General features: G+C 28.0%; 3 protein-coding genes across 3 annotated transcripts; all 3 read right to left on the bottom strand.

The window, feature by feature from the left end:
- Nucleotides 1–13207: 13207 nt before the first annotated feature.
- LOC135932017 (transcription factor Adf-1-like) lies at nt 13208–14779 on the bottom strand. The gene is made up of 3 exons (XM_065469355.1): nt 14659–14779; nt 14497–14619; nt 13208–14449 (listed from the first exon to the last, which is right to left on the bottom strand). Exons 1-3 carry the CDS (start codon nt 14739–14741, stop codon nt 13930–13932), a joined length of 726 nt encoding a protein of 241 aa, XP_065325427.1. The 5' UTR covers nt 14742–14779; the 3' UTR covers nt 13208–13929.
- An 18073-nt stretch (nt 14780–32852) lies between these two features.
- On the bottom strand, nt 32853–34358 carry LOC135928605 (uncharacterized). The gene is given in 5 exon segments (XM_065465064.1): nt 32853–32970; nt 33074–33167; nt 33326–33451; nt 33644–33828; nt 34336–34358. Coding segments are annotated over 5 exon segments (546 nt in total).
- A 4162-nt stretch (nt 34359–38520) lies between these two features.
- On the bottom strand, nt 38521–70480 carry LOC135931886 (glypican-6-like). Its single transcript, XM_065469192.1, has 10 exons — nt 70323–70480; nt 55208–55363; nt 48745–48905; nt 46501–46672; nt 46144–46295; nt 45647–45827; nt 40412–40542; nt 40025–40365; nt 39404–39555; nt 38521–39145 (listed from the first exon to the last, which is right to left on the bottom strand). The coding sequence occupies exons 1-10, from the start codon at nt 70459–70461 to the stop codon at nt 38598–38600; spliced, it is 2133 nt and encodes a 710-aa protein (XP_065325264.1). The 5' UTR covers nt 70462–70480; the 3' UTR covers nt 38521–38597.
- Between the last annotated feature and the right edge of the window lie 1609 nt (nt 70481–72089).

Here is a 72089-nt window from a genome sequence, read left to right as displayed (position 1 = left end):
TAACAAAAATAAATTTTTTTAAAAAAAATATTTAAGGGGATTCGGAATCTTTTTTTAAAAAAAAAACAATTAAATTATATTTTCACCAGAAAATTTTATTTTTTAGAGATAATTAATATTGTATTACTTTTATGCTTTAAATCATTAAATACTCGAAGGCAATATTTTGTTTCACGCCCGAAAATTCACGGTGTTTTTAAATTTTTCAAAACTTTAATGCTATAATTTTTTACACTTTATTGAATTTATTCTATTTATTTCTTTAATTCCATAATCCATAATAACAAAAAATAAATACATATTATAAATCCAAATTTTTACTTAGAAAAAGAAGAATGTCTATTTTTTTTATTTCAATTGTGTACGCCTTTCCTCTAATAGGCGATTGGCTACAGAAAAATAACCTTTCACTAGAAGCCGAATTTGCCAGGGCTGACAAAATTTTACTCTCTAATTTTCTCAAAAAAGGAAATAAATTTTCCTGCTTCCAAAACTTCAAAATATTGCCATTGTTATTTGTTTTATTTTTTAAAATTTTATTTTGATAATATTGATATTGTTATAATTTAAAAAAATATGATAAAACACTAAAATATTAAAACTATATAAAAATATGTAAAAAAAAAATATAAAAACTAAATAAAAATATATATTGGTCCTTAGCTTTTTTTTAAAAAAAAACATTTTGATAATCTCAACTTAAAATTTGTTCGTTGTTATAAATAATTAAGTTTTAACAATCTCTAAATGAGTCTGACCTTATTTGTCTCAACCTAAAGATACATAGTATTTTTCCTTATTCATATTTGATTTTTTAGAACGGCTAACTCAATATTACATCCAGAAAAATAAACCATTATAATTTTTTATATACTGAACCGTTATAAATATTTGGATCCCTGCTTAAATGTTCAATGAAATGCCATATTGCATTGAATAATTGTTGCAATAATTCGGATTTTTTATAAATATATTTTTTAATATTTTCTAAAACAAAAATGTCTTAACCTCATCCCTTTTCATTCATTATATGCCTTAATTTTATTTACTTTTTTTTAAATTCCCTTTTTAAATCCCTTATTTTGGCCTTTTAATTATGTGGTGCCAGCCGTAAAAAAGAGAAGAAAAAGTAATTATATTATTTTATTTTTTATTCATGGGGATTCGGAATATTTTTTAAATATTTTTATAAAAATATTTAAACAAAAAGATCCCGAATACATATCCCAATACGACATATATAATATATATAATTTATTTAATAATATATATAATTTATTTTAGCCAATTTGCGCAAACATCTTCTAACCAAACATCCTGAAGTAATCAATGATTCGCCACCTTTGCCTGATTCTATTATAGGGGCAAGAAAACTTATAACAGACGATAATTTTCATTTAAATAAATTAATACTCAAATATATCATCAATGAAAATATTTCATTTAGAACGTATGATAGTAAAAATTTTAAAGACATCTTTACATATTTAAACAAAACCTCCAAAGTTTGGTGCAGGCAAACTGCTATGAAATATTTAAACAATATATATAACGAGGCTAAAACAAATATTATGAATTCCTTCCATAATTATAAAAATAAGATGGCAATAACAACAGACATATGGACCAGCAATAATTTAATAAGTTATTGCGCCATAACGGTCCATTATATAAATAATAAATGGAATATAACTAATGCCTTATTATCAATTACGGAATTTGCCCACCCTCACACGGGTGAAGATATTAAAGAATTATTATTATCAATAATGACAGAGTACAAAATAATAGATAAAATATCATCCATTACCCATGATAATGGATCGAACATGCTTTCGGCGGGAAAGCTCATAATTCCTTTAATTCGTGAGACATATAACCAAAATTTTAACACAATTAGATGTCTTGCCCACATTATTAATTTGATTGTACAAGAAGGACTGCCAACAATCTCAACAGATTTAGAAAAAGTTGAGATGTTGGTGAAAAAAATTCATAAAAGTCCTTCCTTGATGCAGGATTTTGTTGATATTTGTAATTGCAAAATTCCATTAGATGTGTCAACTAGGTGGAATTCAAAGTATCTCATGCTTAGTAAAATTAATAAGGTATTATATTAATATTTAATTTTTTTACTGTTTGATTTATAGAATTTAGAAACTATTGTTAAAATGGGGAAAAGATGTATCAATGAAAATTTTTACATTAATACAGATGAGAGTAGAATGTTAAAAGATATAGAGGATTTTTTTATATCCTTTTTATAAAATAACGTGCGAGATAAGCACGAATACATCTATAATAGGGATGTATGCACTATATTTAGATACGATTCAAATATTACTGGTAACAAGTATTGAAACCAGTAATAATAATGTTATAGTAGAATCGTCTAGATCTATGTTGGCTAAATGCCAAAAATATATCAATATTATGGGCAATTTCGAAATATATGTGTGTAGTTTTCTTGATCCACGTATCAAGAAAACATTCATACCTTTATGGATGAACAAAGAATGTTATTATGAAAAATTGATTGCTTTATATGGTAAATACCGGTGTAATATATCGCCAGAAATATCAGAAAAAGACGATAATTGTGAAATGGTGTCAACAACTATCTTAAATAGTCTGAGAAGGTATATATTTATTATTCTATAACTATTTTAAATTTTCTCAAAGTTGATATATTTAATTTTAATAATTTATTTTATATTTTTAGGAAGCCTCGTTAGTTCCAATGGTGAACGAGATCGCCGAATACCTAGCTGATCCAGTAGTCTCAGCAACGACTACAGTGTTGGATTGGTGGAGCTGTAATTCTGAGCGTTTTCCGTACCTTTGCATGATGGCTAAAGATTTTTTGTCGCAGCAAAGTACATCCGTTGAGAGCGAGCGTGTCTTCAAGAGGGATGGACACCGTAACAAAGAAAACCAATCGCATGGCCTCCGAAACACTTAAACAGTGTTTATGTTTAAATTCATGGGATATCAATATCATAAATAATAAATTTTATACATAATTTTTATATCTATATATATTGTTAAATTAGATTTTTTGTACATTAATAAATATATATAATTTAAATAAAAATATTTAAACTATTAAGATGTTTTGAGCTTAGTATTCTTGTTTCAGGCTGTTGTTTTTTATGAATATTGGAGAATATTAGTGTTTTAATATTATTTGACTTTAAATTGATAACTAAAATAGTTTTTGATATTAGGATTTAGAATTTTGAACACTTGAGAAAAATTACACATTAAAATTGATACTGGGATTAACTTTGAACCATGTTATAAAGCGCTATACTTTTTTTCAGGCGTTAATTATTCACTATTTTATTAAGAAGAATATTATGAGAGCAATTTTTCTCATAGATTATATAAAGGTATAGATATCTATTATTGTAATTTCAGGATTAGTCAATATTTTTCTTGCTAAATAGGCTTAAAACGAGAGATTTTAAATATTAAATGCATATAAAAATTATTAAGATATATTTATAATTAATTCTAAAATCTTAATCCTTTAAATTAATATTTAGAAATCTACACAATCAAGTTTCCAATATAATTTAAAATGTCATCGATAGAGATTGATATAAAAGATATTGGTGCAGATAATATATACAAAGTTTCTCTGTACAATGATATGTAATTTCCTTCATGAGATATCGCGTAAAATTTATTCTCGAAAAAAAAACAAGGTATAAATATCATTGTAAGATGATTGTAAGATGTGCCAAGTAAATTTTATCCTAACTAGAAACTTCGAAGAGGAAATATTTTAATATCCTTAAACTTAAAAATATAATATGAATAAAACATAGATGAGTTTATGTGATAGTTGATTTTCTGACCCAGTCTATGACAATAACATATTTAAGAATTTTTTTATAAATTAAAATTACAAGAAATATATTAGCATCTCATTTTATCACTTAAAAATTATTAGGTACCTTACTACTCGTATATATAATAACATTTTTTGTCCCTTATCTATGATACATCCTCACTGATGTTTTAATTTAACATGTTTAGGATATATATTTTTAGCTATTTCCTTTAAAATAATTGAAAAAAGTTCAAAAATAACGATTATGACAATTGTCACCTATCTATGATACATCCTCACTGAATTTTTAATTTAACATGTTTAGAATATATATTTTTAGCTATTTTCTTTAAAAAATGTTAAAAATAGCGATTATGAAAATTGTCACCTATCTATGATACATCCTCTTAAATTTTTAATTTAACATGTTTAGAATATATATTTTTAACTATTTCCTTTAAAAAAATTTGAAAAAGTTCAAAAATAGCGATTATGACAATTGTCACCTATATATGATACACCCTCACTGAATTTTTAATTTAACATGTTTAGAATATATATTTTTAGCTATTTCCTTTAAAAAAATTTGAAAAAATTCAAAAATAGTGATTATGACAATTGTCACCTATCTATGATACATCATCACTGAATTTTTAATTTAACATGTTTAGAATATATATTTTTAGCTATTTCCTTTAAAAAAATTGAAAAAAGTTCAAAAATAACGATTATGACAATTGTCACCTATCTATGATACATCCTCACTGAATTTTTAATTTAACATGTTTAGAATATATAATTTTAGCTATTTCCTTTAAAAAAATTTGAAAAAGTTCAAAAATAGCGATTATGACAATTGTCATATATATGATACATCCTCACTGAATTTTTAATTTAACATGTTTAGAATATATATTTTTAGCTATTTCCTTTAAAAAAATTTGAAAAAATTCAAAAATAGTGATTATGACAATTGTCACCATGATACATCATCACTGAATTTTTATTTTAACATATTTAGAATATATATTTTTAGCTATTTCCTTTAAAAAAATTTGAAAAGTTCAAAAATAGCGATTATGACAATTGTCACCTATATATGATACATCCTCACTGAATTTTTAATTTAACATGTTTAGAATATATATTTTTAGCTATTTCCTTTAAAAAAATTTGAAAAAGTTCAAAAATAGCGATTATGACAATTCTCACCTATCTATGATACATCCTCACAAATTTTAAATTTAACATGTTTAGAATATATATTTTTAGCTATTTGCTTTAAAAAAACTCAAAAAAGTTCAAAAATGGCGATTATGACAATTGTCACTTATCTATGGTACATCTTCACTGAAATTTTGATTTAACATGTCTACAATATATATTTTCATCTATTTCATTTAAAAAAGTTCAAAAATAACCATAACAAATGGCTCTTTTCTATGGTGCATCTTCACTCAAAAATTTTAAAAAATAACTATGATGAATAGTTAATCCAGAGCATTATAATTTAAAGAAGCTTTAAGTAACTTTCCCGCCTATAATATTAATATATACTAAATGTTATTTGACTTTTGGTTAAAAAAAATGATCTAGATATTGGGTTAAGGGTGAAAAAAAGCAACCCTAACTTTAAGTCGTCTTTAAAAAAAAAAGATCCATATTTTGGGTCGGATTGAATAAAACGACCCGATGTTTGAGTCTGAGTCAGAAAAACGACCCAAACTTTGAGTTGGAGTCGAAAAATACGATCTAAACTTCAAGTTTGAGTCGAAAAATACGACCCAAATTTCAAGTTTGAGTCGAAAAATACGACCCAAATTTCAAGTTTGAGTCGAAAAATACAACCCAAATTTTGAGTCGGAGTCGTAAAAAACGACCCATATTTTGGGTTGAGGTCGTTTTTTCGGCTTTGGACTTAGGTCGGAGTCAAAAAAACGACCCATATTTTGGGTCGAAGTCGTTTTTTTCGGCTTGAACTCGGGTCGAAGTCGTAAAAAACGACCAAAACTTTGAGTTAGAGTCGAAAAAAACGACCCAAAATTTGGGTGAGCTCTGTTCGAGCCGACTCGGCTAAGCCGATTAACAACACTAGATAAAGTGTCGTCGTGATAAAGTGTCGTCGTGATAAAGTGTCGCATGATAAAGTGTCGCGTGATAAAGTGTCGCGTGATAAAGTGTCGCGTGATAAAGTGACTCCAAATCATATTAGGATAAAATTTAAACCTTCTGGTGTATTTAATTTTAAAATGAGATTAAGTGGTTTGCCAAGCCCCGGGTTTTACCTAACCCCCGTCTCCCCTATTTATGAAATCTAGATATTATTTCAATCATAATTTGTCAATTTAGAGCTAACGGGGTTTGCTAAACCATACACGTCAATTATGGCGTTAATAATGAAAAAAATTTTAAAATCTTGAAAAGGCAATTTCATGGCTGTTTATGATTGGTATGTAGGATTTATGCTAGGAAATCTTAATCTCTCCTTAAAATTCATATTTTTTTATGTCCAAAATGTTTATTAAATTAGCCAAAATTAAGTTTCAATTTTTATATATAATTAGCTTCAATTTATAAGTATTATGATATTTTGAACAATAAAATTATTCTATACATATCATTATTAATATATAAAAATGCATTTCAATTTATTATGGCCTAAAAAAAACCAATGGTTTAGGAAGCCCCTTGAAGTGGTTTGCCTTACCTCGCTATTGGGACTTGTTGAACAAAATTTTTACTTTTACAAGAAATAAAATTTTTAAAAAAATGATTATATTCTTAAGATTTTTCATAAGGCACCTTTATAGAGTATAGTTTTAGGTATCCAATCATATATTATTTTTTATATTTTTTATAAAAAAAACAGAAGCTATAGCCAATTTTGTTAAAATTGGTTCGACTAACCCCAGTCTCCCCTACTGAAATTATCACGAACCCTTTATAGTGAATTTTCTACCGCGAATGTATTTGCGAAGTCATTATCGCGAGTGTATTACCGTGAAAAAATAAACATATTTCGAATGCATTTGTTTATAGGAAAACAACATTTAATATTAATTTACCTACAAAAGTTCATTAAATCATACCCTTCCATGCTATATGTTTTAAAAAAAGATATATCATACCCTTCCATGCTATATGTTTTAAAAAAAAGATATTAAAAATTTGATTTTCCTCATGATTTGTAGTGATGGAGATGATTAACAAAACAATCAAAAGATATTTTTAGAGATTCATGTAGAAATATTATGTAAAAATTTTTATCCCCCCCCCCTCCGCTCATCTTTACCTTAAAAACATAGAGATTAGTAACAATAAACTCATCCTTTTATTAGCCTTCATTTGATACTCATATGGAAAAGTATATATTATAAATATATTACCCTTCCCATCCCCCCAACGCTATGACTTGAAACAAAGTGACTGTAACTATGAATTTAATAAATTTTTTAAATTACCTTAGTAGGTTTTTACACCACCTACCCCATCACCCTCTTCTATCAATGAGCTAGATCAAATAACCTAGAGGGCTAATAGCATTCAAAAAATATTTTTATTCGCTTTATTTGATGTATTGTCGGATATTCCTCCCAAAAGATATTATCTCTCCAAAACTTGACATGAGGGCTTATATAGAGTTATGTGTAATTTTAATAGTACTTAAAATCATTTTATTGGCTTCCATTTGATAACCTTGTCTAGATATTTTTTTGAAAAAATGTTTAACCACACATAAACCAGAAGACATAGAGTATTGATTAATATTAAAACTCAAAAAATCATGTTTATGCCCTTAAAAATAGAAAAAATTTATGAGCAATAAATTACAAAATTCTTAGGAAATATAAATTTTTGCTTAGCACATCTTTTGTTAATTCATTAAAAATTATTTAAATAGTTTTAATTCTGAATAATTAATGGAAAAAAAATATATGTTGAAGTAGAGATCTGCAAAGTTAGGCCCAGCCCGTATCCGGTCCGAACGGAATTAGGGCCGGACTCGGGCCTAATTCTATTTTAAATAATCGGGTTCGAGCCGGGCCTAATATTTTTTAAAAAAATCGGGCCTGGTCGGGTCGGACTTGGAATTTTTTTAAAATATATCTAAATTTATCAATTTTATATTGAATTTTTTATGTAAAATAAAAATATTTGATTTTGTTTATTGAAACTAAACGACATATAACATATGTCTTATTTTGAGTAATTATAAAAATTACTATATTTAAATAAATTCGGGCCGGGCCGGCAAAACATTTATAAAAAAAATTTCGGGCCCTGCTTGAAAAATTAAGCCCGATGCAGATCACTATATTGAAGCACTAACTTACATGTATTAATTAAGCATTACATATTGGCTTAAGCTTCAGAATTAATGCTAGCCAAAGTTTGGCAAACTTCGTGCTCAAGAATTTTATTATTAGATTCAGATTCCTATCAATTTTTTGAAAATTTAACTAATATTTTTACCAAAGTAAAAAGAAAAGATAAAAATATCTACAAGGATCGTTTAATCATAAGATTCAAAAATATTTTGAAATTGGATCCCTTTTCACAATTCTAAATACAATCTAATAAGTTATGTTATAGTTTTTATTTAGCTTATAACTCTATTTTTGGATAGTGACTGCAAAACTGATTGATGAATTTATATATTAAGTCCTCATCAGACAAAAATATTGGTGCAACCCATATATCAATCTTGCCAGTAAGGATTAAGGAACTAATGAGCTCAATTCTTAATATATTAATAAAGCCTGAGTTCCTTGTCGCGATTCTTAATAAGAAAGACTTCAAGGAAAAGCATAGGAGATAGCAAAATATTTTTTCAATAATAAATTTTATAAAACAAATCTAAGTTCATTAATCATTATATAAATTTATTAAGGTTAAAAGAAAATTAAAAACTCCATTGAATCAAACTTGTACCTATTATTTTAATAAATATTATTCAATTAATATGATCAGAAAAATAAATGTTTCAAAATAAAATAGTCACTATTAGTAAATATCGCGATATTGACCTCGCTATAATATCTTCGCGAATTCGTTTTCGCTATAAAACTTTCGCGATAAAAGTTTTACTGTAATGTATTCGCTTCAAAGGTTTCGCGATAAGGGTTTCGCCGATATTATCATGGAATAGTATTTGCGATAAAAGTATCGCGATAAATAGTTCGTTGAATTGATATGGAATCCGGTTATGAGTCGATTATCGGTCAAATCACAATATTTTTAGAATAATGTTTAACAAGTTAATATATGCATAAAAAACAAGAATAAAGATTTTTTAATTGAGACCAGAAATGGAGTATTTAGTCATAGGGTCGGATATATGTCTGTTATTGGTCAAATCACAATAGTTTTAAAATATTTTTTTGGAATTATAGCGCCATAAAACAAAAATAAATATCACAAGCCATGCAGTATATCGGCCAGTTTTAGTCAGCAATCGGTCAAATTTAAATATCTTAAAAATATATTTTGGGATAGAAAACAAAAATGAAGAGTCGATCAATAACGCCAGCAATGTGTGCTTATGAGTTTGCAGTTATTTTTCGATTCCAAACTTTAAATTAAATGTCAAAATTAAAATATTCGCGGCTGAATACGTATGCTACCCAAATGATGGGGTGGGGAGGATTAGATTTAGAGGTCTGCCTCGCCCATCTAAATGAGCGGGCTAGTGGGTTAAAATTTTTAAAAAACTGGCGGGAGGGATGAGTAGGTTAAAAAGTTCAAAATTTTATTTTATATTTAAAATCATTTAAGTGAAAATTTAAAAAAATATGCTCCCTGACATTTAAACAACTTAATAGCAAAGTACCGATAACTGAGAATGTTTTCGTCGGAAGAAATTTATTAGATAAAAATATATCGTAAAGAATATAACATCAAAGTGGATAAAACTCTGATTTACCCGTTTCTTTAAAAGCAAAGAGAATTTAATTAAAAATTATAAATGCAATGTTTGAAATAGATAGCATCCACGTCAAAATTAAGCAAAAACAAATGGGAAGATGTGGCTGTTCAGAGGAAAGCACCTAATGACATAACAAAAAATTTAATTTCAAAGCAACGAATTTTTATATCATTTAGCGGCTATTTAGTTTAGTTTAAAATTTATAAACAATTAATTTAAATTACTCTTTTTATTTATTAATGATTTCACTTTTTATTTAAATATCTCACTTTAATAGAGGATATACTTCAAACGGATATACTACTTTGATGGAAACGACAAGAAAAATATTTACCAAAGCTATCAAAATTAGCTAGAAAAATATTGGCAATTCCAGCAACCAGTGGTTCTTCTGAACGAGGGCTGGAAGATTTTTAGTATCAATAAATATTGATTTTATATTATTACATAAATATTTTATTAAATCAAATAAATTCCTTATCCGTAAAATTGAATATTTTTAATGCGATATATAACAATTTTCCAAATTATAAAACTTTTTGTAGGGATGTAGCGCTGAAACTAAATCATTTCTTTATTAGATGTTTAAACAAGTTGAAAGAATGAGATCATTTAAATTTTATATGGGCGGCGTAGGTTAAAAATTTTTTATAAATAATAGGCGGGCGGGTATATTTTTTAAAAACTATGGGCGGTTTAAATTTTTCTAAAAATATTAGATGGGCGGGTGACCTCTAGTTCGATCAAGATCTATCCATTTTGATTTTTGAGGCAGGTTGAGTGCTTGAAAACACAGATTTAATGGGGGTGTTTTAACCATCGTCTAGAAGGAAACTACAAATACCAACTAAAAAGGGGGAATACAGGGGATACTCGCGAGGCGCTGCAAGACCACTCCAAAAGCAACCCGTGGCTTTTAAGTAGTGAAGGTCAACGGTCCGGTCCTATTGGTCTTACACCGGACCGATCTTTTTCTTGAGGACCGTAATCCGGACCGGTCTTTTTATTTTTTACGGTCCAGACCGCGGTCCGGAGCGGTCTTTTATTATTGTTTAAGTTTGCTTTACTATACAATTAATATAATTTTTTTGTATATTTTATTTTATGATATTTTTCTAGAGGAGTCATTTTAGATTTTGTTAATTTTTATTTTACAATATGAAAACCATAAGTTTGTCCAAGAAACATTTTACTTATAGTCCCAATAAAAACATAGAGTATGTGTTCACTGCAGTACCAAATTTAATGTATCGTCAGCACCTAGTAACAAAATAATTGTTTATAATTTTTTAAGCAATAAATTAATCAAAATAAGCAATAATATTATTAAAATATTTTAGTTATTATATAGTTCTATTTTTTTTTAAAGAAACTGTCTGTATAATTTATTGTAAAAATTACTTAACCTTATTCTTAATAAAATAATTAGGTACCTTAAGCAGACATCTGATAAAACATAAAATATATACTTCTAATGATGAAAATGAAAATATCTCAAAAAACACAATCTACTCTTAATTTTAATATGCCCTCTACAAGCACAAAATCATTTTTTTCAATACCATTGGATAAATTTTATTGTTTATATAATACTCTTATATTTAATAAAATGAGAAAACAAATCAAATTAGGTTTAAAAAATATGTTTTTTATTTAGGACCACGGTCTGGATCGATCTTTTTCTTAAGGACCGTGGTCCGGTCCGGTCCGAGGGTATCGGTCCAGTCCGGACAGTGACCTTCACTACTTTTAAGATAATCATCATTCACGAAGATAATATAAGGAAAAATCAATATGGATTTGGGTTTTGCAAGATGCATCCAGGCCACATGATAATCAACTAATTTAGTATTTTTTTTAAAAAATTTTGGATTAATTTAACGCCTCGTTTATAGTAGGCGTGATTTGCTCAAGTGATGCGAAATTAATCGCTAGCAAAATCTGATTCGTCATAGATATATTTTTTGAAATATACGTAAACAGGTTAGGCGGTTTAATTATGCTTCGAATTTATAAATTTATACCAATTATTGATTTACTTTTGTAAATTACGCAGCAATTAATTTCACATCGCTTGATCAAATCGCAATAAGGCCTAAGTCTTGTTCTTTAATCATATTAAATATTGTTTAAATTTTGTCAGATTTGGGATCGTCATAAAAGAATCTAGATAAAGATTCTTTATAAAAAATGCATATTATTAAAAATATCAAAATGATGTAAGATACTTGTAACCTTTGCTAAATAAGAGTAATAGTTTGTTAGGTCTGACCTTAATTCCATAGTGGCATCTTGAAGTCACAAAAGACCCCTGATATGCTTCTCCATTTCATTCAACCGATACTTTTTAAAATATTTCTATATTCATTTCTAAAGAAAATTCAATTTTCAGTCTTAGCACTTTTTAAAAAAAACAGAAACTTATCACAATTTTAAACTTATAATTTTTATTTGATTATTCCCGTCATTTGCTAGATTTTTTCAAAAAATTTCTAATTCTTAATAAAAAATAATCATCATACAGTTTTTACATTGTAAGATAATTTTAGCCATAGAAGTAAAATAACAATTCATAATATCGGACAATTTGTCTTAAGGACATTTTATCAGAGGAAAGATTTTATCTGCATACAATTCGTCAGGTAATTGAAGTAATTGCGTCATTAAAATCATAAAAATAAAGGGTGCCCCTCAGCTTCAATATTCATTTTATAATGTAATTATTTAGAGGGAGACTAGCACCATTGGATTAGAAGGGGTCTAATGGAAACTGAGTTTATATCTTAGTTATTAGACATCTTCATCAAGTAAGCTTCTATTCTTAGCCTGTGTCATGCTTTATATTTATCAATATATTTTTCAAAAAACCCAAATTTTTCCTTCCTTTATTTATAATTAATATAATCCTTACTACCATTACTCATTAATACAATCAAAGGCATTCAATAGGCCAATAAAAATAGCAGCCAAAAGAATAATGAAATGAGGTCTGCACATGATTTGTTTTAAAAACAGATTTCTATTTATACAAATATACAATAAAATAAATATAATTCATCAATAGTAACGCAATTACATGATTTTTTGGAAAAAAAGTAATCCTGTAACATAATTACTAAAAAAGAATGACTAATTGTATTTAAAATTTTCTAAATGCCTTTTTCTGCATAAGGGAGAAAAATTTACAGGATTTAAGCAAAGAGATATGCAAAGCCTAGCCCAATTTTTGGTAAAGATTGTCCAGCTTGCCCATTTATGTATAAATTGTGAGGCCCAATCTGGCCTTATGCATTTTTTGTTCAGCATGGCACATTATGATTTTTTTTAAATTTGCCTTTAAAGTTATGCATTAAATTTAAATATTCAACAACAACTTTGGTAATTTAATGTTTATTTATTTATTACAAAATATTATAAAATAATTAGTAAATATTTAACACCTATGATTTTTTTAAAAAACTTCTTATCTTTTAGATATATTTTATAATTGTGATATTTATTCAGGCAAAAAAAGGAAGAATAGGAGAGAAATATAAATAATATTTTTGGGCCATGAGCACACCTATATTTTATTAATGATGTTATTGCAAGTGAAGGACTCTATTGGACATTGCTTTTGGGGAAAATATAAGGATCAAGCTTTTTATATTTATTTTTTAGTATTTTCTAAGGAAGTTGCTATTAATGTTGGAAGGTTGACTCTAAATTTTAATCTTGAATTTATAAAAAAAATTTTAGATCTAGTCTGGATTTTTAAAATTATGATTATTTTCTATATTTAATGAGTCATTTTGTAAATTGTCTCAAAAGAAAAATTTGAGCAATAAATTTCAATATTAAGCATATAAACTAACCCTAAACCATTCTCCCCAACCCAAAGTTTGCCAAGCCTTATCCTGTATTTAGCTTCTATTATATTTATAACTGAATTAAGAACAAAACATTTTAACTATAATCTGTAAAGTAAAAAAAAATTTAAGTTATTTAATTTTAATATTATTGTACTAATTAGGGGTGGCATATAAATTTATAGGTTATGATGCAAGGAATAAATATAAAGTCATATTAATTTAAAAATTAATACATAAATATTTAAAACCTTTTCAAAAAATAAAAGCATAATTTATTTATTATATAAAAATATATTCTTTAAATATTACATTTTTTAATTCATTTTAGGACTAAGATTTTGATAATCTTGATAATCTTTCAGAGTTGTCAACAGAGATATTTTAGCTTGTATTTTCAAACTTTCTGGAAGTTTTTTGATTTCTCCAACAAGAGATAAAACAAATATTCTATCTTCATCATCATCAGTTTCTATTATTTTTTTAAGTATTTTTTCAACATTTAATAGGCTTGATATATTATTTGACAGAGCCTTTTCATTTTTATGATCATTAGTCTCATTCAAAGAATTTGATGTTTCATTCAAAGAATTTGATATTTTTGTAATGATGGGAGTTGTTACGTTGGGTAATATAGAATCATTCGACTTGAATACAGATATTTCTAAAAAATTTAGGGATTTTTTCTTTCTTAAGTCAAGTGATTTTGATAAAAAAGATAAGGAATCAAAAAATTTCCATCTGGAAGTTGGTAATCTATCTTTTTTTGACTCTTTAACAAAATTATCTCTCAAATTTTTCCATTTTGATTTGGCTAATAATATGTCAACATGGCATCTTATAAAATAAATTAGGATATTATAAAGATTATAATTGTATTTTACATGTCACATACGTCAACCCAATCTTGAGATTTTTTTTCATTATTACTGTAGTCTTTATCGGATGGATCCCATATGGCAGGGCGCGATTTTACCATAGATATAAAAGATTTAACAAAAAGATCACTTGAAGATTTTTAAAAATGTAAAAATTGTACTAATTACTTTGAGGCTTTAATTTCATTATTGCTACTATTAATAGGAGTATTTGGTGTTATATTGATAATTATATTATCTTTATTATCCATTAATATCTTTCACAAAAGCGATTAGCGTAGAGTACGCGTGCGAAATTTTGCCCTGACAAAAAGAAAGCATAATTAATAATTATTTATTTAAAATTAAAGTAATTATATAAAATTAATTATTATATCATGCATTTTATAAAATAAATACGTGTAAAAATATCATGATAATGGTTAGTGTTGTTAATTAGTCTAATCGTAGTCGAGAAAATCGACTAAAAACTTTAAATTAGTCGACATTTCGTGTATTTGTTTATAATATTATTTCTACTATATTACTTTTTATTTATTTTAATTTTGAATATGCTTATTTTTAGATTTCTAAAACTTTAATAAAATAAATTTAATAAATAAAAATAATAATTCTTAGTCAAGTAATGGACTAATTTAATGGCTAAAGATTTTAGTCGAATTTTTGACTATAACTATTAGTTAGTCATCTGTTAGTCGACTAAATTGTCGATAACAAAATTAATAATAGTTATCATATATATTGATGACATAGAAATTAATAACATTTTATTTAATATAATAGAACAAGATTTTTAAAGTATCATTATTTATTTGGCTAAAAAGTTAATGAGGAAAACTAATAAATTAGTAATTTATTATATTGTTTATAAAAAAAATGGAACATTCAATTAAAAATATGTGATTAAAAACGATGATTATTTATTTTATGTGACAACTTTAAAATATACAAATAAACTAGTAGATAACCCGTCAAAAATGACGGGGAACAAGGATTTTATTCGTTCTCCTACGATAGATGTTACCTTTTTTTAAAAAACCATATCTAATTTTTATACTTTTTATCCCCCCCCCCTATCCCCTTAAGGCAAACCAAGTTCAACTCATTAATACTAATAGAATACTATTTTTTGATTAAAAATATATTTAAATTAACTTTTACTTGAGACCCATATCAAAATTTTTGCTAAAATATTATTAATTACCTATGGCAAATATTTAATATTAAAAAATCCAGAGCCAGGTCCAAGTCCACAATAATTTGCAAAAATTTCCCCAAACCCGGTTTAAGACCATAATAATTCTGGTAGTTCAAAACTAAAATTAATTTTTTAAAAAAATCATAATGCATTAATCATCTTCTTGGTACTTTTTTGATCAGGCCCTGTCCAGGCCTGCAAAATATTTTTTTAGGCCAATGACTGGCCCATATTATATATTAAAAAATTTCCAAGCTTCCAAGAGCTTAATAATTTTAATTTTTCCCAAGCCCAGCCCAACCTATTATAATTTTAAAATTTTTTCTCAAACCTGGTTCAACCCATAATAATTTTGAAAAAATTTCCCAAGCCTAGAGGAATATTTTCCAAGCCCAGAAACCCATAATAATTTTGGAAAATTTTTCCCAAGCTCGGAGATAGTTAAATTTCTAATTAATTTATCATAGCCCTGCCTTTGGCCTGAGGAAGTGTAGCTGGGAATAACAAATGGCTAGTAATCAGAAATTCCCATAAATAACAAATAGTGAAGGATCACAAAATATAATATGGGTATGGGGTTAAGAACGGATATTAAGAAAATATTATTAATTTATGTATTGGCATAATATAAATGGTATATTTTCAATAGTTAATTTTATTGAGCGGGAACAATGACAAATAAAAATTATACAAATATTTACCATATGCAAAATAATAAGTATATATGCGAATTAAGATGATATTGTTTGGAGAACTATTTTGGCAAACTTTCTATCATGTATGATCCTTGAAATTTGAATTGAAATTCGGACCTTTTTTTGATAGATCCTTTTCCTTTTTTGATCAAACTTTTAATGGGAAATTACCGGTGCTTGAGAGAAAATGGCAATCCAGAATCAGTTTGAATTAAAAAATTTCTAAGAATGATAGGAAGAAAGAGAAAAGAGAGAAATAAGCAGAACTGAAAGGAATTGAGAAAGGGAAAGAAAAAAGAAAGATGAAGGAAATAGGAAAGAAAACGGGGTAATGGAAAGTGAAATAAAAAATAGAGAAAAGGGGAAAGTGAAAGAAAAATAGATTAAAAGAGAAAAGTGGAAGAAAAATGAAAAGAAAAGGGGAAAAGGAAAGAAAAAGGGGAAAGGAAGAAAAAGGATAGGAAAAAGTAAGAGCAAGGAGGAAAAAAAATGTAAAGGGGAAGAAAAAGATAAAGGAAAAAAAGAAAGGGGAAGGAAAAGGAAAATGAGAAGGAAAAGAAAAAGAAAATAGGAAAGGAGAAAGGAAAGAAAATCTGAAAAGGAACAGGGAGAGGATAAGGTAAAGAGAAAGAGAAAGAGAAAGAAAATGGAAAGGTAAGGGAAAGAGAAAGAAAAAAGTAAAGGAAAGGAAAGGGGAGAGAAAAAGATTAAGGAAAAGAGAAAGGGAATAATGAAAAGAAAGGAGGGGGGATGGTAGGATTGTTAAAAACCCTGATTTCGGTCATTTTTAAAAACAACTCAATTATTTTAGCCAAATTAATATGTAAGACTGAAGATTTTGCTCGTAGATGGCAAAAATGTTTGGACCCATATTTAGCCAAATCTTGAAACTTATATAATATTATTTTATCTAAAATAATATTAGTGTTATTTTTGTAAATCGACCCAAATCAGCATTTTAATAAACCTATAAAAATTGAAAGGTAAAGAAAAAAGGTAGAAAAGGAACAGTGAAAGGGAAAAGAAAAAAGGAAAGAATAAATAGAATTTATTATTATAAAACCTGTAGAGGAGTCAGCTAGTATTAATACCCTTTAAAGAGCATATCCAGTGTAGTGGATTAATATCCACTGTTTGGAAATTTAAACCCATTGTCTGGTATCGTTATTATTATAGTATACATATCTAATGAGAGGTGATAAAGCACATCTTTGTTTTATACCACATTTTTGTTTAAAAAGGTGAGGTTAATGTATTGTGTTTGATGTTAATGAAACTATTTTCATAAATATTTATAATAATTTTGATTATATGTGTGTTGATTTTTTATTTAAAAAGATTATTTCAGATGGATTAATGACATATTGAGTCGAAGGCTTTGGAAATGTCAATAGATATATAGGTTAAATTTATGAAATGTTGTTTTTTCTAATTTGATTTTTAAGGCTATTGTTAATTTCAGGGAAGGCAGGTAAAGAAAAACCAAAAAATATTTTTGAAATCTTTTATTTAATTTCTCATTTCTTTTTTTTAACTATTACTACTACTACTGAAGATGTTGAAAATTTTACAACTATATATATATTATTATTTTAATACTATTTACATATATACAATTTAAGGTTAATTTTTAACAAATTCGTCCTTAAATTAAATTAATATTTACGAAAATTCGGAAAATATAAAAGGTCATTTAAAAAATAAAGAAAGAATTTTACAAAAAGGTCATTAATTACAAAGTAAAATATGCAAAATTTATATATTAACAGCTATGATTATTCAATTGTATTTCTTCCTTTACGGAAAGATGCAATGTTATCATTGGTGTTATTATCATTGTCTTTTATTATTAGGTTAAATAATAAGTTGGTTAGAATTTTATAAATTGATGATGAAAGGATTATATCTCTATAACATTGGTTATTTAGGGAAAGGTATTTAATGATGGTTGATTTGCAGATTTCAGGAGGTACGTTTGCTGTTAATCATATCTTGTTTAAAACTGGAAATAGAATTTTTGATGTTGTAATTGGGAATTTTTTAAAAGTTCATTTGAAAGATTGTCCGACATGAATTTTGTGATTTTTGAGGCAGTTTATAGCTTTTATGATAGCATCTTGTTTTTAGAGAAAATGAGCATGGGTATTTAGTTGTTGTTAAAGATTTAATGAGAGGTATTTACAATTGAAAATGTTCATAATGATCAATACATATATTTATTTGATCTTCTGGATTGTTAATCGTGAGACAACCTGTTAATCGATATTGACTTTTTAAATTTGTTTAACTTAAATTGCTTTTATTTTAAATATGTTAGCCTTTAACCATGTATTTCGTTTAAATTGTTTTTTTATATATATGTATATATATACCTTATTTTATATTTATTTTTAGTATCATTTTTATGTTTAGATATATTTATAATATATAAAACATTTTTTTCTTGTCCATACAACACCACCGTTATTGATATATAACATGGTGCCCCGCTCTATTTGTAACTCACGCACAATGATATATAAAAAAATTTCATACACACACAAAGTAAAAGAAAAAATTTTTTATATAACTTTACAACGACAATATATATCTTTATGCTAATTTAAATAAAGTTTTAAAATTAAAATTTACAATTTGGATAAAAAAAAAGCATATCGTCCAACAGGGAAGTTAAGTTTCCAAAATTGGAGGTATGCTTGACGGACACTTATTTGGAGAGACTTGACGATTATTTCTCTCAAACAATTTTATCCGACTCAGTAAAAATTGAAACATTGATGAGCAATTTATCTGATGACCTATACGATAAAATTAAGTCATTATGTACTAAGGAAGATATCAAAGATTATAAAATTATTATTATAAAATTAAAATGTTTATTACCCAGTCAAGATGTTTGGATATTGACTGGGAAGTTTAACCTTGCTTCACAAGGTGTTAAGGAATCTTTTTTGGATCGGTTTTTTTAGACTGTCTAAGTTAAGTAGACAATGTAATTTTATTAATGATGATCGCATAAAAGAAAAATTGAGAACATCTAGTTTAAATGACAATATAAAAAATAAATTAAATAAAAATAAATATTTACTACACATTATACGAAATGATTGAAATAGGAAGAAAATTAGATAGTATTAACATTAAATCAGAAAGTGACAATGTTAATCCTGTTTTTAGTAGGGATAAAAAATTTAATAAAAATAATGACAATAATAGAAATAATGATAAGAATTTAGATATTCAAAGTACTTTTAATAGGAATGAGATTAATAATAACTATAATAGACCTAATTATTACTCGAGGCAAAATTTTGACAGTAGGAATAGAAATTATGGTGATAGCAATTTTAGTAATGTTAACTATAACAGGAACAGGAATTTTAGTAACGTTAGAAACAATAACAATTATAATAATAATAACTATAGAAATAATCAGTATAATGATGTTAACTATCAAAATTACAATTATCGGTATAACAATAGCAACAGAAACTTTCATAATAATAATTATCAATCTTATAACAACAACTATGGTAGGAACAACGCCTGGTTTAATTATAATCAGAGGAGACAAATTCAATGTGACGATCAAAATTATAATAATTACTAATCTTATAACAACAATTATGAAGGAAACAACAGGTGGCATAATAATAGTAACCAAAGAAAACAAATCGAATATGACGATCGTAATCGGTGGAAGGATTTTAATCAAAGAAAACAAATCCAGTATGATAATCAAAACTTCTACGATAGCAATAATTGTAATATGAACATTGAAGAAGTTGGGGAAAATAAAGTTGGCACTGCCAAAGACAATAATGAGAATGATTTCAATGTCAACAACCTGGCTGAAAATACAGACAAAGGTGATGACAGTGCTTTTATGACTACTTTGAAATTAAATAATGTTACTACAACTATGCAGGTTGACACTGGATCAAAGTATACCATCATACCTCATGATATGGCTAAAAAAATTGGCATAAGAGAAATGAAAAAATCCAGCTTGCGGCTTACAGCCTACGACGTAAACTTGATAAAAATCAACGGGAAAACTCAAGTTAAAGTAAGTTATGAAAGAATCACTAAATATTTACTAGCAGTAGCTGTCGAGTCGAGAAAGAAGGCGTTATTAGGAAGAATCTGGATCAATGCCTTTAAAAATATTTTAAATAAATTCATAGGAAATGTCGACACCAATTATGAAGACGAAATCAATAAACTTATTAAATATTGTGAATCCAAATTGACTAGCCAACCAATTAACAAAGTAAATGTCAAATTACATTTAAGATGTGACGCCCAACCTAAAATAATACCACCAAGACGTATACCGTATTCAAAGATTGATCTTGTGGGCGAAGAACTGAATAGATGGATACACGAAAAAATTATTGAGCCTGTAAATGATGTGCGATGGGCGAGTCCTATAACCGCCATATACAAAGATGATGGGAGCATCAGGCTTTGCGCAGATAAAGACACTATAAACCCAGATCTCGAAGACTTTAGATACCCACTTCCACGTATAAATGATCTTATAGCTAAACTTTCAGAAGGAAAAAAATTTACCGAAATCGATTTCAAAAATGCTTTTCTACAAGTTCCGATCGATAAAAATAGCATAAAATTTTTGACTATATCCACACATAAGGGATACTACCAATTTACCAGACTTCCTTTTGGGTTGAAAACTTTATCTGCTATATTCCAACAAATCATGGATCAGATTTTCGGTGATATGAAAGATGTTATATTTTATATTGATGACTTAATAATAACTGGAAATAACGATGAAACACATTTAAACAACATCAAAAAGATGTTTGAGAGAATATTATCGTACGGGTTAGTACCTAACTTCGCCAAAAGTTTATTTTTTAAAAACAAAGTGAGGTTCATGGGTCAAGATATTGACGCCAAGGGGATTCATGCTAATCACGACAAAATTGAAGCAATAATTAATATGCCAGAACCAAAATCAGCTGCTTAATTATCAACATTTTTGGGAATGGCTGGCTACTAAAGAAAATTTTTGAACAATTTTGAAGAAATAGCTGATCCTCTATATAAAATCGTCAACAAAGAAAAATGGGCTTGGAACTTAGAACACTCTAAAAGTTTTAATGATCTTAAGAAGTTGATTAGTCTTCCCCCTGCTTTGACATATTTTAACCCTGAATTACCTATAGGGATAGCCACTGACGCATCTAAATGTGGTTTAGGAGCCGTATTATTTCATATTGAAAAAGACGGTAAAGAACAAACCTATAGCTTTCGCGTCGAGAACTTTATTAAAATCCGAATTGAATTATACCAATAGAGAGCGTGAGTCTTTCGCTATTATGTTCGCTATAAAGAGGTTCCAGGAATACTTAATCGGCACAAAATTTACAATTATTACTGATCATAAACCTCTTGTTCACATCTTTACCAAGGGTCTTAAGGATAATAGTACGATGTCCTTAAGACTCCAGAAGTGGAACATAAAATTAGGAGGATATGATTTTAATATAAAGTATAAAGCCGGAAATATAATGTTGTTCCTGATTGTCTCTCGAGATTGCCACAAGAATGCAATGATGAAGTTGTTGAAAATATCACTATAATAAATGACTACGGGGATTTACCTATCAATTTCAATCAAATTCGTAATGAAACTTTGAAAGATATTGAATCAAAACAAGTCATAAATGAAATTAAGAACAACAAGCCTATAAAGAATAACATCTATAAAAACATTGAATTGGAATTAAGTATAATTAAGGATTGTCTTTACAAAAGCAACAAAATCATAATTCCGTCTTCTATGAGAAAAAATGTACTACAATCATTACATGAAGGTCACTTGGGAGAAATCAAATCCTTAGCCAAAGATTACATGTGGTGGTCTGGTATAAATAATGACATAGATATGGAAGTGAAAAGTTGTGACGATTGTAACATATATCATGACAATCCTAAAAAGATACAAAAACCATGGGTTTCGGCAACCAAACCAATTGAAAGGATACACATAGATTATGTGGGTCCGTTCTTCACAAGAAATTGGTTGATAATAGTCGATGTCTACAGTAAATTTCCAATGATTGTTCCTGTTAAAAATATTACGACCGATGTTACTTTAAAAGAAATTTTTATAACTATTTCGCTATATGGAATACCCGAAACTATAGTTACTGATAACGGCACTAACTTTACAAGTAATGATTTTGAAAATTTTGCAATGATTATGGTATCAAACATGTGCCACATCCTTATTGTGAAAACTCAAAAAGGAACTACGAAAACGAAACAAAGAAAACTTAACCCAATCAAATATATATATATAAAAAAAACTCCCTAACTTACAGAAAGACCTTCTTACTGATTCTTAGACTTGGTAAAATTTCCACAACAGATGATTACAGACGGTTTTTATTTAAAATATTCAAATTATTTAAAAACATAAAAATCATTTTTTATTTGAAAAAAGAATTTATCATCGTAAAAAAATAATAATGAATGTAAAACAAAAATGTATATCAAAAATCAAAGTTTTTTATGATTGACATTTTTTTTAATATACATAAAAAAATGTTATAATTTACAACATGCCACCCCTTTATGGGCGCATGGCATGAATATAAAAAAAATAATAATAAGATATTACTACAAAATTTCCGATGTACTAACACTAATACTATAGAATTCAATAATGTACTATGATACTAATAGGGGTGTTATAATGAAGACATTTTATGGGCGACATCAAGGTAGTAATAATTGGTTTTCCCACAATTCCATCGGGTCGTTATTTTGTAACAATATCTGGGATCCCGAAGTGCACGGGGCGGTTTCAACGATAGTAGTCATAGCTCTGAGACTGGAACTATCATTGGATGTTCGCATTAAATTTCCTCTATTCGCCGATGGAGCTGAATGTGTGCTAGGGAGCGACAGTTGGATCTGCATCTGTTCGCGCATCCTTCTGTTGGTATTCCCCGCGGACTGGCCCAGAGAATTGGTATTTATAGTAGTGAGGGGGGGGGGGCGAGAATCTCCACGTCTAATATTATTTGGGCGGCTAGCGAGCATTATCAATCGTATGAAGGGGTGTCGACCCAGAAACGGATTATAATATATTTTTTTTTTATATATTCAACACGGATGGGAAACAACTTTGGAAGAAAAAAAACTATTTAAATTTTAAAAAAAAATATTTAAATTAAAAAAATTTTATTTTAAAAAACTTTAATGAGGATACACCAAAAATAAAGGCATATATATAGTGTGTACATTGGTGCAATTAAAAAAATAATTAATAACCAAAAAAAACGACAATTTCAAAATAATTTATTCTCACTCCGCCTTATGGGATGTAAACTAGATGTGACACACACATGTTTATTCATAAACTTTTCTTATTCTTTTCCTTTCTAACAGACTAATAATTTAAAAAAATTTTATTTTTTAAACCAAACTGTCACCTACCCTGGCAACTGGCCAGACAAAACAATTTTTTCTTTTAAACAAAAATATCCACCAACCTTACCAATATCATAAAAATCTTCTTATTCATTAAAACAGTCATCTGACTGTAAAAACAGATAACACACGACAAACCATTTTCTTTTTTAATAACATTTAAAAACAAAAACTTTCCATCTTATAAGCATATTTACAAAAAAAAATTATACTGATTCACGAACATTCCTTAAAGCCACCCATGCACGAAAAAAAACTTTCCCATTAAAATGGTAAAAAAATCTTTTAATGAACCTGTCAAAATTGAGCTATAATTTTAATCAACTGACCCCCAAACCAGGGCATATTGAATTATTACGAATATGACCACTTATTCGGAACCCTGACTGACATGAACCAAACCAAAAATTAAGACGCTTTCTATTTATCCCAATCTTACATGATCGTGATGACGAATCACGGTCACCCCTGTTATTAACAAAATTTCACTCAATTTCGAACCCCGGTTCAATATGACCCGACCCCTTCTATTTCATGGGTATTTTTTTTTTCGAGCGTTTTTAGCAATATTTTGGTCTTTCGTCTTAATTAGGGCCGAACCATTATGTAGGGCAAAAATATTCCAATAAATACTGAAAGGACCTAACTGAACAATCCAATCCCTCCCCATGATGGTTTCCACATCTTTCTTTACTACCCATAAATCTAGGAAAAATGTGGTATACGCCCAATTTAGTTTTTCCCAAAACTATTATCTCAGACCCATGAAATTGTCTGACACACATAGATTTTTTTTTGAGCTTACCCCCAGGCCAATACTTATAATAATTCCTTCTAGACATTATGGAAATGCTAGCCCCTGTGTCGAACAACATGTCGATGTCCCTCGAATCAACTCTTACTGTAACTCTTGGACAAGGACAAGGTTCGACTAATCTCTCAGTCATTAAAATATCATATGTTTTAATTGACTGATCAATATTAATCTCATTTGAAACATCAGTTTCATGAGAATTCCCATTTGAACATAAATTCAACTCGGAATTTAGTGGTTCATTAACAATATTCATATTTTTTCTTGCAATATAACTGGGATATTTTTCCCATCTGGAAGTATTAATATTCCTTTCATCGGAATATTTAACAATACCCCTAGGATATTTCTCCCATTTAAAATCATTAGAATCCTTATTATTTTTATTTTTATCATCAGGATAAAAAAACTTTCGGTTAAAACCACTGCTTCTACGAGAATCAGATCTCATTTCAGCATGGTTATTTACTTTATTATTATTTCTCCCTCCCGATCTCTTATTTATTATATGATTACACTTGCAATCATATAGTCAATTTTTGATACAGTTTATGGCTACATGTCCCGGTCTGTTACATTTAAAACATAAACGGGATTTGCCATAATTCGATCGTAGAACCTCAAATTTGTTCGTGTTGGTACCAGAAATTTTTCTAACATTAAAATTTTCGAATGTCAGTTTCTTTAACGGGAAACCTTCACGAAAATTTTGTTCTTTGACCACACAGGTCTCTACCTTGTGGCCCCTATACCCACAGCGGGTACATTTCAAATCCTCTAGGTCTTTCTTATGACCAGAAAAACCATTTTTTTCAACGGAGATATTTTTTCATTTGACCCTGTCGGACCACATATTTGGCCTTTATTACTACTACTATTAGCTATAGCCAACTTATTTATATCTTGATACATAATCAATCTTAATCACTTCTTTTAGTTCTTTCAATTCCGGGAGGATAATTACAGATCTCTCCACACTATCCAAACGATCATCGTTATTACATTCCAAAGTTTCTACCATTACTGGTCTGCCGTTCTTGATTTCATTTAAAACCATATTTAAATTACTTTCCAAGACCGAAATCTTTTTCAACAATCTGCCGACACTCAAGTGTCTATTTTCCAATTACCATATACTTTGGTCGCAACCAGAGTACATTTTCCAAACAAAAATTTTATTATACAGTATGACTAACAATAACATTGTCACTAATGCATTCTTTACATCAAATCTATTAACCATTTGATGCAAATTTTTATAAATAATACTCGGACACTCCGAAACTTTATCAAATACGTTAGGCTCACTATCAAACTTAAATATAAAGCCCATCTCATTATATGAAAAATTTATATTACTTTAAAACGGCCGTGTTAAATTTCTAAAAATTTAAACAAAAATGTTATTGCGCTGTGTTCTGAGTAGAGATACAAAATATAAAATAAAATATTTTTTACCTTAAAATACCGAATAACCCGGGAATCGAAACTATCCTGGTAGTCGCGGTCAACATTGTCACTAATGCATTCTTTACATCAAATCTATTAACCATTTGATGCAAATTTTTATAAATAATACTCGGACACTCCGAAACTTTATCAAATACGTTAGGCTCACTATCAAACTTAAATATAAAGCCCATCTCATTATATGAAAAATTTATATTACTTTAAAACGGCCGTATTAAATTTCTAAAAATTTAAACAAAAATGTTATTGCGTTGTGTTCTGAGTAGAGATACAAAATATAAAATAAAATATTTTTTACCTTAAAATACCGAATAACCCGGGAATCGAAACTATCCCGGTAGTCGCGGTCAACAACTGTCAAAACTCAAAAAGGAACTACGAAAACGAAACAAAGAAAACTTACCCCAATCAAATATATATATAAAAAAAACTCCCTAACTTACAGAAAGACCTTCTTACTAATTCTTAGACTTGGTAAAATTTCCACAACAGATGATTACAGACGGTTTTTATTTAAAATATTCAAATTATTTGAAATCATAAAAATCATTTTTTATTTGAAAAAAGAATTTATCATCGTAAAAAAATAATAATGAATGTAAAACAAAAATGTATATCAAAAATCAAAGTTTTTTATGATTGACATTTTTTTTAATATACATAAAAAAAATTTGTAATTTACAACACTTATCACCAGCAATTCAATGGCCAAAAAGAACGCATGGTGAGAATTCAAAACACATATGAAAAGGAATATCAAAAACATCGAACTTGACAAATTTTTATTTAATTACAGAAATACGCGTAAAGATATTACAGGAGTTACACCTTCTAAGAGAATGTTCAATCGTGATATTAGAGTTAAATGGGACTTATTGAAACCGTTGGAGGAGAAGGAGAACAAAATAAACGTTATACCACGAAATAGAATTTTTAACGTAGGAAATTTTGTTTGGTATAAAGTACAAGGGAATGACACATGGGGCAAAGGGACAATCAATTTGAAGGAAAGTGATACTATGATCCAGGTTTATACAGAAAAAGGTATTACAAGGAAACACCTAGACCAATTAAGAAGAGAGAATGCTATAACACATTTGCATACCGCGACTCTCCTAAGAAGGACGGAAGTGTGGACAAAAATATTAAAAATAAAAATATTGTAACACCGACTCCTAGACCGATGCGAAGTAGATAAAAACCTGTTTATCTAAAAGATTATATAACTTAAAATATGTAAAAATGAATTAAATACTAAAACACGAAAAAGTAAATTAAATACTAAAACGCAAAAAAAATAAAATAAAAATAAAAACGCTAAAAATATAATATAAAAAAATAAAAACGCTAAAAATATTATCTAACAATCTTGTTGATATATCATCCTTTTATTATTCTAACATCCAAATTTGATCAATACACTACCCTTGATGATATCTAGGATTCCTCGAGGAGTTAGAACACTCACAGCCAATAAACTTAATATGACTATTCAATCACTCAATAATAATATCACCAATGCTGACAACTGGAAAAAACTCTTTGACTTTTGTTTTACCCACTTGAAGACTCCATCAACAAAATTGAACTTAACAAAACAAATTAAGTCTCAATTAAACAACCCAATCCCTAACAGCAATGCCTCTTGCTCTTCAAGACCTAACTATAATCATAACATCCCAAATTTAAAGGCTAAACTTATCAGCCGTAAAATTAACGCATGTAATATTAAAGCAGCTTTAAATTTAGCAGTCTGAAGACATTATATCCCCTGACAATTTAGACACTATACTCTTAACAATCTATACATCCCCAAGATTTTAATGAATTACCACCACCACCTCTATCCATTCCTACTCCTCCTTTAACTGTCATAGAAGTTACTAAGGCAATAGTCTCTTTCAGAAAAGACTCCTCAGGAGGACTTGACGGTTTTAGAGCTATATACCTTCAGGACCTTACCAAATCAACAACCAGCATTGAACTTATAAACAACATAACAACTCTACTTAATCATATTTTAAACGACAACATACCTTCTACAGTACAACCTCTTATTCACGGTGCACGCTTAATAGCCTTAAACAAAAAAAATGGCGGCATTCGCCCAATCGCTGTTGGCTCTATTTTCCGTCGAATTATATCTAAAATTATTTGTACCCGCATTAAAAGCAAGCTCACCGAGCGATTAGTTCCCCATCAGCTTGGCTTCAACATACCTTCTGGTTGTGAAGCAGCCTCCCACGCTACACGTATCCAACTTCACTCCACTAAAAACTGCATGCTAAAAGTGGATTTTAAAAACGCCTTTAACTCTTTAAAACGAGAACACTTTCTCCCTATTTTCTGCGACGCTTTTCCAGAATATTCTCCATATCTTTTTGCCTCTTATAACAATTCATCCTACCTTAAATTCAACAATACAATTATTGAATCAAGGCAAGGCATTTAACAGGGTGATCCCCTTGGACCCGCCCTTTTTTGCTTAGGTATCCAGTCAATCATTGAATCGATAAATCGTGAGACAAATTTGACCCTCAATGTTTGGTATTTGGATGATGGAACCCTTGCTGGTCCATATGATGAACTCCTAAAAATAGCGCCTATAATAAATAATCTAACCAATATTACAGGGTTGTCTATAACAAATGCGAATTTTATTCACCAGATGAAACCTTTATCGTTCCTCATAACTTCACACCCATTAACCTATCCGGTTCACACATCTTGGATCTCTAATAGGCGGCAATAAAGCAATCGAATATTTTAAAACAAAATTTCTCCGTAATTTCCACTTTTTACATAAAATCCTTCAAGTCCTTCCCTCCCATCAAGCTTTCTTCCTTCTCAAAAACTTTTTCTTTATTCCAAAAATCCAACACGCCTTCCGCTCTGCATCACTTTTCTTATACCCAGAAATTCTCACCCAAATAGAATCAACAATCAAAGACTCTTTAGAAGGCATCCTTAGTATAAAATTCAGCCCTAATTTTTGGATGTAGGCCTCCTTACTCTCGAAATTCGGGGGTCTTGGCTTAAGATCACCCGCGTCACTCAGCCTTGCTGCCTTTTTAGCCTCAGAATCAAGCTCCCGCTTAATTATTCTATCACTTAAAAATAACCCCGCAGACCCCCACCTCCCCCACTCTATAGCAATCTGGAAAGAGAATTCCTTCTCCGCTCCAATCCCCACATCACGAAAGCAACATGACTGGGATCTTCCCTTAATACGCCACTCCGTTGAATATCTAATATCGAGTGCTGCTTCTAAGGGATCCCCATCAATCCTTTCACATTTTATTATCTCCCATTACAGTTGATGAAACCTTAACAGTTGATCATCTCTCTCTCCCACAACTGCAAGTTCCACAACTTTTGCCTTCCCTAACGGGCTATGAATAGTTAGAAGCTTTGCCCAGCTCAAACTTAGGACTTCTCTTAACAAACGAAGAATTACGCATAGCAATAGGTCTCCGTCTTGGTGGTAAAATACTGGCCAACTCCACATGTACATTATGTTCCCAACCCGTTGATTGTTTTGGACATCATCCTCTTCATTGTCGATTCTCTAAAGGTAGACATTCTCGACACAGTGCAGTTAACGGCACCATTCTCCGTGCTCTACGCTCAGCTCAAATTCCAGCAACCCTCGAACCCCGTGGCCTCTCAACTGAGATTAATATACGGCCAGATGGGCTGACATTAATGCCATGGAGTAATGGAATTCCATTAGCATGGGACTATACTTGCATCGACCGATTTGCTCCCTCCTTTAATAACAACTCAGTCATGCGAGCTGAAAACTCTAAAATTAATAAATACACTTCCCTAACCAATTGCAATCTCATATAAATCGTATCCGACACAACCGGTTTTGGCAATCATGCCCTCACCTTCTTCAAATCCCTTGGTAAAAAAATCCGCGCCATCACTGGTGACCCACAGGAAGGCTTCTATTTCAGACAGCGCATATCTATTGATATATGCATATCTAACTGCATTGCCATCCACGGCTCTCTTTCTTGACCTCCTCCCACCCAACATACAATTTACTATACTAATTTTTTTTTTTTATTATACAGTTTTTTATATAGATTTTAATTTACAAATAGTTAACATGATATTTTTAATATATATTTTTAAATTACATATATATGTTTTACTTTTAACTTTCAATGTATTATTTTAAAGTTGATTTTTAAATAAATTGTGTTATTATTTTAAAAAAAGAAAAATTTTCTAATTATTCATATATTCCGAAATCCTATTTAATAATGATAATTTTACAACTGGTGATAATAACAATTTTGTAAAATTGACAATGAGACGGAGATTGACGACAAGCCTACGTACTCGGAACGATATTATCAAGCCAACGATTACAACGACTATGAATGACTTGAACAATCAAAATGAACAACCATTTGAACGATAAATTTTCTATGACAGCTCAGATGGATTATGGGAAGGCTTTTCAGAAGAAAGGGAATGTTAATCGAGATAGACTTTTTAAATTTGTTTAACTTAAATTGCTTTTATTTTAAACATGTTAGCCTTTAACGATATATTTCGTTTAAATTGTTTTTTTATAATATATATATACCTTATTTTATATTTATTTTTAGTATCATTTTTAGTTTTAGATATATTTATAATAAATAAAACATTTTTTCTTGTCCATAACACCACCGTTATTGATATATAACACAACCAATTATTAAATTATTAATTTTTTTGTTATTGTAGGACGTGAGAAGGAAGTAATAGTGGAAGGAGTTGTAAGGTTAATAGGGAATCTGCAAATAAAAAAAAAGTTAAATAAAAAAATTTGCCTAATTCTTGATTTTAAAGTAATTTTTCTGAGGTCCATATGAATAATTTATAATCATTAATGATCTAGTTTAAAACTATAATTTCTTCCAATATTACAACTGTCAAACAGATTTTCTTTAAATATTTTTATTCATACAAAAAAAAATATATAAAATGATAAATACGTACCGATGACATGACGTAGCGATGACATGATGTAGCGATGACATGACGTAGTGATGAGATGACATAGTGATGACATGACTTAATGAGGGCATCGGAAAATTATAATATAGATATGATATTCTATTATTTAAATCTTTTAATGGCGACAAGAAGGCAAAAAATGTTTGTATTATAATTTTTCGATTGTATTACGACATTTTAGATCATATCATCACTACTTATTTATTTATTTTATTTTTACTTAGATAAATTTTTTTTTAAAACTGGATAAACAAAATTTATTTTAACGTAAATTTTTTTTAAAAAACTGAATAAAAATAGGTAAATAGCAAAATAGCGAAATAAGTCACCAAAATATATCTGCTAGCCCACTTTCATTCAAGTATTCAAAAACCACCATAAAATATCTTCTAACTCATATTTTCATTCATAATCACTGGAATTATTAGCTTTTAGAAAGAACTGATGGGTCACACATGAAATTTTAATTACAATGTTGTGAAGATTTGAAGTAAATTATATTATATTCAAGTAAAATTAGAACTAATGGGTTACTAAAGAATGAAAGAATAAATGTTCCAGAAATCACAAACCCATCAAAATCTTTCAACCATACAATAATAAATGTTCTACTTTTCTTACATTTTAGATTGCATCTGTTTTAGCTTTGTCAATATCTGATGATATTCCCCCTATTACTAGAGATTTCAACTAATATTGACTCCTCTGCAGGTTCAGTGCATTATTAATTTATAAATTTTTCTTTTGTTTTTATTTTAGAAAACAGGCTCTGTTTTGATCCCTTTTAGTTGCAAATTTTGATTTATATTTCGTTGCCAAACAAAGAAAATGACGAAAAATAAACGTTCCAAAGATCTCGAAACCCACCAAATTCTATCAACCATACAAAATAAAGTTAGTCATTTATATATTCAACCAGACAAAATAAAGTTAGTCATTTATATATACTAAAAGTGCAGAAATGTTTATTTATCTTTATAAATTCAATAATTTTTTTAATATGATATTTTTCTTATATTTTAGAATACATCTGTTTTAGTTTTACCAATCTGATGATATTTCCAAGATTTATTGAGAGTTGAACCTAATATTGACTCCTCTACAGGTTCAGTGCATTGTTATTTTTTATTTTATTTTATTTTAGAGAACAAGCCCCTGTTTTAACTCCTCTTAATGATTGAACAAATTTTGTTTTATCTATCGTTGCCAAACAAAGAAGGAGATGGCAAGTTAATCAACAAAATAAGCGTTCCAAAGATCACGAAACCTAGTAAATTCTACAAACCATACAAAATAAAGTTTGTTACTTCCCTTTTTTTCCTTTCCTTCTCATTTTTATATCCATTTCTTCCTATTCCTTTTTCGTTTCGCTTTACATCTCCCCATATCTTTGCCATCTCTCTTCCCCTTTTCTCTCCTTTCTTTCCCTTATCCCTTTTCCATTTTTCCCTTCTCCTTTTGCTCTTTCCCTTTTTTCCTTTTTCTTTCCCCTTCTTCCTCATTTTATTTTATTTTCCCATCCCTTCTCTTCTCTTTTCCTTTCTCATTTCCTTTACCGTTTTCTTACCCTATTTCTTTTTACAATTAATTTTTTTCATGGTTTCTTTCTTTTATTTTCCCTTCTCTTTTCCAATCCCCTTTTCTCCATCTTTTTCCTTTCCCTTTTTCTTTTCACTTTCCTTTTCCTAGCTTTCTTCTACTTTCCTTTTTTTTCCCTGTTCTTTCCCTTTTCCTTTTCCATGCTTTCTTCTCCCACTTCTCTTTTCCTTCTCCTTTTGCTTTCCTCTTTTCTTTCCCTCTCCCCCTTTCTTTCCCTTTTTATTTTCCATTATCCTTCTTTTCTTTTATATTTACTTTTCATACCCTCTTTAATTTCCTTTCCATATTCCTTTTTTCTTTCCATTTTCATTTTTACACATTTCTTTTTCTTAATCTTTTCGTCTTCTCTCCTTTTCCTTTTTTTTTCTCTTTTCTTTTCTTTTCTTTTCTTTCCTTTTTTCTTTTCTTTTCCCTTACCTTTTTTTTAACTTCTCCATTTCCCATTCCCTTTTTTTAAACTTTTCCCTTTCCCATTCCCTTTTTTTTAAATTTTCCCTTTCCCATTCCCTTCTTCATTTTTTAATTTCTTTTCCATCCTTTTTCTTTTAAATTTCTCTTATTACCTTTTACTTTCTTTTCTTTCTCTGTCCCCTTGTTTTTCCATTTCCACTTTTCTTTCCATATCCTCTCTTTCCCTTTTAATTTCCTTTCCATATTCCTTTTTCTTTCTCTTTTCCTTCTTTTCCCATTTAATTTCTCTTATCAACTTCCCCTTTCTTCTCTTTTTCTTTTCCTTTCTTCTCTTTTTCTTTTTCTTTTCCTTTCATTCTTTCTCTTTTTTACCCTTTTCCTTTCTTTCTCTTTCTCCTCTCCTCTTTTTAATTTCCTTTCCATGTTCTTTTTTCTTTCTCTTTTCCCTAATTTCCTTTTTAATTTCTCTCTTATTACCTTCCCCTTTCTTCTCTTCTCTTTTCCTTTTATTTTTTCTTTCCCATTATCTTTTTCCCTTTCTTACTCTTTTCCTTTCCCTTTTCCTTTCTTTTATATCTTTTTCTTTCGCGTCTTCATTCCCCTCTTCTTTACCTTTTCCTTCTTTTTCCCTTGTCCTTAAAAATTGTAAATCTCGCTTATATCTTGTAAAATTTTAAAAGCAATATTGAATAATATTAATGGATGCTAGGAAGTAAACTTATTTCCCTCATTTTTAGCCCTTATTTTTATAAAACTCAATATAAAAACAAGAATTAACTTCCTTAGCATCTATTAATATTAATTTCAAATTTACTTTAAAAATTTTCTAGAATATATAAATAAGATTCCCAATTTTTTGTTTGTTTTTAACTATATTTATTTTAGCCTGTTAACCCTTTTTCCGCTTTTTATTTCTTTGGCTCCCTCCACCTCTTTTTCCATTTACTTTTCGTTCGCTTTTTCTTTTCCTTGCCCTTCTCCTTTCCTCTTTTCTTTCCATCCTATTTTTTTCCCTTCCACCTTTTCTTTCCCTTCATTTTTCCTTTCTATTTCACCTCCTCTTTCCCCTACCTCTCTATCCTATTCCTCTACTTTTCTTCCCTTTTCATTTCTCCTTTTTTCCCTTCTTTTTTCCTTCTCCTTTCCAGTTTCTTTCCCTTTTCTTTTACCTTTTTCTTCCTTTCCCTTTCATTTCATTTACTTTCCTTCCCTCTCTTTTTTCCCCTTCATCCTTCTTTTCACTTTTCTTTTACCTTTTAGATCTCTTTATTTCCCCCTTTTTATTGCTCTATTTTCTTTTCACTTTCCTGCTTATTTCCCCCTTTATCCCCCCCCCTTCTTCCCTTCTTTATCTTTCCCTTCCTTTCGTTTTCCCTTTCTACACTTTTATTTCCCTTTTTATTTTCATTTTTCTTTCCCTTTCCTATACCTTTTCGCCCTCTTTCTTTTTCCCTACCCTTTTTCTCCCCTTCTTTCCTAATCCTTTTCCATCTCATTTTTCTTTACCTTTTCTCCTTTTTTCCCCTTTCTCTTTCCTATTTCCATTATCTTTCTTTTTTCCTTCCCTTTTCCATTTTCCCTCTTCATTTTTCCCTTTTCTTTACATTTCCCTAGTTCTCTTTTTTTTTCTATGCCCCTTTTTATTTTCCTTTCCCTATTCTTCACTTTTCCTGCTTCTTTGTATTTCATTTTATCTTTCATTCTTTCCCTCTTTTCTTTCCATCCTATATTGGCATTAAGATTTTTCATTCTTAGAAATAGTTTAATTCTTCCTATTGATTCTAGCATGCCATTTTCTTTCAAGCACCGATAATTTCCTGTTGAAATCCGATCAAAAAAGGAAAAGGGTCTCAAAGTCCAATCAAAAGGGTAAAGTGTCAATTAAAAAGGGAAAAGCTCAAAAGAATGTTTAAATTAAAAAAGGAATATTTTTAAAAAAAATCTATTCTTAATAATCTTACCTTATAGAAAGCTTACCAAAATGGTTCAACAAACAATATTCGTCTTGATTCGCATATATAATTATTTTACATGTTAATAAATATTAGTATAATTTTTATTCTCATTGTTTCTCCTCAGAAAATTAGTTACTGAAATATACTAATTTATATTATAGCAATATATAAGTTGATGATATTTTTTTCAATATACCTCCTCAGTCCATACCTATATTATATTTTTGTTTAAACCCTGATATCTCATGATTTTTAATCCATCGCAATTTGTCACTCACCCTGATTCCGTGCCATTTATGATTCCCAGATCACACTCCCACCGGCCGAAAGCTGGGCTAGGACGTAGCCCAATATATTTTATAATTTATAAAATAGGTAATCTCAATAAAATTTTGTATCTTTTTTGCGTTAATATACCAGTAAAACACCAATAATAGCTTAATTGATTTCATAAGCTGATCATATTATCAGTAAAAATAAACATATATTTTCAAATTAAACTATGAAATATTTTTCTTTTAAAAACATAATTTAAGTCCATGAGCGGTAATTATATTTTAAAAAATCTTTAACCTTCCATGTTTGAATTCGGATTTTGTGAGCTAGTTTTTTAAAAAGCGTTTTAGCATATTTTGGGTAGTGGATTTGGCAGGGTAATAGTAAAGTTATTCCATGTTTCGCATATATTTATCAATTTGTTTCTGCTTGATTAAGTTACTATTAACATTTGTGGGGAAAGTGGTAACACAATTATAATCCCAGATGAGAGATTTGCCATATCCCATGAGATAGTTTTGAGGTCATCTAATCTTAACTCATCATATAATGAAAGGTTACGAGATTCTAAGACATTGATCGAACCATTTTTAGGAATAGGCTGAGAAGTTTGTTTATTGATGAATGGCGTTAATGTCCTGACTTTAATACAATGTAACTCTTTTCTGACCTTAATTGACTTAAGTTGCAATTCAGGCAACTATGTTGTAACCGAGTTATGGCTTAAGGTAACTCTTAGTTGTTTGTAAGCTAGAAGGTCCCTAAATTTTTATTAGGCAAGGCTCTCAACCATATCAATATTTTGAAAGAATTGTAGGTTAGTGATCTGCATAGGGCCTAATTTTTCAAGCCCTTAAATATAGAAATTAATTTTAATAATTATTCAAAATAAACTATATATGTTATTTGGCGTCTACTTTCTATAAATATAATCATATATTATTTTTTACATAAAATATTCAACATAAAATTGATAAATTTAGATATATTATAAAAAATTTCTAAGGCCTGACCCGACCCGGCCCGAATTCTTATTGGGGCCGGGTACGGGGCCGGGTCTAATTTTGCAGATCTCTTTTGTACGTTTAAAGTGGCGATATGGATAAAACGGAATAAGATTTTGAAATTAAGGTATGAAAATTTTTGTGAGTTGCCATATCAGGAAACACTGTATACGTCGAAATAGTATTCTGCCACATAGTAACGCCTCTATTATCAAGGAGAAATTAGGCGATAATAGCAAATTGTTTATGAGACGGGAAGGGAGGAAAGATAAAAAGGTATGAAGAGATAATAAGTAGATGCCACCAATTTTATCAGGGGGTTGTGCTAATTTCCAATTAGATAGAGTTGAGATTTTAAAAAATTTTCAATAAGGTTTTAAATAAAGACTCCTCGATTAATTATTTAAGTAAAAAAAGGAGAATGTGCGAAAGGGGTTTTTAGGAACATATAAGCATTTGCAAATTATATAGAGGTTCAAATGTGACTGGAGATTGTTTGGATTGGATTCAAGCAAAATGTGTTGTCAAAAAATTAGGCTAATATTTCCGAAGGAGGAAAATCAAGTGAAAGTTTTTAATTTCAACAGTTTTATAGTAATATAAAGCTATTGTATTCTTATTTAGAAAACATATTTCTATCTTAGTTTGTTTAGGATTAGGTCTATGCTTTGAATAAGTCTCAATAAAAATTTGAGATTCCATAACTTTAGGTAAAGAGCTACAAATAGTCTACTAATTAAGAATACCAAACATTAAGTTCCAAATCAAACTTGAATTTCAGATCCCAGACAAGTGGCCATGTAGGCCTAAGCAAAAGAGGAGGGGCTCCTGTTGGATTATCATGCTATATTAAAAAGAATAAATAAGAAGGCATAAATTTTATATATTGATTTTAATTTTTTGTTGCAAAGTCTTGTACAATTTTCTCTATATTTGAAGCCTATGCTATTTCGGATTCCATAAAATAGAAATCATAAGCAACCCAATTTTTCATTTGTCATAGTTAATTAATTACTTTTAAATTTTAAAAACTTTTTTCAGAACTTTCCACGGTTCCTGATATTGTTAATAGATCGTTGAGCTATTTTTGTATTGGGGTAGGGTAAATTTCCAGTATTATGAGATAATAAATAAATTTTAATAGAGCTAGTAGTCCTCTCTGATTCGACAAGTCTGCCAATCAATTTTAGTTCTTCAAGAAGATTAAAAACATTAACATCCGATTCATGGTTATTGTTAGTCTATATAATTGCAAGCTATCAAGACTCTTCCTATTCGAAAACGTAAAATGTAAAGAAGCAGAAAACTGACTATATTTAATGTATATTATATAAAATATTGGAAATAATATTGATGATGGATGCTAATGAAGGTAACATTAACATTTCAATAGAATTTTTAAAAAAATTGCTAAGAATGGAGATTCCTAAACACTTGAAGAAATAGTCCCCATTTTTAGCGATTTTTTAAAAACTCAAATTAAAAAATAGGTATTCTATTCCCTATGGCACAATTTTTTATTTTTGCCAGAATACTTTCATCATTCTATTCTCATATTTAAAAATAAAAAAATATATAAATTTTCTATATATATTATATTTTTCTATAATTTTTAAAATAAGATTTTATCACTTATGTATAATATATATATTTTATTACTAAAAAAATCAATATATGCTGATTTAGTTATTTTTAATCCCATTTTGTGCCAACTCAATTTCTGTTTTTTTTGTGGCCCTAGGCAATGACTCAACTAATAAATAAGAATTTTAAAAATAATTCACTTTTGTTTAAAATATTTTATAACGGAATGTTTATTATATTATAACGGTATATTTATAATATAAAAAATAATAAACAAAGGCAAAATTAAATTGTTGGAAATGTTCACTTAGAGATTTGTGTCATATCATATATGATAACGGTATATTTATAATATAAAAAATGATAAACAAAGGCAAAATTAAATTTTTGGAAATGTTCACTTAGAGATTTGTGTCATATCATATATGATTATAAATTTTAAAATATATAGAAATTGTTTTTTTTTTGATATTACAAAAACGACTTGAATTTTTTGAAAATTTACAAAGGATAAATATATTTTGCTATTTACAATTGTTTAGATAATTATAATTAAATTTTAGCAGCAGAAGAAATAAGCGTTAATTTTCCACAGCTAAACTACTGAGATTATTAAGGAACGAAAACAACTCCCAGCATAAATACGGTCAACCCAAATCGATATACAATAGTCCCAGGGTCTCTTTCACTTATTTTACCATTTTCACTTAATACGTTTCCTCTATTAGAGCTATCACTCGCATCCTGGTCATCGTTGTCAATTTTTCCATATACCGTATTCTTTGTAATGATAACGTCTATTGGATGATGGTTAAGTATCACAGGGGTCACGGAGGTAATTATTTTGGGTTCGATTGTGGATATAAACATAACATAGCTGGTATTTTTTTTAGCAAGTAAATTACTTTCAATTATACCAGAACCTTCTTGTGGGGTTGTATCATCATCATGGAATAATTTTGGTTGCTCTAAATCTCCTTGTAAAGTGACTAAAGGAATATGTTTAGCATACCCAAGAGAGTGGTTTTGGCGGCTAGTTGGATCAATAGTGGAATATAAATTCTCTTCTAAAATATGCATCCCACTTCCACTATTGTCAAGTGAAAGATCTAATTTCGAATCTGAAATGACAAATTGTTTTGGCGGAAGTTGTTCATCTTCTATATTTTAAAAAAAATATGAACTAATGAAATAAAGAATGATAAATGGTTTTTTAAAATGACGATTTTCACAATTTATATTATGTTATTTGATTTAAAATTAATAATAAAATAAATCTATAAGGTTATTTAGTGGAGTATTCGCTAGTTATTATCATTGTGGCTCAAAAATATAATAAATTAAATTTAAGCGTGAAGCACAATTTTTTTCCCCTTGAAAGACAAATTGTTTAAAATATAATAAATTTTTATTATTACCATCATCGACTATGTAAACTGATGTCCCTTTATACGTTTTAACCAAAATTTGAGTCAATTTATCGATAGAACTTTCAATCCCTTTCATCACTGTAAGATTGAGGTTAGAGGTAATTGCTGGTAATGATGACACATTATAATGATTTGAAGCGCTTATAATATATGATAAAGATAATAATAAATAAAATATCCATTTTTTTGCTCAATCCATTAAACGTTTTTTCATTTTCCAGCCTAGACCGGATTTTTTAATATACTCATTTTAAGGCAGGGCATTGAGTGAGTTGTTAAGATTGGCCATTCTAAATAACTTTGGCTGTATTTTGTAAAGGCTTCAAAGTGAAATTAAATATATGAGAAAAAATGAATGTTTAATAAATAATCATAATCCATCGTTGATATACTTATTGGTTTATATAAGATACATTTATTTATTTTTAAATCGGCCCAGTCCAGATATGTAATTTTTTTGGCTCAGTGTTTGGCATGGGCTTGCAAGTTTCTGATTTGTTTATAACCAAAAGTTTAGTAATGTTGTTAGTAAACAAATTTTAAAAAAAACTGAATAGGAATATAACTTAGATAATTTGAAATGATAATTTATCTATTTTATTCATATACTTGTAATTTTGTCCATTCCAGCAAATGCTTTCTTCCTTTTCTGTCGGTGAAGGGTTGATGTGATTAAGACTGGTTAATTTTTGACTATGCACAAAAACGGGACACAACTTGATAATCAAGGTGCTATTTAGATCTTCCCAAAAATGCCTGGCATTTTCAGTTAAACTGCTTATGTCGCTCAAAATCGAATTTGTTTTGTATTCCTTTTGTACGCCTTTAAAAAATTCCTTGTTATCATCTACCACCAACTTTCGCCAATCAGGTTTAAGAGAATTCTGAAATACTTGATCATTAACACTGTCGTATGATTTTAGTGGAGGTTGACCACATATTTTATATACCTTATTATATAATATTGTATATTAAGTTAATTTTATAAGCTTATACCTTGTTTGAGAAAGTTATAGAACGTTCCTGAAAATTCATTATAGCCTCCGATATTTTAACGTCTAATGTATTAATATTAGCTTCTAAACTAAAAGAACCTTGTAGTCGCTTCAAAATATCTAGGATTGCATCTACAATTTAAATATAAAAAATAATAAATATTATACAATATTCTTATATATTTTTATTATTCGTATTTATAATTAATAACAGTGACATCGCTTAGCTCCTATCATTCATTTAGGTGTGCTGAAAATCAAAAGAAAATATTTTTATTTAAGCTTTCTAAAAAACATTTAGCTCCAATATAAAATACTCTTCCTATCGATGCTATTGTTTATTATAATTATTAAAACATATAACGAAGCAGATAATGGATTACGCTTTAATAAAATTATTTTATACTATATTTTAAATCGTGGTCCATTCACATATATTTTTCTATCATAAAATTTGTTATATTCTTAAATGTAAATGCACGGACTGATAGGAATTCTATAACTTAAGCAATCTTTGGAAGCCCTACCCCGTTAAAACCTTGGTAATCTTTTACCAGGAGAACAATTGTGAGATATATCACGATTAGGATGTGGCATTTTTCAACCACATAATTGCATTGATCGCAACACTTTAGAAACTTCTAAGGAGTGGCATGGACTTAACTGTTTATATAGTCAAGACTACTTCAATTAACCCTTTAAAACTCGACTTTTTTAAATAAGACTAAAAAAAAATTTTTATAAAAAATCTTCATTTATATACACCAAAGATGTAAAATTTCGACTTTTATTTCATAGTTTACATGAAAAAAATCATGATAAAATTTGACATCATTGAGCGAAATGCATGTATAAAAAAATATATATATATTTATTATGAAATGTTTTAAAACAATTTCTATCCTGGTTAGAGTATAAATAAATTTCACATTTAGTCTTTGAATATGCGCTAACACATAGTTTCCTTTTTCGAGCTTTGGAAGCTTCTGGTCAATGCCCTATATTATATCTAAATATTACCTGAGGTAACCTAGATCCTTTTTATAATTTAGGCGTTTCATTTATAGGTGTCCCTATTCTTATTTTAAATTTTACCTGCCATTAATAAAGCAGTTATATGAGATTTAAATGTTATCAGTTTTATAAAAAAAATTTCACTTTTTTAAAGTTAATGTCTTCGATACAATAACCATGCATTTACAATGCAGGTATCTATCAAATGAATTATAATTCGAAGATAGAACCTTCTACCTTTGATATCTACTCTGTAGCATTCCAAGCATATCGTGTAAATCTACACCTCCCATTCCTTCATTATATTTTTTTAAAATACAAGGCCTAGGGATCTGAATAAATTTTTTTCTTTTCAAGAATCATCGCCTCACAGCTTCTATTGGGTCGATACCATATAAGGATGATATAAAATGAAGAAATTGATTGTCAAACCATTTGACAATTATTATATTATTAATGTCAGTTTTGTAATCGAAACTACCTTTCCCCATTTTCTTAAAATCGCGATCGCTTTTCGAATTGCAACCTAATTGGATCTACGTGGAGTGCATTTGTGGATGAATCTCTATCCATATTGTCAATAGGATGATTTAAATTATTCTCATTATCATCAATATCTGTTTCCAAAATATCACCTTCAATTATAATAATTTTATTTGACATCAATAAAAATAAAATTCAATGTTAATAAAATAATCTATTGAATAATGAATTAATTTGGGATCATAATTTTTAAAATTATATTTACAAAAATAATTAAAATTTAAAAAAAAAAATTCATGATGACATACTTGAATATTTTGTCTTCTTTATAAAATAAACAGTTTTCAAAATTTTTCAATTAAAATATATATAAATAATATGTAAAATCAAGTAATTTAGGAAAAATCGAAACGGAAATATAGTCAAAAGTTAAGTGATAATAAACTAAAAACAAAAGCATATTTTTTTTGATTATTATTAAAATATAATTGAATACATTACATATTTATTTTAAAATGTTGTTTTAAACGTTAAAAAATAGCATGCAATGATGTCAAATGAGCTCACAGGACTTTAAAGGGTTAAGCAGATTTTTAAAAATGGCTAACTCAATATTTTATCCGAAAAAATATTATGAAGCCTAAGGATTTCAATAGACGATACAAAGGTTTGGACACCTATTAGCGAAATCTCCAAGGTTATGAAATGATTTCGCTGTTATTAAAAACGGCTCAAATAGAGCGATTTACATCACAGGTCAAAGCTGACATCAACTTCCTGCCTCAATTAATCGAATAATAAGTCGGAGCCTAAAAGCTGCTCTTCCCAAATATTTTAGAACCTACCAATCTAACATCAAAGGATAGAGCCCAGATGGATTGCAAATAATCCCTTGGGTGTTCAGGCAAATTTCTTATTTGGGATATCACTTATGTCTCCTTTTTAGACAAAAATTAGAATCTTTTAATAACGGCCGAAACAAAAAAAAATAATTACAATTATTAAACAACATGTTCACTCCAATCTTATTATCAACAACTGGACATTTTTCCCCTTTAACATACAAACTTTTAAAACGTTTGTGCTCAAAAATCAAGACATTTACTAATAAACCAATATATTTTCTTTTTTTACGGCAAAAAATGCAAACTTTTCAAATATAACTAAGGCTCCTTTTAGAGCCAACTAAAAAATAGTTGGTCATGATATTTTATCCGTTTATAATTAACTTTTTATATTATTATCATTATATCTTTGATTTTTATCTACATTTTTAAAGTAAATATTTTTCAGTGTTGTTAAAGTAGCACGCTACTAGAGCGCACTACTTTTCAGTAGTAGTGGCTTTAGCGCGCTACATTTTAAAAATAGCCATAGCGGTAGCTCCCTTAGAGGTATGCATGGGCAGCCCGAAGTCCGACCCGGGGCTCGGGTCGGGCTGTAAATGTGCCCGACCCGATAAATATTAAAATTACATATATCCTTAATAATTCGAATATCATTTGTTTGACAAAATTGTCAATCAGTAACTGATATTGATATGTCTTTTTATTCGTTATTTTTTTTTTAAGAATTTTTTCCTCTATATAAACAATTATATCATTTTTTTCCTAGATCAATCATGCAAATTATAATCGCAATAATTTTTAAATTTGATTTTATTTTAACTTTACTTTTTATATTTTAACTGAATAAAATTTATATGTATACAAATTAAATAAAATGTAGTTTATATGAAGATTGATAAGGTGGCAATATGTGAATAAATACACATAATTTTTAATTGCTTTTTAGATATTATCATATTTAAACTCAAATAATAAAATTTCTTTTAGTCGGGCTCGGGTTGGGTCTAAAAATGTGATCTCGGATTCTGGTCGGGCTTGGACAATAAAATTTAAATTTGGGCTCGGGCCCTGAAAAAATCACTTTGCAGACCTCTAAGCTCACTACTAATTTAGAAAGTCTGCAAGGTGATTTTTTGCAACCAGAGCCGAAATATAAAAAAAATTTGTCCTAGCTCGACCCGAACCCAATTCAAATTTTTTTCAACCCGATCCGAACCCGACTAAAAATTTTTAAATTTGATATCATAATATCTAAAAAACAATTAAAAAATTATGTATTACTTTAAACAAAGGTTTATTCGACTGTCATAATATAATCAATTTTTATATTTAGTGCATTTTATTTAAATTGGAAACATATAACTTTTATTCAGTTTAAATATTAAAAAAGTTGAATTACAATCGAATTTAAAATTTATTGCGATTATATAAAAATAATGTGCGTGATATAATGAACATATTATAAAATATCAATAACATTATTAATAGTATCACATAGTTAATTGTGATATACAAATAATGAGGATTCGAGCAGGCTTTAAACAAATACTCCTATCTTCAAATTTCCTATCAGGCGCTGAAAGCGCTATTTCCCAGCTAGCAGAGGAAACAGGGATAGCCAGGAATTTAAGAGCCAAAACATTTAATTGGGAAGTCGATTTGATAAGTCTTCCATCAATTTAAGATTTGGTAAAAGATTTTAAATATTGAAAATTTGAGGCTATTAAATTAAATAGATATTAGATAACTATATTATTAGCCTGATAAAATATGATCTAAATAAAGTATGTAATAACAAAAATAAATAACAAAATAGTTTGGTAAACGGGTGTTATGTAAAATAATCATTGAAAATGTCATGTTATTCTGATTGACAATTTAATGATGAAATATGTGTTAGATAAAAAATGACATGTCATTCCAATTGACACTATGGAAGATATTTATCAATCGGGTTGGGCACCTCTTACAACCCTACCCATAAATAAAAAGTCTTTTATGTCAGAACCCGACCGGTGAAGACCTCTAGCGCTACTTCGCTCCTATCTTATATAATGAATAGAACTAAACATAAAAATTATTAAATACATTTATAATCAAACGTCAACTGGCCACAAGATATTATTTAAGAAATATGTTATAAATTAAAAATTTTAAATAATTAATATTAACAACACATTTTATTTTATCATCAATCTAAAGGGGGAAACCCCCCCCCCCTATCGCAAATTTGTCTGTTTAAATAAACATCATTTTAAGCTAATAAAAATATCCCCCCTTCATACCCCTCCCCTCTCCCAATATGTACAATATATCACATAAAGGAAGTATTTGAAAGAAAAATTAGTAAAAGGTAATAACTATTTAAAATAACGACTATAATTCAAGATTTTTAGAAAAAAAAGCATTTTTATTAAAAAAAAATAAAAACCCAAAATTATTTTTATAAAAATCGAATATAGCTAAAGGCCTAAAATAAGTGGACTTAAATATCTTCAATAAAAATTATTGGGGAAAAATCCACCTGCTAGTGTTGAACGATTATTTATGCGGCAAAGCTTATACTTTTTGATAGTCGCTCTAGATTTGGGGATAACAGTATAGTAATGTTATTATTATTGAAATGCAATAAAAATTATACATATTTGAAATTATAGTCATATTTTTTATTTGTGGAAATAGAGATACGTAAAAAATATTTTAAAAAATATTCTAAAGTAGCGTAAAAAGTAGCTTTAGCTATTGCGCCTACTTTTTTTGTAAAATAGCGGTAGCGATAACGCGCTACTTTTAAAATAGCGTTTGACAACACTAATATTTTTTATAATGTTATCTTATCTGTGTAAATATAAGTTCAGGTTTAACAAAAAACATTTTGGTAAATAATTTACTAATGTATAGGCCCCAGCGGTTTGAGAGCTTAGCAAAGTGGCGAACTGAAATTGATAGAATTGTTTCGCATAATTTAGGGCAAGGCGTGTAAGATGCATTAGGATTAGGATTAGGCTGACATAAAGGGCAACCCCATAGTGTCATTAATACTTTTTTCGCGGTTTCATCTGATACTAGTATCTGTCATTATTTAGTAAATTTTGTTTTTAATTTATTCAAAAAATTTTCGGATACAGGAATTTATTTTTTATTGATGATTTTCAACATTAACTAATCAAATTTTAAATTATAGTTTAATTTTAAGTAGGGTCATCTCATTTCCCAATTAATTAAAACAGTTGCGACTTAATTCTAATTAAAAACAATAATAATATAATAAATGTAGGCCCAAATCTGGAATAGTTGTAACTTGTAACTTAAATACATTAGTGAGCTTTGGTAAAAATACATAACAATTAATAAAACTTTACCATTGAATTGACAAAAGAAAATATACCTTGCTAATCCAAAATGGATTATCTTGATTATAATGGACGATGGAAGAAGTAGTGGTTTTTTGCACAGGATACTCTAGGATATTGTAGGATAGTCGAGCAAGGGCGAAGAGTAAGGAGTGAGTCAAGGTAAGAGACGTGGTCAGTCTTGAGGCTTTGACAGTTTCATTGAATAAACAAAAATGAGAGTATAATTTTAAATGGTTCCATTTCTGAAAAATTACTCAATATTATATCAGAATCGCATTTAAAATTAATTAATATGAATTTTTGTCTATGCGATGCATAGTTGATATATATTCTTATTAATTTTTTGAAATAGCAATAAAATGAAAAATATTTCCTCTATAAATACAAACCTTGTTTAGCTGGATCGTCTCCGTTGGTGGACGAGAAAGGCTTGATGATATCATAAGTAGACCTTAAACAGCTCCTATAGGGACTGTCAAATCGATACTGAGCGTTCAAGAGGCAAAACGTACGCTCGTACAAATCCAAGAAAAAAGAGTCGAGTGCCGCTTTCGGTCCCATCTTTATAAATATAAATGAATAGTTTGAGCTGGATCTTCAGGGCTGGATCGGTCGAAGAAAATATTTTAAAGGGTTTTCTTAGATCAGGGGCAGGCCCAAAAAATGTGTGTGATAAAGGGCTCTAAGCTAAGCTATTTGGTACAAGATTTACCAATTCACTATAACTAAGAAAGTTAGGTAAGTGGGAACATTGTGAGCCATTATTTTTAATCACTATAATTTTCATTTTTCTTTTTAATTGTCATCATCTTTAATTTTACTTTTTCTTATATTTTGTCATCTTTTAAATTTTCCTATCAATTTTATTAAACTATTGAGAGGTTTTAATATTATTTGCAAATATTTAGTTGTCATCTTTAATTTAACTTATTTTTTTTTGCCATATTTAATTTTACCTTTCCTTATTTATTATTATTTTTTGACATATTTAATTTTACCTTTCCTTATTTATTTATTTTTTATCTTTTTCTTAACTTTTTATTAAAAAATATTATTTGTATTTAATTTTATTATGCTATAATTTTTTTTGGAATTTTTAATCATTCTTTATATGTTTTTTTTATTATTAGGTAAAATAATTTTTTTTAAAAAAAGTAACAAAAAATAATGTCTCACAATGATCTAACTTACTGAGTGTTTCTATATTTAGCCGTGAAAAATAAAGCTATTTTTGTGAATTGGTTTAAAATTATAGGTAAAAATATAGCTCAAATTAGTGAGGGTAATCACCCATTTTTAAAAATTTTATAACCCAGAGAGTACCTTGTTCCCATAAAACTTTTTGAGTTTTTTCTAAAGATTCCATTTTAATTAGATTGCAATTCATGTTTTTTAAAATATTTCGTGGGATAATCGAAAAATCGTTCCAAAATTAAGTATTTTAATTGCCAAAATATAATATTAAAGGACTCTTGTATTCCTAAAAAATTGAACTTTTACTTTCCTTTACACATGGTTAAGAGATGGAATTTTTTAAAATGAATTTTAAAAAAAGTTTGTGAACGATAATATAGATGGAATGGGAATAGTTCAAAAAAATCCTTAAGGCTGTGTCCTATTTTGAAAAAAAATATAATTGAGCTATTTATATTGCAAAAATAAAATAGTGTTCTAAACCATTTTTCGCCATTTACAAAAATATTTATTTAAAAAAATAATAGCAATAAATAAATTTGAATAAATTTTTCTTCAAAATTTGTTTATTTAGTAAATTTTTAGAAAAAACTGGTAAATATAATATTAAAGTATGCAGTTTTTCGTATTTTATTCTCGTTTTTTTGTGAAAAAATAATAATGGAAGATTTCGGACATGTTTCACAATCTTATTTGTTAAAATCTATAAATTTTGAGGTTTTTTAAATATATTTAGGACACAGCCTAAAGAAAAACTACAAAAATTTTAAAGCAGAATTAATTAATCTCATTCGGTTTTTTTTTGCTTGGAAAGTAAAAAAAGAAGGATTTGATTAGAAATAGGGGAATAGCAACCAATCTATCACAAAGTTTTTAATTTAATCTAAATTGTATCCTTCCTATGACATTTATATCAGTCATTGGTATTATGATTGAAAATTAATATATGCTTTTGATATTTGGATTAGAGTTCTGCAAGGTCGGGTTCGAAGCCCGGCCCTTTTCGCGACAGGGCTGATCGCCATTTGAACGAGTTGCACAATAAATATTTTAGGGCAGTAATTTATAGGAAATCACCGCTTTTGTATTTAAAGATATTCAACTTATAATGTCACATGAAGTGGACCTACCTATATATGACTATGGAAACAGGAGAATATATTCTCTATTAATAATTAAGGTCAAAATTATTCAAGTAACTCTACAAGTCTCTGATTTTTTTTTAGTAACCCATTTTATATTTAAAAATTTAAGGGGGTGGATAAATTTAAACTTTAAAATAACTATGTATTTTAAAAAGGGATAGAGGGCAATTAGCAATTATTCCCTTAACCCCCCCCCCCCCCCATGCAAATATATATTATAATATATAAAGCCTAAAACTTTTAAATTATAAAATATACATAATTTTAATTATATATAGGATTTTTTTAAATTACGGTAGGCTTGTAGGGGGAGGAAGCGGAGGCAACATACGTTCGTAAACGGGAAAAAAGCGTGTAAAATAGATCAGAGTTCTGCCAATAAACCATCCCATACGTTTTATTGAATACAGCATTTAGATTAAGGCCTGATTCCACTATGGATTTTATTACTGTTCCTTTACATTTTATCAATAAATAAGTATGAAATGAGAGAATGAAAAAAATTATTAATCCTACTAAAACTGATGTGCATAGATAAAGCCCTGTATTAAATTTGTAGTTCAGGTATGATAAATTTATCATATTATCCAGTTTGTTACGTCAAATTTAATTTATATAAGGGAGGGAGCATGTGAGCCCTAAATAAAATTATCTCATTTTATTCCACTTATTTACTTTTATGTTATACATATAAATAATTTTTTTTAATTTATACTTTTTTAACAGGATTAATTTTTTCAAAAAAAATTAGGAAAGGAGAGCTTTCCATGAGACACTTTTGAGCTGTAAAATATTGATTATTTTTAAATATTAAAATTATATATATTATTGCAACTACTTTATTGATAAAAATAAGCCATATCGGAAAATAATTATGAAAATAGTGAAATTTATTAACAAAATTTAAGCAAATAAAAAATACTAAATTGCAACAGGATTCTTGTGCCCAAAAAGAGTATTTACGTGGGATAAAGACCCATAAAAATTTTTGATGCATTTATTAGATCATTGTATATAGTTTCTTGCTCTTTCTTGAATATTTATCTTGATGTAGACAATTTAAAACCTTATTGTTTCATTAATCTTGATTTATATCTTTTTACTTTTGCACAATCTAAATTTGTTTTCTCCAAAACGGCTAGCAAGGACGGATTTTCATTAATTATATTAATGATTTCATCATGTTAGTTGTTCTTTTATTTAACATAATTTTTTGTCATATTCAAACTTCTATAAGCAAAAAAAAAGCTCATATGAACCTCTGAAAAGTAGCCCCATAGTTTAAATATATTTTTTGTTCAAATAAATAATAGGTTTTATCTTTTATATAAGAAAGTTATTAAATATATTTTTTATTTTTGATAAATTGCAGCATTTAAAAAATTACTTTTGAAAGTATAAAATCATATTGTGTTATAAAGATTTTATATGTGATCCAATATTAAAAAAAAATATAGCCGCATATACATAATGTATAGTCATACATATTTGGTTAAAAAAATAATTATTAGAGTTAGGTACTCTAAAAGAAAACCCCAAGGCTCGTAAGAACCTCGGATTTATAAGATCCCCGGCTTCCCTTATAATAATGGTTATAGTGCACTAGAAAATAAAGTCCCGCAAAATCGATTTCCATAGTGCACTAGAAAATAAAGTCCCGCAAAATCGATTTCCTTCAGCCCAGCCGCCCAAAATTCGATGATAAAAAATATCATTAGGGTTAAGTCTCGCCCGTTGATTATTTGTAGATAGGATTAGAAAATATATATCACAATTCAAAATATTTATTTTATTCTCCAATCTTTTCTTTATTCCAATATAATAATTTTTTTTAAAACTTTTCCTGTTTTAATTCATTTTTTTAACTGTTATTTATGAAAACAGACAAATTTCCGAACCACCACCCCCTTTGCCATACCTATGATCTAAAATATACACTGCAGTAACGTAGTTCGGAGGAGCGAATTGGGGCTCAAGTCTCCTGAGAACTTTAAAGAGCCCCACCGAAGAATTTTATTTTTAGATATTACCTTATTTTATAAATTTTAGATAGAATTACTTTTTTTTGTACTAAATAATTTAGTTATTTTGACTTATTTTAGACCAATGGGAAGCACTTTTATCATGTATGAGAATAGAGAAAACTCATTTTTAAAAAAAATGTTATTTCATCCCTCTCCATTAATTTAATAATCCTTGAGGTCCATCATTGACCAAATGTTGATTTCTAATAGATAATTTGTCCTCGTGCATTTTTAAAATTTGTTATAATCTTTATTAGTAATTTATAATTATTTTTCTTTATAAATTTTCACATTTTAAAAAAATTATAAATACACTGTGAATGATGAAAACATTTATAGTGTCCGGCAAGCATTTTCCCGGAGATAGTATCTGCATAATGTGATTAGTATCAAATAAATCCTAGTTCAAAATCTTTAAAATTTTATTTTATATTTGTTAAGGGTACAAAGTTGTTCACAATATTAATTGATTTTATGACAAAACTTATCAGTGCCTTACCACTAATGGATAATGCATCTACCCATAGAAGACTTAGACATCGAGGCCTATAAAGGTAGGATTGGATACCTACCACCAGGTTCACATCAACTAAATCCCATCAAAAAAAAATTTTGAGTTTTAAAAATTAAAAATCGAGCGATCAATTCCCGCCCTAATTCAAGAGATGAAATTATTGGAAATATTATTCAGCTCTTACACGGATTTATTCTTTATGATTTTACTAACTTTTACAATCACATGCAAGGCTATTTGTAGTTGGGTTATCGCGGGCAACTAATTAATTAGATAATCCTTATAATTGATTTGTATTAATAATTATAATATTAACTCTTTTAATTTCTAAAAAGGTACCATCATCAAATTCGTGGAACAATGGAATATTTTGATAAATTATAATTATATTTTTTATGTATTTTATTGAGTTATCTTATTATAAAAGTTTATAGTATTCTCGTATTTTTATCGAAATAAATGGATACAAAATTATTTACAATTAAGAAATTCTAAAATATTTTCAAATATTAAAAGACTTTTAACAAATAATGATTTAGAATTTTAGATGAAATTTAATCAAAATCTTACTTAAGCATTCTAAAGAAGATCAAGAAAATATATAATTTTTCATAACAAATTTAATATATTTACAACGTAATTTATTTTTATACTTAAACATGACGATTAATCTAAATTAATCGTTTGTTCGTATTTAATTTCATCAATAGGTATTAAATTAAAATAAAATCTTATATTGTTTACCCCCTTTTATTGTATATTTAATAATGACACTCGTTTCACTGTAAAATCATTGTAACCAGAGTTGCTAAGGAGCGGCGCTAATAAAAAATAGTTTTAGATATTATGGATTTCGATATCATAGATGAAGAAATCGAATTTCCATTTCCATCATACAAAAAATATTTTAAACTTCTAAAAGATGTTGATCCAAATGATCAAACAAATTACGGGCAAAATGTCTTTTGTGTTTAAATAAAACTATTTAATTTTCAAAAGTGAGCAACTTCAATCTAAAAAAGCATCTAAAACTAAAAAATCTTTCTTTTAAATACAAATTAATTTGAAAGATTTTTTTAGATTCCATGAAATTGATCATCAGGAAGATAATATATTGGACAAATATTTTTTAAATAATGATACCAAAATTACAATTTTTGATAAATTCCCCGAATTAAAAAATATCTTTATAAAATACAATACCCTGCTTCCCTCTAGTGCTCCTGTGGAGTGCCTAACAGGTCTTAGGGGAGAGGAGTGGATGTTTGATAGATTCTAATTTAAAATTTATTACTTTTAAAAGCTAATAAAAGGTTCTAAATATTTTGATAGATAATTTAATGTAACTAAAGCTTTTTGATAAAAAAAAATAAGATTATTTCGTATACCCTCTAAAAAAATGAAAATTAAAGGAGCGGTTATGGAGTGGCACTCCATTACTTGGAGCGGGAGCTAGCTCCTTTTAAAAATGTAGTAGCGGGAGAGGGAGCTAGCTCCTTTTGAGAAGGTAGGAGCGGGAGCTAGCTACTTTTAAAAAGGAGCGTTAACAACTCTGATTGTAACTAATAGTTATTGCTTGACTTTTGTTGTTAACATATCTTTATAGTAACGTTTCGCATGTTTGATATAGATAACTGGTGCCGATTTTAATGTCGATAGACAGGACACCTGAAGTGCATTTTGATTTACAGTATTGTGATGCTTTTGAAACATGTTGAGGTTAAAATTAATCCCCCTCATAAAATGATTTAACTTGCTAGAATAATTAAAAAATCATATTTATATATTTTTTTAAACTTTATATAAAAAAAATTATTTTTAAAACTTTTCTTAATTTATTTATAATGAATAATTTCACTATCTCCCGTATCTTAGATCGTTCTACAACTACAGGTTTGTAATATTTAACATTATATTGTTTATTATATAAATTTTTAGATTTTTCCTCACTTGAAGAACCATCTAATATAATTTTTTACATCCCCCGATCAACAAAACATATCAAATATTAAAAAAACAACTCCTATATAAATTATTTTCAAAATATTTCATGTTCAGCTTCAATTGACATAACAAATACCTTTATACATTCTTTAAAAATCAACTAAATAGTTCTACGCACATGTCAGGAAAAAATCGCCATGGCTAAAAAATGACTCAAGTAAACCTGTATATTTAACAAGCGAGTATAAAAACAATGGAGCAAGACCTCAATTTATCCATTAGCTCGGTAGACCGATTCAAGTGGATTACCTTCCCCGAACAATACAATGAAACCTTGGCCGATTACGTAATCAAAAAGAGGAGAAAAAAAGAATGATTCGGAATTGAAATCTAAAATTATTAAATACTAAAACATAATAGACTTACAATAAAAAAAATATGGTGAAAAATTTACCAACTAATCTCAGATGTATAAAATCAATGGTATGGAGCCGGAAAAGGGTTGGAAAAGAACCTGATAGACGGAATTTCCTAGATGTTATCAACATTCGTAAAGAAATTGTTTAAAAATGAACGTGCCATTCAAAATTCTTCTATTTAGATGAAACAGGTTTAAATTTCCAATATGAATGGGCACCTATGGGTATATCAGGTTTGTGTACCATGGGAATTAAATGGTCATACATTAAATGAAGATTTCTCAGAGTTATTTTCGAAATTATCATATAAAAAAGAAGAAAATTTAATAGAAAATATACAATGAAAAAATAAGTTAAAAAATATCACAATTTAAATAATGGTACTACCTTAAGTTTTACCCATAAAGAATTTGTATTTGTTAACTCATTCAAAAAGTTTTCCACTTTATAGTTAAAAACCTATTTTATAAAAAATCTCGGTTATAAAAACAAATTTTAAGGAAAAAAAAAAGATTATTTTAAATTTTTTAATAAATTTCAAATGTGTTTTTTTTATAATTTTTGCATGCAAAATACTTTTATGTGGATGGGGATTCGTCGTGATGTTTCATAAAATCATCACAATGGCTTTCATTTTTTTTAAAAAAATTTTATTTTAACAATGTTTGAGAAAAGTTTTAAATGGTAAAAAATAGACCAAATATAGACTAAAACGTATGCCCTATAATGCAATATTAAATTAATAAACACGATAACACATGATTAAATTGAATGACTTTTAAGCAATTGATGGCTAATGCAATATTTATATATATAATATTACGATAAATAAGTTATTTTTGAGTTTGACGAACCTAATTTTGTAATTTTAAATCATATCTTATTAAAGATAAAATTTGTTCTTTTTATTATGAACGTGATTTTATATAGTGTTGTGATGATTTAATGAAACATATTGACGATTAAATTCAAACCCATTCATATAAAATTATAATATTTGCAAAAATAATTAAAATATAGACAAAATATCTTTTATTATTCCTTTTGTTATTTTAATTATTTTTGCAAATATTATAATTTTATATGAATGGGTTTGAATTTAATCATCTGTTTCATTAAATCATCACAACACTGTATTAAAAATGTATATTTTATATTTGCCCTAAACGGATATATCCTCGTTCCATCCTAAGTTAGATATGACGGTTGCTCTAATCTTTAAAAAAAACTGGCCAGGAAACTCAGTCTTGATTATTGATTAATTTTTTATATCATGTTTACACTTCCATATTTATTCGTTTTTAATTCCTTATATGGACATTTTTTTGGTAATCTCAAAATTTTTATATATTTTTTTTTATGGAAAAGATAATGTAAGACATTATTGATAATGATGTAATTAATATATTAAGATTGACTAAACAGTTTAAATTTAATAGTTTTATTTTTGTTTATAATATAAAAACCATATGTATACCTACACTACACTATATAAGAAATTCAATTATGGAATATTGAAATTTGGATATGAAAAGAATTTTTAGAATCAATGTTTTAACTTTTAACGATACACATGTTTTTTATATTTCAATATTTTTTTTCAGGAACTGCTAATATCTTACGCTGCATTACAAGTGCGATTATGTTCACAAATTATTAAGGAATATTTTAATATTATTATTCATGAAAATGGTTTTCAGACAAAAATACTTAGGAGCAAAATGACAGCAGGCAGGAAATACCATAAATTGAACAAATCTTTTAAATATAATTTTAAGATAAATAATTTATAAAAAAGTGTGATATTTTTGTCCGGCATTCTATGAATATAGTAATAAATAGTAGTAAAATTTTACTGTGTAGGTTTACGGAATTTTTGTGAAATTCCTGATGTAATCCCGATACAATTTCTTTCAGATTTATTTCCAGCTTCATAATTTGTTTAGCGGTTATAATTTTTTCGATAAAATTTGAGCAGCACGATATTTGGTGTGAACATACATTTGATTGGGCTATTTTGGAAAAATATATATATATAATTATTTCATTTATTATAGATGAGTTGATATTGTCTAAAAAAAAATTATTTTCACTAATTAAAAACTAAACATTGTGGGTGTGACGTTATTAGTGTTGTTAAAAAGTCCGATTCGGGTAGATTTGAAAAAACTGCCCGATTAAGATTACAAAATAACGTTATGTAAGCCTAAAGATTTTGCTCATAGCTGGCAGAAATGCTTGGACATCTATTTGCCAAATCTCGATGCTTAAATAATATAATTTTAGTTATATTTTTCATCGGGCTGTTTGAAAAATAGACCCAAATCGGGAATTTTAACAAAGATGTTATTAAAAAATTGATAATTATAATTTATAAGAATATAGTTTAGTTATAAAATAGTATCTGGTCCTGAGCCAAACTGTTCGAGTTTAGATTATCGGAACTTATTAACCAGAGCCTGTTTTTAACGCGGGTTGGATCTACTTCAAAGATTTGATTATAGAATTTTTTAAATATTAAAAGTCCCTATGGATCAGATTTAATCACACTAGTCAACTTTAGGTCATAACCCAAATATGAAATCATATTATTTATTAAGCTAAATATTAATAACTTTTGTATGAGGCTAATTATAGACACCGGTTGTACTTACAGTACAATTCGAAATTATTAAAAGGAATACCGGACAGATTTATAAAAATAGGCCCAACGCTGGGTTCATACACACAATGTGACCATAAATAAATCTATTTATTTTGAAAAGCAACTATAAATTAAATGAAAATTGTCAATCGATAAGAGAAAATTTATAATCAGGATTTATAATTATTCAAAACAAAAATTCCCTTAAATGGGGATTTTTTTTTGAATAATTATTTTTGCTCTATAAGCAAATTATACTAACCTTTAACTGTAATCCCAACCTAATAAGGAGAGAAGGGAATGTGAAATAAATAAAATTTGTGTATCGAAATAAGTATCAGTATTGGCAGATACTTGATATAGGTAAACCTTTGATTTATGGTAATAATTTTAAAGCACGATATTGACAACCAGCAGGCGCGTACACAGCGGGGGGGGGGCAGGGGGACAAATCTCCTCCCCCCCAAGCCAAAAAATGCAGATGCCGGATATATTTTTCAAAAATATTATTGTTTATATTAATTTATATTTGTTAATATTTATTCCTATCTCATATTAAATATATATTTAATTACATTTATTATCACATTCATCAACTAAGTTATTTTATCAATTAATTTCGATTTCTAGTTTTCCGGCCTAATATTTACTTATTATTTTCAAATTTTTAGTGGCGTAATATTTATCTACCATTTTCAAATTTCTAGTCAAATAATAATTATTTCTGAAACTTCTTGTCCAACAGGGAGAAAGAAATTGCAACTTTGTCCAACGAGATGGAGTCTCCGCCATCAAGCAGTAACAGAAGAGCCGAGTATTTGCTATTACTGAAATATCACAATGGCCTGAAAGAAATATTTTCTCAGAAGCAAGAAAATTATTGGATTCAATGCTTATTCCAAAAAAATTTCTCATTAGAATGTATTATTTAATTATACAACTATTTTATGTATTACTTTTCAAAAACATGACATTGACTTGATTATGAATGAGAATAGCGGAGAGCATTTTATTAGAACTCAAGGAAATTATGAATTTCATATTTTAAATGTTATTGTTAAGTCAAAACAGAGCTATGCGTGTTTAATATTTGTCTCCCTCGACTTGCAGCAAGGCAAGCTCATAGTTAAAACATTAATATAGGATCAGTAGAAGAGTATATCTTAGATACAGATACATTTATAACCCAAATAAATGAATGGTTTTTAATTCATCATACACCCCTTACTAATTTGCAAATATTACTTCCATAAATGCCTTCCCAACCTTTTTCGGATGGTGATAGAAAAAAAAATATTTGTTGGATTTTTATCATGAAGATGTTAAAGTATCTTATGATGCCTTATTAGCTGAATAACTATGTTTTAAACTAATGAGAGAACATTCTCTTTTTTAAGAAGAATAACAGAGCCCTGCAGAAGTACCATTTGCAGAGCACGGCCCGGATTTTTTTTTAAAAATTTCAGGCCCGGTCTTGGTGTTTTTTAAAAAAATTCAGGCTCAGTCCGGGTGTGTTTTTTTAAAAATTTCGGGCCCGGCCCGGGTATATTTAAATAAATTAAAATACTGTCCGGCCCGGGGCCGACCTTGCAGGTCTCTGAAAAACATACCAAGAAGTACAACTTAGTAGATTGAAAGGTTTGGATCTTTTGAATATTCATAGGCATTTGACAACAAGCAAGACTGAAATAATTGAAAAATTAGCTCCATCTCAACGAAAATTGGATTTTACATTGTAAATATATAACATAGCAAATACAATTATTCCTAAGAAACTTTTTGTATATTAATCTATATTTCTAACATTTAAATTTTTTATACTTATATATAAATTTTAAAGGCTCAAAAAATTCAAATTTCTATTTTGGGTCATTTAAGTGATTCTTTACATATAATTTTTTTATAATTCACATTAATTTAAAATTGTGTATTAGAAATAGTTATTAGTCCTAATTATAAAAAACAATATTTATTTTCCCGTTGATGATGGGGGGGGGGGGGGGGGGGTTAACGCATTGTGAAAACGACTATAATTGCCTTATATTTATGCATGCTACAAGAAATCAGTGAGAAAAAATAAATTGGAAAAAAGACGTTTACATTTAAATGATTGGTCGTTCGTATCGATTTTGTTGTATTTATATATATCTTTATAATTTTTAAACCATTTTAATGTTGTAGTATTTCTTTTAAAATGGGAGTATATTTAGCCTTTTATCGATTTTTTTAGAGGAATTAATTAGAGAAATTTATTACACGATCGAATAAAAAAACAAAATGTGATCTTTTGTCGTCGCAAATCTATGTTAAATTCTAATTTTATACTGGTTGTCAGGCGCGTACGCAGGAATTTGGTCGTGGGGGGGGGGGGGGGGGATAATAAAATTTTTTAAGAAATATTAATGTTTTTTAAAAATATCAAGCATAAATTTATTAGGACTAATAACTATTTCTAATACACAATTTTAAATTAATGTGAATTATAAAAAAAATTATATGTAAAGAATCACTTAAATGACCCAAAATAGAAATTTGAATTTTTTGAGCCTTAAAATTTATATATAAGTATAAAAAATTTAAATGTTAGAAATATGAATTAATATACAAAAAGTTTCTTAGGAATAATTGTATTTGCTATGTTATATATTTACAATGTAAAATCCAATTTTCGTTGAGATGGAGCTAATTTTTCAATTATTTCAGCCTTGCTTGTCGTCAAATGCCTATGAATATTCAAAAGATCCAAACATTAAATCTTAAAATGTAAAATAAAGACACTCGTTACTTCAAAATCCTACATTCATCAATAATTCAGCCACCGGGTGCAATGATTTATTTTTTGGCGCTAACTCGACTTGGCTCAATTTTTTAGGCTGGAATTTTTTATACTTTTTAGGCTTCAACTTGGAGGGCTCTTAAGTTAGTCCAGTGATATAAATTAATTAAAATAAAAAGATTGATAAAAAAAATAGTGAATAAATAAATGGGCTGGGCCGTGTTTAAAAATTAATACAGCTCGATTTTTGAAACGGCTAACCCACAAAAAATATTATAGTCTAGACTACCACCCTCTTGACTGCTGCTTCTCCATCGGCCACCATCCACATCATAAGTAGTAAATTCGATTATTGCTAGATCTCTCCGTTCAGCTAATATTCCATCAACTTTGGAACGTGTAGGTCTTAATCTCGGGGACAATATCAGGCCTAAAGGAATGACATTTTTTCCATGGAGCAAGGGAATCCCGATAGCCCGGGCATGAATTGATTGATTTGCACCATCCTTTAGCTCCAATTCTTTAGTTAGAGCGGAAATTTATATTAACATTCCTAATATCATTTCAACCCCCCATTGTTTCTGACACAATCGATGCTTTTGGACCCAGAGTTCGGGATTTCTTTAAAGCCCTCGGCCAAAAAATGCGCTTATCTTCGGGTGATTCTCGGGAAGGTTTTTATTTATGTCAGCGAATTTCAATGGAAATTTGTAATATCAATCCACGGTGTCATAACCTAATGGCACCTCCTCACGTATTTTTTAAATATATTTTTTATTTTTTTTAAATAAAATGAGGAATTATTCTATTCGTACGAATAATGCAATTACTCTATTCGTAGTAGGTATATAATAAAAGTCAAATCTTAATTTATAATAAAAAAACTTTCAGTAAAATTAAATTTTTATTCAAATATAATTATAATTTAAAAAATATGCAATCATAATTAATAACAATTATATTATACAAATTTAATATTTCTTTAAAAAAAAATTCCAGGAGAGTGAAAGAGGTCTATTATATCCCTGCTCCCACGAATGGGTACGATGCGATTGAGGCATTAAAGTTTTAGAGGGTAAAATCAAAAGGGGAGGGGGTTTTGTAAAACTTAACATTCATATCAGTATTGATTTTATAATTGGATTTATTTTGTATTTCCATCAGAGACCTCCGCGTTGGCTTAGAGGTTTATGAATATTATTTGTCAATAGTTGAATAATCACATTCTAATATGACTGATCTGCTAAATAAAAACACATGAGTGCTCTCTTCCATGAATTATTATTTTTTATATGGTTTTAAAAAATTTTCCCGGGCTGGGTGAGAACATTAGTGGTAGGCACTGGAACTAGATTATTAAATCATATATAAGTTTGGGGGTAAATAATCCCCATTAGTTTGTTAAATATAAATGCAATATTATTTAAAAATAATGAATACTATTATGATATAAGCATATGCTTCTTTTTAATTAATTTCCCTGAAATCTTACATTTTATTAGGGATTTTTTATATAATAATATATTTTATTTTTTTAATGTATTACATTAAATAAAAATATCAAATTACGGTTGTTACATATAAAAAAATTTGATAATAATAATTTATATTATCCCATCACTTTTATTTTAATAAAATATTATTTTATCTTCCTTTTAAAAAAATTACAATAATAAACTAAAAAAGATTAGAGAAGATAAATACTATATAATTAAGCCTCCATATATTGATCACTCAAAGCGGTTTTGGTCATCAAGTGGGAGGTGGTCAATCTTTATATATGATAAGAGTTTGGATATTTTGTGTAGGAATAGACAGTTAAAAATAGGTTCCTTGTCACCTTATTTATTATTGTTAAACGAATCCATTTTTTAAAAATGCCTAGCCCAATATTTTAACCAAAAAGTATTACGCAATCCTGGAAATTTTACTCATAGATGGCAGAAAATTTGGATCTATTAACTAATTCTCGAGGCTTGCGTAATATTATTTTGGCCAAAATTTTAATTTAAAATAATCGAACCTATTAACAACACTAGGGTATATTAACTGGATTCCTATAGGACGTTATTTTTTTAGAGAGAAAAATATTCCTAGGAATAAAAAGGAAATACTAATATAAATAATTAAAATCTTTATAATACAAGGTTATTTAAGATGGGGCCGATAAATTTAATTTTTTTAAATTAAGATTCCAGATCCTAAAGGCTAGAAATCTTATTCAAATTAATCTCGGTTCCTGAACCGATTATTCATCTATATTAAGCTTAAGTTATTATATGTGATTTAAGAAAAACGAGAAAACGATCATTCATCCCGATTCCTATTATAAATTAAATTTTTGAAATTAATACTTTATAAGCCTTTAAACAAAATGTACAATCGAGTTTTTAATTGATTTGAAGTAAATTTTGACATTACATTAACCAATCCTACCCAAATTAACTATTATTATCAAAAAAAGTATATTTAAATCTCATTTAAACCCCAATCTATAATAAATTAATTAGCTTAGTGACACACTTACTCGGTGAATTTCCCGAAAACCTGTCCCATCATAAATAAATTTATGTATTTCTCATTTTCCGAAATAGACGAGGCCTTCTAATTCAGGGTTTCTTATAATATCTGTAATATTCTATCGATTTTTATTAAAACAAATTTATATAAAAATTTAGAATTCAACAAAATATAAAGTAAGAAATATAAATAAATTAGATATCAAATTTAGATAAGTTATGCTTGTATGAAAATATTATTTTGTATAGATTGATGGGGCATAAAGGGATTATTTTGGCATTGAGTATTAATCTAGCGATGGAGAACATTATTTCGCTAGACGTGCTAGTTGCAGGTATACAATGTACTTTCCTGCCTAAATTAGCAAGTCTTGAAAGTTCCAGTTGCTTTTTCTCCCAATAGATTAGTGGATCCTGTTCTTGTAGTATGTTGGCCGAATAAAATATGGCGTTATTGCTCTAGATTGCTAGTGTTAGTATAGTCTTTGCTTGAAAATATTTTGTTTGCCCATCTTCAACTTGAATCTCACTCTCCGCATTCTATGATACTTTATAAGTTTTAAGTGTCTAAAAAAATTGCAATGATGTTGGAAAATTCGTATTTAAATATTCTGAAACAATTTTAAGATCTTTTTTAGGCAGGATCAAATAGTTTCGCTACTATCTATTCCGCAAAATATTTTGAATAAATATTTATTTTGATAATGTTAAATAAAAAATAATTATATAATAAATTACTTGCAGTTCGGTAATTGGAAAACTATGTTTTTTGCTTTTTTTAAGACAAATGATATATGAGATTCAGATTCCTTGATTTGTATATTTGTTTCTATCACACTACTCAAAAATAACCCTAAATTAACTGTTGATCCCTTTTGAGAGAAAGAAATTCTACAGACTCTCTGAATGAATTTATAAATGTGAATAATTCGTCAACTAGATAAGATATTGAAAAGTTTTAAAGATGGTTTCCCTTTTTTATTTGACATGTTATTTATAGGGCTCTTGTTGACACCATGAATACTTTCTAGCCTTAGAGTATTTTTATTTTAAGGTTTTCATAATAATTTGATTTGCTCCACACTACAATTTATATTTTATTAATTTTAATATTCAGATGAAACGTTAGGATGGAATGGCCTTAATTCCTTTGTCAAGGTGTCAGTTTCTGGTTTGAGACTTCATCAGGGTTGCCAGGTCAAAATTTTCAAATTACGGGAGAAATATGAAAATTGCGGTAGAAATATAAAAATTCTAAAAAAAAATTTTGCGGGACTTAATTATTACGTCTTGATTTATTAAAATATATTAATTTATAAAAAAAACCAACGATCTTTTTTAAATATAAAAGAATGTAAACAAGATAAAATTTTATTTATAAAAACGATTTTAATTTTACAATTAAAATATATTTTATGTGAATGTCCCGCAAAACGACCGCAATTGGAAATCTACCGTGTGTATGTGCATAACATTATAGGGATAGGTGCTTAATTATCACGTATCACGTTTAAATATATAATAAGGTACTCCAAAAATAAGAAATAATACAGATGTAACTACAGTTGCGGCAATTTTAATCAATCTTGTAGTGCAACATTCACAGAGATACTTACAATCACAATGTTGGTAAAATCTTTTTCCCATAATATTTAACGACTCTAATATAAATGAAAACTATACCTGTAGAACAAAAATGAGCAAGGCTATCATCAATGTTTTAGGACCTAAATCTAGGAGGTCAATTCTTGATGATTTGAAAGATGGGCATACATATGCAATTCTAACAGATGCATCTAATAAGGGGAATATTAAAATATTTTCCTTGATCCTCGGCTATTTCAACAAAATTAAGGTCGTTTCAATAAAACTATTAAATTTTTTCCCATCAAATAGTGAAAAATCCAAAGACATAGCTAACCATATAATGGTAAATATAGCAGATTCGAGATTATCAATAAATTGCATGTCAGCTTTCTGATCTGATAGTGCCTCAGTGAATTTGTAAAAACAGAGTGTATTTACAGAATTGAGTCAGCACAATGTTGGTTGCGATATGTTCCTAATACCCGCCATCGATTAAATTTTAAAATTTTATAAACCTTTAAAAAAATATTTCTTAAATAAAAATTATAAAAACTGTCCTAACATTTTGAAAAATTTTTCCAATAATGAATGGCAGAGATATATTTAGGAATGATTTTACATGTAAGAAATCTACTACATGCTGTTAATGTGTAGTTGCAATCAGAAGAATCTTAACAAAGATTCACAAAATTATGCTACAGATGTGTTCATCTTTACAGTTAAAAATTAACAATAAATTTTATGGCGCCAATTGCTAAAACTTAATTATATTTTATTTGAGATTTAAATAATAGAACTAAATGTTTACCGTCGTTATTGAGATATTTATAAAATTCCTGGCATGTCATATTATATATTTGTTTAACCATTAGGCCTCTAATGTTGTTAAAGCAATCCGATTTCTCTCATTTTTCCAGGCAATTCTTATCAGGCTAAAAATGCGCTAGGATGAGGCATTAGAATGAGGTAAGGAGAAGACATACTCGCATATTTTTTTCAAGCATGGGGATTATTACGAAAAAATTCTACCTATAAAAGAATTACAATCTCCTCAAACAAGGCATCAATGTCTTTCAGTATTTTTAATATATTTACTAAATTATAAAAACCATCAATTAATGGTTTCTGTTCCAAGGTCATAATATTTATACATTAGTAAATAGAATTATTAAAATCAAATTTTGATTGTAAATATTATAAAATTGTCTTAATAAAAATTGCTTCATTTAAAAATGTATTAATTAGAGTGTTATTTGAACATTTAATATAATATTTTTAGCAATAGCGCCATAAAATTTATTATCAATTTTTAACTGTAGAGATGAACAGAGCTGTAGCATGATTTTGTGAATCTTTTTTAATAAAGAATATTCTGATTGCAACTGAATATTAACTGCATGAAGTAGATTTCCTACATGTGAAATGAACCAAATATGCTTCTGCTATTTCATACTCGAAAAAAATTTTCAAAATTTTAGCACAGCTTTTAAAATCTTTATTTAAAAAGTATTTTTTTAAGGGTTTGTAATATTTTAAAATTCTATCGATGGCAGGTATTAATGACAACCACCTGATAGGTATATATCGCAAACAACTCACACCATTTTAAGTCAGACCACTTCATTAACTCTTTTAGTTGATGAACTAAATTCGTTAAAACATTTTATCACAATTATTTCGACATCCACAGATAGTACAGTCATTGCCTTCTTGCAAGAATTATATAGCATATGGCATATACAGCCAATTCGTATTAATTCATTATTGTGCTGCCTCAATTAGGTAAATACATTTTGATCTTTGCCAAAATTCACAGGCATTATCAGCGCAGAAAGCTGATATGTAACTCATTACCCTCAGCTATATTTACCATTATGTGGCTAGCTACATCGTTGGATTTTTCAGTATCCGAGGAAATAATTTTAACAGTTTTATTGAAATGTTCTTATTCTTGTTGAAATAGCGAAGGAACGAGGGAAATGTTTTACTATTTCCCTTATTAGATGCATCTATTGCATATGGATGCCCATCTTTCAAATCATCTAGAATTGACCTCTAGGATTCAGGTTCTAAAACACTTGTGATAGCCTTGCTCATTTTTGCTCTACCACAAGTAAGGTTTGCACTTATATTGGAGTCGTTAAATATCATGAGAAAAAGATTCGACCCACATTGTGATGATATAGCTCTGTGAATGTAGAACTACATGATAGATGTATACGATTTCCGCAAATGTAGTTGCATCTGTATTATTTATTATTTTTGAGGCTATTTTTGTGTTGCAATCATGTTGATATACTCCCCTGTACTGACTTATATAAATGAAATGATGTTGATTTATTATTGGATAAAAATAAAACAGGATAGAAAGAAATTTACAAATTAGACATGTTTTTCGAATAAATATTTAAAATTTATTTTAAAAATATAAAAATAATCAATTAATGTCTCTCAAAATCATTATTTATATATTAAAACGTTAAAATACTTTTATAAAAAATTGCGGGAGAAATTAAATAATTGCGGTAGATTTTTGCGGGAGATTTCCAATTGCGGTAATTTTGCGGGAGAAAGATGTCTGCGTGTAAACTAAAAAATTGCGGGAGTCTCCCGCTGATGGGGTGAGACATGGAAACCCTGGACTTCACCTGCATTGATATATAGCCACAACGTCGATGCTCACGCCCTTATAGAAACCCGAAAAATCATCAAATATAGCTTCATCGACGCTTCTTACTCATTCATACCCATAGCCTGCTCCATTCTTATCAATACTTTTTTAAAGAATTAGGGAAACGAATTAGCGAAGACTGATCAAGACTAAGGAATCTTTTTTCGACAAAAGCTTGCTAACACTCGCCATAAAATTAATAGATTATTAAAAAAATCAGTATATATATTTTTCAGAAGATATAATTAATTTTGTACTTTTTGTTACATATTCATTAAAATTCTTACAAGTATAGTTAAAATTATGTTTGATCATTAATTCTGCTTTCTAAAGCGGATAAATATAACTAATTACGATCTTTCCGCCTTTAATTTTTTATTAAACTAAATATACGCTCTGAATTAGCGTTTGAGAATATAATATTGCATATTTTTCAAAATTTGGCTCAATGTTCTTTGAAAAAAAAGTACTGAAAAATATTTTTTAAAAACTCCGGGCGGGTCGAAAAAAATTTTGAAAAAAAATCCAGGCCGGGCCGTGCAAATGGTACTTCTGCAGGTCTCTGATATATTTAAAGCAACGAATTCCTACTTTTAAAGTTGTCTTAGAAGTTCGAACCTTTCGATATCTTTAGAATCTATAATTTTCTTTAAAACAGATACCGTTTGTGGGTCTACTGAATCCGGCATACATTTTATTTGATAATGAAGCATGCCCCTCTTTCTGCATTGTAAATTGTATGACATAGGCATAATATTTTCATTCAAAGCTAATTCCATCATTTTTTAAATTGGAAATATGTTCTTGTCTTGTTGAAGGTTTTTTTTACAACATGGACTCCTCCGGCTGATAACAAATGTTATATTGCATATTATACAAATTGCATTTAAGCTATATTCTTTATCTTCTCTGACCCATTAATAAATCTATCCAGTTATTTTGGATTTCGATTTACATTTTTGAATGTTGTATTTGGAAAAAAAATGAAATATCATGAAATCATTTAATTAATCAATTAAGGCTATATAAAAATGTTAAAATTTATAATAAATTTCTTACTTCTAAAATACCATATTATGTAGATTGATTTCTAAAAATTATATAAAATACTTACTTCATATTTACTTAAGAAATATTTTCATCATCAGAATCTGAGCATTTAATTATATAATTTTTTTTTAGAATTCTTTGTTTTTTCCTTTCTATGGATAAAAAAAACAAAAATAAGATGCCTTTTTAAATGTATGATTGAATTAAAATAAAAAATGATGGCGTCAGTTTCTGGTTAAGCTTTTTATTTTATATTTTAAAAAATAAATAAAAAATCGGGAAAATTTTTTTTAGGAAAATCGGGAGAAAGCGTAAATCAATCGAGGCGTGTTTTGGCGAAAGTAAAAAATCGGGAAATTACGACAAAAGCGGAATATCGGGCAATACTTGTCCCGAGAAAAATTTTTATTTAAAAGAAATCCCGACTGGCCGTGCAACTCATGTTTCTACAGGTCTCTGATATGAATAAAATAGCATTTTAAAAATTTTACACGCCACGCCGTCGCCTTAATCGGGATCTGACGGCCCTATAATCAACAGCTTTTCTGCCGTGAAGAAAATTGCCGTTGGTGCACAGGTCTAAGTATATTCTAGAATATTATGATAATAAGACGATTCTTAAAAACAATTAAAATGATAATATAAGAGACATGTCCAAGCCGAGAAATGTTATGATTTTAAAATCCGGGACTGGTAGATTTAATAAAAAAAATTATATTTATTAGTAAGTTGGAAAATCATACAATGGGACGTTTACCTGAAACAAATGGCAAAATTATTTAAAACAAACAAAATTTTAAAAAATTTTGGGCCGGGCAAAAGTGATCAAATAAAAAATCCTAGCCGAGCTAAAAAAATTTCCTACAAATCTCGGGGGAGGGGGAGACAGACTTAAAATTGGAAATACTAAAAAATCTCGAGTGGGGCCTACAATTCTGACCTCTGCAGGTTTCTGATTAATATATGGGATCGTCGTACAAAAAAAATATCACTGAGGTGGGGGGGGGGGGGACTAAATTATTTACGTATAATTCTAAAGTGTATATATCGAATATAAATAATTGGTAATAACTTGGATAATATTAATCATTATGCAATATATTTTTTATTGCACTCCCTTCTAAGTGTATGAAAATGGCAAAAAACGAAATATCCACAATATTTCTTAGGAAGGATGGTGGGGGTGGGGGGAATTTATTGGGGGCCCTGATGATACATTAGCTTTAATTTTATTTAATCATCAATTTTTGATCCTGTCATTCTGAAATGGAAGAAAATAAAGGTGATTTTTTAATACTTATTTTAAAAAAGTGACCTTGAGTTACATTTGCGAAAATGATGTGCCATGAGAAATTTTAGGTAGTCGTTTTTGATTGAATTTGGGTAATACTATAGTAAGTATGTGAGATGTCTAAGTTGTTAAAAAATATTTCAAATTTAATTCTATGTTGAAAAGAATTAGATAGTAAACTCTGAGTCTCCCCTAAAATTGCGCGATTTGCATTTTAAAAGAAAGGTTATTCTAAGAATAGTTACTTTTTTTAAATAATTCATTTTCAATCAAAAGTTTATAAAAAAATGGGATAATTTTACCAGTGTTTTTATGTGTCTTTTGTCCGCGCATTTTGGAACTTTTAAAAAGAATCTCAGGGCCCAAATGCGCTAAGAAACTCAAATAAACTCTCAATCAGAAAAATAAGCATTAAACATATCAAAAAAAAGTTCAATTGCTTAGGCATGTAATTTCAACTAATACAAATGAATATGCAATCAACTAGTAATAAATCGGACATTTAAATTAAATATAAAATTTATTTCGATTTTTTTTAACAAATTCAAAACTAGTAAATTATCGTAATATTTTAAAAAACAAGGATTATTTGTTAAACAAAAAGAATTTTTCGGATATCGTGCTTTAACTTCTTTTCTTATATTTAAATTGCCAGCAATTAACATGTTGGGGTGAATTAATTAAATAAAAAAATGTGCATAGTTATATATTATAAATGACGATGTACTAAAAAAACCTAAAATGTTGATATTCAAATTTTTAAAAATTATTAATTCGAACGAGATATTTAAAATTGTCATTTATTCATAATATATATTTTAGTACCCAATAAGAATTCAGTTAAATTATGTGATTGTAACAGAATCCTAATTTTAAACCCTAATTGATTACTGTATGGCGTGTCACCGACTGATTTGTATTCAGCGATGCTTCAAAAATGATCGACAGTTTCTAGATAAGCATTTATCTTTAAAAATAATGATAAAGTGATAGGAGATACTCTTTTTTTATGACAGAGAAGAAAACTAAAATAATAAGTCACTTCTTTTGTTAATTCATCTTGTTAGATTCATAGTTGGTGGAGAAGTTGTAATCTCAGGATCAAAAATATTGAAGTTTAATTAATTAAGATTGTTGACAATTTAGAGGCGTAGTGAGGATTAGAGAAATCAGATAGGAGTTGATGAGATAACTTTCTTTATGACAGAGAAGAAAACTAAAATAATAAGTCACTTCTTTTGTTAATTCATCTTGTTAGATTCATAGTTGGTGGAGAAGTTGTAATCTCAGGATCAAAAATATTGAAGTTTAATTAATTAAGAATGTTGACATATTTAGAGGCGTAGTGAGGATTAGAGAAATCAGATAGGAGTTGATGAGATAACTTTCTTTATAAATACTAATAACTTCCACACTTCTTATTAAATTCATCTTCATCAGTGGTTTAATTTTAAGAAAATATATTCCAAACTTTTTTTAGAAATAGAAATTTTATAATAAAAAAAGGCCTGGGTTAATTTTGGCTATACCCAAATCAAGTGGGTCATTTGTTAAAGCTAATTTGAGCTCTTCTTTATTATAGATTTCAAATTAAATTGGAACACATTTATATTCAATCTCTAAACTTTAGGAATTTAATTATTTTTTTTTAATTTAAATTTTTTTGATGTGGCAGATGGTTTCAAAGGGCAAAGCAACTTCAGACAGTGCGCTTTACCCCTCCACCTACTGTGTGAAACTTAAATCTTGGGTCATCGATTCTACGAGTAAATAATAGATACATTTCAATTTATAATCTAATGTTCACATAAAAAATTTGCTATATGAATTTTAAAAAAATTAAAAAAACAGTAGGCTTCCAAGACTAGAGGTCTGTATAGCGGGGTTTATCCCTTCCATTCTAAGATAGGACGTGGATGGGCATGGTAAAAGATTTGGAACATGGGGGAGAGTGGGCGGGTTAAAAAAATATTTTAAAACAATGAGCTGGTGATGGGCGGGGGAACTTGCTATATTTTTCGGCGAAATGAGCAGAACAGACTTCTATTTATTAAAAATCTTTTTTTTATTATTGCAAATTTTATAAGGTTTAAGTTATAATATATTAAAACAAAATAACTAGAGCCAAACCAACCAATGAAGTGATCTTATAAAACATTGGGCGAATTTTTTCTTTTGCTTTTTTGTCTATTTTATTAAGTAATGAGTTGACCGACACAGCCTAAAATAAATGATTTCACTCAATTTTTAATTTGGCCAAAATTTTGTTACTAATAATTTTTTCCTTGGCTTCGTGGGCAAAATGCCCACTTGGTATTATGACCACCCCATGCAAATTCCATGATTAAAATTAAATATATGGGATCCTCTAATGTAATTATAGTACTATTAAATAATATGGTTGAATATTAATCATAATTAGATATCGTTTACCAGGAAAAGGACTTTTTGGAATTTCGTCTAATAAATCTACACCTTCTTGGGAGAAATATTTCTTTAATGGTGCGCAAAGGTCTAAATATGGCAAATCAGAATGTTTTGGAATAGTCTGAGATGAAGATGGAAATTCCATGGAATTTTGTCGATATATGAGTAAGAACAAAATATTATAGATAAGTTTGTTGATCAAATGCATCCAATTTGATCTTAATAAAAAATTTCTATTATGTCAAGATCCTTGAACTATGAAATCATATTTCATTATTATTAAATTAATTTATTTTAAAATAATATATTCATTGAATTGAATAAATTTTAGGATATCCTTCTAGGCTGATTGAAATAACGTCATTTTACCTAATTAAAACAAATTTTATAAATTTAGCAAAATCTTGACTTTTTTAGTTTTTTTTAATTTCAATTATATTTTTCCAAAAATATATAAAACATACGATAATTATCAAAAAAAATGAAATTTTATAGCATTTTTTTCTTTTTTGCCTCTTTCCTATTTTTTTAAAACAAACTCGGGTGGGGTAAAAATAAAGAAAATTATTTCTATAATATAATTTTATATCTTATATTTTTTTTGAGACCATAAAAAATAAAAATGCAAATGAGAGAAAATATTTTGAATGATAATTAAAAATTATTTATTTATAATAGATTTTTTAAACACAATCAAGTTAATGTATCGTAGTAACGTCTAGTTTTTTTTCTATTATACGTAATATAATATAAAACACAAAATATTTTTTATTATTTATTTATTAATTTATATTACATTTTTCTACAGTACTTATTGTAATACAATAAAGCATTACTACAATTGTCATGACAAAATTTTGTAAATAAATGTAAAAAAAATGTCGATAATCACTATCATCTAGTATCTTACTATTATTTTATTATAATTTTTCACATCTACGTTTTTTTTTTAAATATTAATATATGTAATAATAACAAAAGGAGAATTCCATATAGGCAGTAACATCACTAGGGGGTGACACGCAGAGGCTCGAGTCCCCTGGAAGAGCCCACTCAAAATAAAAAAAAATTTTTTTTTAACCAAATGTAATTTTAAAAATGTTTGTTAAAATAAAGGTAATTTGGATAATGTTAGCCTTAAAAAAAGGTAATTTTGAAAATAATTTGAAATTTTTTTTGAGTTCCATGAGTTTTAAGGCTAAGGCAGTGTTGTTAAACACTACTTTTAAAAGTATCGCGCTATTGCTATCGTTTTCAAGTGAGTAGCGAGCTATTAGCTATTTTAGGCTATTTGGATTTTTTTAAAAAAATTTTTTACATAACTTTATTTCCACAAATAAAATATTGGTATAAAAACATGACTATAATTTGTTACACATATATATATATATATAATTTATTTAATATTGCACTTTATAATAATAACATTTTGTACTGTCATCCCCAAGTCTAGAGCGACGATTAGAAAGTATAAGCTTTGCCATACTAAATAATCGTTCAGTACTAGCACTTGAGGGCAACGCAGTATTAAATTTAATAAACACACTTTTTATATGAAAAAAATCATCAAAGATATTTAAATGAGTATTTTTAGATTTAAAAAAATAATCTAGAGGTTCAATAATATTATTATTAGTTATTTTAAAAAAATCGTCTATGGAAGGCCGCGGTTTCGATCTTGCTATAGTATTAGTATCGTGGTTAGGCATGGCATTTTTTAATGTTACCATCAGCCTATCAAGTTGCCATTTAGATTCAGTCAAATTAATGTAT

The sequence above is a fragment of the Gordionus sp. m RMFG-2023 genome, chromosome 1 (assembly GCF_954871325.1).
Source record: "Gordionus sp. m RMFG-2023 chromosome 1, tfGorSpeb1-WG-v2, whole genome shotgun sequence".
NCBI classification, from domain to species: Eukaryota; Metazoa; Nematomorpha; class Gordioida; order Chordodea; family Parachordodidae; genus Gordionus; species Gordionus sp. m RMFG-2023.
This window is presented reverse-complemented; position numbering and strand designations above follow the sequence as displayed.

Bases quoted from the DNA above. Each gene is read 5' to 3' on its own strand.
- LOC135931886 (XM_065469192.1), bottom strand. From the start codon at position 70,461: ATGGAATTTCCATCTTCATCTCAGACTATTCCAAAACATTCTGATTTG. The intron at 55,364-70,322 runs GTAAACGATATC...TTTCCAAAATAG, and splicing joins TCCAAAAAGTCCTTTTCCTG to CCCAATCAAATGTATGTTCA. The intron at 45,828-46,143 runs GTATATTTTCTT...AAATAATGACAG, and splicing joins ATCCATTTTGGATTAGCAAG to ATACTAGTATCAGATGAAAC.
- LOC135932017 (XM_065469355.1), bottom strand. From the start codon at position 14,741: ATGGATAATAAAGATAATATAATTATCAATATAACACCAAATACTCCT. The intron at 14,620-14,658 runs GTAATTAGTACA...AAAATCTTCAAG, and splicing joins AATGAAATTAAAGCCTCAAA to TGATCTTTTTGTTAAATCTT. The intron at 14,450-14,496 runs GTAAAATACAAT...TTATTTTATAAG, and splicing joins TGGGTTGACGTATGTGACAT to ATGCCATGTTGACATATTAT.